The 72,089-nt window shown below is 37.3% G+C and overlaps 1 protein-coding gene across 2 annotated transcripts; it reads left to right on the forward strand.

Moving 5' to 3' along the window:
* The first annotated feature begins 20,635 nt into the window (after positions 1–20,635).
* On the forward strand, positions 20,636–57,239 carry SEM1 (SEM1, 26S proteasome complex subunit). 2 transcript variants are annotated; one of them, XM_025380600.1, is made up of 3 exons: positions 20,636–20,838; positions 35,938–36,031; positions 42,670–42,877. In XM_025380600.1, exons 1-3 carry the CDS (start codon positions 20,763–20,765, stop codon positions 42,710–42,712), a joined length of 213 nt encoding a protein of 70 aa, XP_025236385.1. In that variant the 5' UTR covers positions 20,636–20,762; the 3' UTR covers positions 42,713–42,877. The 2 variants fall into 2 exon arrangements, with proteins under 2 accessions (XP_025236385.1, XP_025236384.1); XM_025380599.1 differs by lacking the exon at positions 42,670–42,877 and adding an exon at positions 56,272–57,239 and having other exon boundaries at positions 20,651–20,838.
* Positions 57,240–72,089: the final 14,850 nt, after the last annotated feature.

Consider the following 72,089-nt stretch of genomic DNA (forward strand, 5'->3'; position numbering starts at 1 on the left):
AGACCCTAGGAGAATATCTGTTTTGTATTTTCTTTTGTACTGTGAAGAATATGGGCATGATGTTCCTGCTAATTCCTCTCATTGGACAAGCAATTTTGTGGGCATTTTGATGGAAAATTGTTGGGCATCCACCTAAAAGCGCTGATTTGGTTCATTTTGGCTTCTTTTTGTTTTCTAATTTTTAAAAAATCTTTAAATGGGGCCTTTTTATCCTTAGTTAATAATGTAAAAAATACTGTATTCACATAGATCCATTTCCAGGACTCTCAGTATTTAGGATTGGACTGAATGACCAGTGTCAACATTTACAATGGTGTCTTGAAACTGATGGCCTTTGGGGGGATTTTTTTAAGATTGGAGGTTAAGGGGAAGTTGAGGGAGCCAAGTCAGGATTCTAGGGTGGATGCCTGATGATTTCCCATCAAATTGGTCACAAAATTTATTGTTTGATAAAAGAAATGAGCAGAAACAAGGCCTTTTCAAATGGATGGAGCTTATGTTGAGAAACAAATTTTTCATTTAAAAAAAAGAAGATGGGCATGAGAACAAGCGTGCTCATGGATGTAAAAAAGCCATGGAATTCCTGGCACTTATGAATGGGAAGTAGCCCATGCCTCCCCGCTCAATTTACTTCATATTACCCCTTTGTATGCTGTTGTACATGTGGCCTTTACCTCCTCTGGTCTTCTCACAAACATCTAACTGGGTATTCCATTTATGTACTAGCCTGAGACAAGAAGATATGAATAAAGACAAGGTAGGAATGAGCTCTGAGCTTTTTCTACATCGCCATTTCTGGGTTCAGCCTTTCGTGGGGTCAAGAAGAGGGAGAACACAACCATTTATTCACGCAGGGCAGAAGAGAATAATTCTTCTCTACCCATCCCACATGACTTCCAGAGAATTATCTATCGTTCTCAGACTCCAGGTAGAGTGAAGATCTGTTCACATCAACCTTCCTCACATTAATGCAGGAGGAAAAGAAAGGTAGGGGGCCAGGCGCTGTAGCTCACGCCTGTAATCCCAGCACTTTGGGAGGCCAAGGTGGGTGGATTACCTGATGTCAGGAGTTCAAGACCAGCCTGACCAAGGTGGCGAAACCCCGTGTCTACTAAAAATAAAAAAATTAGCCGGACATGGTGGCAAACGCCTGTAGTCCCGGCTGCGGAGGTTGCAGTGAGCCGAGATTGTGCCACTGCACTCCAGTCTGGGCGATAGAGTGAGACTCAGTCTCAAAAAAAAGAAAAAGAGAGAGAGAGAGAGAGGACCCGAGAGCTCTCTTGGAGCTCATTTTGAGTCTGAGGTGGAGGCTCAGAATCAGGATGGTGCTGCTACTTCCCCCTTAGCTTTGTCAGTAAAGCACTTAGCACCAGATCTAGGGGTGCACAAGTCTAATGCACGAAGCTGTGTGCCCCGTGACAAGTGAGGAGGGAATGGAGCAGGTCCAACCAGAGCAAATCAGTTTTTGCTGCCTGGGTACCTGTAACCAAATGGGCTACAGGGTCTGCCTCAATTCAGCTAAATATTTTCTTATGGAACAACACTTCCCCCGAAAAATCATATTATGAATAATTTTGTATTCAAATATAAATTAGTTTAAGAAATAATGGCGTTATATAGGGACTAGTTTCTAAGGTAAAAAGTACAATTACAGTAGTGACCTCTTATTCGCAGTTTTTGCTTTTCATGGCTTCAATTATCTGCAGTCAATCTCATTCCAAACATATTAAATGGAATATCCCGAAATAAACAATTCTTATGCTTTAAATTGCACATTGTTTTGAGTAGTTTGATGAAATCTCTGTCTCTCCTGCTCCGTCCCATCTGGATTTATCCACGCTGTCTACACTACCCACATGTCAGTCGCTTAGTAACAATCTTGGTGATAAGATTGACTGTGGTGGTATCACAGTGCTTGTGCTTAGTTTACTTTTGTTACAGTCTGTTGTTAAAATTGTTCTATCTTATTATTATTGTTGTTAATCTCTTACTCTGCCTAATTTATAAATTAAATTTTATCATAGACATGTATACACAGGAGAAGTCATGGTAATCTAGAGTTCAGTACTATCTGTGGTTTCAGGCATCTTCTGGAGGTCTTGGAACATATTCCCATGGATAAGAGGGGACTACTGTAGTCAAAATTGGCCATTAAAATATTAATACCTTCAGGGACCCCACACTGGAGATCAACAGTTCCAACACAGACTTTCCCTTCATCTTTGAATCCTATTTCAATTTCTTCAGTAGCCAGATGGAGTTGGCTTACATCTAGGGACCTTGTTATGTGAAAAATACATACCTTTAAAAACTAGAATCACACTAGGTGTGCCAAGACTCCAGAATTATGAGAGGTATAAAAGAAATGATTCACCCTAAGGGAAGAAAGTGTTCATGGTTCCATCTCATGCTTATTCTAAGGCTTACACTCAGTGAAGAGAATGACAGATGCAACTCCTCTTTCTCCATCCATTTCTCTTGGTATATTTATTTTTGTCCTGAGTATGTAAAGTTGCCTTATTTTCAGTTGCCTTTTTATCAGTTATATATACACATGATGCAACCTCTCTACATATAAGTTCACATTATTGTGGATCACCAAGATACCACATTAGGGTAATCCCAACAACGTGACAATGTTAACAATGAATATTCAAATATTGTGATTGAAGCCTTATCATTTCATTTCTTTACTATTCTTAAGGAAGTGAGAAACTGTAAGTAGAACATGAGAGATCTAGAATTATGATTAAAAGTACTACTGGAAATCATGGTTCTCAGGACTATGGTGCTGGGATTCTATTGACATCTGGGTAGCAACTATGTTAGTCCACTCCCATAAGATTTCCATAGCATTAGTCTGAAGTTGTTTTACATTTGCTGAAATTTACATGATTAATTAAAATTGATGGTCAGTTTTAATACTAATATGCATCCTTACAATGCCCAGATCCTGAAGTGTTTATTTATAAGTTTAGAGATTTGGAAAAGGGGAAGTGAGGATGAGAAAGAAGGGAGAGAGATGGAACAAAGATTTATTGAATGTCTCGTATGTATCTGAGATGCTTGGTTGAAACAGTGTATGTATTCTTTTCCTATAAGGTTTGTATTATTATGCCTATTTTATAGACTAGGTGCTCTGAGAAATTTTTTCCAAGGGTGATTCAGATAGAAAGTGGGGCTAAGCTCAAAACCAAACACAAGTATCTCTAACTACACAGCCCGCCACTGAAAGTAAAGGAAGGAAGCTCTGCTTTGCTTCTTCATAGGGATGTTGAAAAAAAAATAACTAGAGTGATATTGCAACATGTTTTACAAAGTAAAATATGCTAAGGAAGAGCTTATAGTATTAACCTTCTCCATAGGACTTGTACAGATGATGAACTTTAAGACTCACAAAACCAGTTTTCCTGGTGTGCAATTCCTTCTCCTGTCACAGTCTAAATATGCAATGTCATCTCCTATGTATTGTAACCTGTGCAATTGATAGCTAGTTCTAATGCTGCTACTGCTTGGCTAAATGATATTTAAAATTAAACTTAATAAATCTTTTAATGAAGAGATCATTCTATCTAATTAAATAAAATTTCAAAACAGCATGTAACTGACAAACTACTGCAGTCAGATGATCAAGGTCAACATCAAAAGTAATAAGTCATGTTGACAGTACCCTTAATATAATGTGATGAAAATGGCACTTTACCTCAGTGGTCCTACTCCCCAAACACATAAACCCAGTATAATTATGAGAAAAACATCAGAAAAATATCAATAGAGAGACATTCTGCAAAATCCAAGTATTCCTCAAAACCATCAAAGTCATCAAAAACCAAGAGAATCTGAGAAATTGCTATAGTCAAGGGAAGCCTAAGGAGACATAATGACTAAATGTGATGTGCTATGCTGGATGGGAAGCTGGAATAGAAAAAGGTAAAATGTTAGGTAAAAATTAAGAAAATTTGAATAAAGTATTAACTTTAATAATAGTGTATATCATAATACTGCTTCATTAATTGTGGAAGACTAGGTATGTAGTATATGGAAGTCTCCATACTATCTTCATAATTTTTGTAAAAATCTAAAACTGCTCTAAGTAAGAAAGTTTAAGAATAAAACAAGAGTACATAGATAGGACATTACTTCAAAAAAATTCCAAAATATGTATTCTCCTTTCTGTGTTCTCATGTTTCTTCAAATATCTGAAGGACAGAGCAAGACAGCATTTTTAAAAATTCACATGAGGCCAGGTATGGTGGCTCATGTCTGTAATCCCAGCACTTTAGGAGGCCGAGGCAGGTGGATCACCTGAGGTTAAGAGTTTGAGACCAGCCCAGTCAACAGGGTGAAACCCCGTCTGTACTAAAAATACAAAAATTAGCTGGGCATGGTGACAGGCGCCTATAATCCTAGCTACTCAAGAGGCTGAGGCACAAGAATTGCTTGAACCCGGGAGGCGGAGGTTGCAGTGAGCCAAAATTATGTCACTGCACTCCAGCCTGGGTGAGAGAGTGAGACTTTGTCTCAGAAAGAAAAAAAAAGAAAGAAAGAAAGAAAGAAAAGAAAAAATCACACGAAATGTGTTTATCAGGGAAAAGTACAGCAAATTAGCCTTGTCCCATCTTGCCCTCATAAATAAAGATTAAGAAACTCAGGGCTGTTTATCTTTAGTGTTGTTATTGATTAATTATTGTATTTTTAAAGTCGGATTGCATCTGTAAAACAGATAAAACCCTACCTTATGGGAGACTTATAAAGTTTAATGAAATGAAACAGATAAATAGTACATAAAAAGGATTACTTTTGGGCTAACATTCTAATAACAGAGCTTTTTAAAATAATCAATTTTAAGTCATTTCAAATGCTGAGCAGATTTGACTTTCCTGTCAATATAGAGGCCTATAATGATTGTATTCCTTTGTTGGATTTTCCTTCACACAAATGAGCACACACTTAAACTTTACTTAAATGCCAGGACATGCTGACACAAGTTGGGGGCAGAGTTGCATAGACAGCCCACACCCTGGCTCTTGGCTAGTTCATGTAATCCAGGACACACTGTGACCCACCTGTGCAAGTCACTGTTTCATGAATCAGCCCCCTCCATGCAAGGGAAAATGTGCTTGGCAACCTGGCCATACTATTCTAAGGTGAGAGAAGTGATTACCTAGGAAGAAGACGTAAAGGCCACCACACGTACAGACTTGCTTTGCCCAGGACATCGGGAGTTTCCGTTTGTTTGGAATTAGCCTCAGAATTCAGAATTAAGCTGACTACAGCTTGCTTTTCTAATATCCTAAAAATGCCTGCTTTTTAAAGAACCTAGGTGGTGGCTTTCCTATTTGTGCATGCTTTGCCTCTGCTCACCATCCCTGAGCCCTTAGCATTAACACAGCATTGCTTGCTCTCTTCAGGTGATGTGAGGTAGAGTTTAATCAGTCAGAGGTGTATGTGCAGAAGCTACCCCACATATAATCAGAAGGAGGCACAAGACAGTGAGGGTGACTGCAGGTTCTGAAAGGAGAGCTGGTGGGGTCTATGCCAGAAACTAGGCAGGCTGGGTGCAGTATGGTCATCATGTCTGTGATGTTGTTTTTCTTTTGGTTTCTGCTATTGGTGCTTAATTCAAGAGAACCTCACCCAATGAGAGCAACAAGAGACAGGCAGGCTATTCTTCTATGGAACCTGCTGGGTCCAGTCTCTGGCCCAAGGTAATTTATAAGGGCTTTTGTTCTTCCTTCGTGTAGGCCCCAGGAACTCATGGTGATGAAGACTTAGGACTCGTGGTAACTACTGATAAGAATTTTACGAAACATAGTATCACCGGCTCTGTGGCCTAATTTCTAATACTATGTGACTTGAAAGTTGTAAGACAAATTCCATAGTCTGCATTTCTTTTCTCTCCAAGACTGCCCCTACTCCATATATCTCTAGAGATTTCTTTCTCTCCTCATCTCCAAGACTTGCTTTGAGTGGAAAATATACTCCCTAATTTCTTGCTAACTATATTGACATGCACACCATTTCTGCTTTAGAAGTTTAGACTAAATAGTATAAGAATGCTGACACCAGAAAAGGATATAAGCAGCATGGGGAGAATTGTAAAAGCCTACTAAATTATGTAAAATAAAACTCCTTGGTCCCTAGCCTAACAAGGGATGACACCCTTTGGCTTTTTCATAAGAGTGAAGTTCAGAATAAATAAATAGATGAAATATTGAGTTCTTATTTGTGAATAATATTTGTGTTTCAGGAACTTTCAGGTATGTGTTACCAAATTTGGTGGGCATTTTCACAATACAGAAGTCAGTCACCATAAACATATTGTTGGAATAATTATATCCCTATCCAGAATTATCTGAGTATCAAGGAGTTCTTCAATCAGTATACTGAAAAAGGAGGATCTGATTTCACATTTTCATTCTATCATTTGACCATGAGAATAACCAGAATTTCATTGAATATAAATGTGAGTCTGAAACACATTTACAAGGCCCTGTGGCTTGGTTTCTAATGTCATTATCACTTTACTCAGCAATGTTGCTTGGACTCAACCCTAGTCCAGGATTTCCTTCCTCACTCAGTCCTTAGATCCAGAAGCTCATCTAACTGAATTTAGGCCTATGTTCCATAAAGTCACCGGAAAGGTTTGTTAATTTACAATGCAAAGTATTTACACAGAGAGAGTTAATTTTTTTTTCTGTAGATATCTACTTCAGAAATGAGCTAAGGACAGCAGTGGGTTAAATGACAATGGAGCCAGGAAATAAAGGAAAGAGAATATTTTTAGGTTGAGACAGCTTGCTGAAATTTCCTTTTATAAAATTATGGCACTGCAGAGTTATACCAAACCAGGAACCTAAATATTCCTGTCACAACTCTAGGCACTACTAGTTTTGGGAAATACCAAAGAAAACTTACTTTATCGTTCTCATTTTTCTGGATGCCATATGCACTGATACCTTTCAGATTCTACATTTTCACTTCCCATTGCAACCCTCTCACAATATTTGGACAGCATCTGCATTGTGTTTTACATTCCATTTATCTGACTTCCTATGAAAAGGAAGCACCCGTGTATATAATGTACTAATTGCTATCAGTCCCAATTAAGTAGAATTTGCCTCTTTTCCCCCATTTTTGTTTATTTTCTAGCATTCATCTGATTTTGGTCTGCTCTCTATATTCAATTACTATAACAGTATATGGAAATAACTCACCACATTTCAAATTTGTATTTATAACATCAGTTGAATGGTGCTATAGGCATAAACAACAGTAAAATAGTATTACAAAAATCATAAAGGAACATTATATAGGATAAACATTCCTTTGCTTCTCATCCTATATGTGTGAATGAAAGAATTAATATAGGATGACATAATAACGGTAAGACTCTTGGTACTTGGTATTATATAACACTGAATGATGGGGTGCAATTGAACAAGCCTACTTTGTGGTCAGTCATTACTGGCTTGGGGGGTTTTAATTGCGAGGACATTCATTTTGTTCTAATTACAGTGCTCGCAAAGCTTTGACAGCATAGCAGGCAAGCACCTGGAGAGGAAAAAAAAAATTGTAATTAATATTAATAAAAATATTATAATTAATGCAGACTATAAAACATTCTTAAATTGTAAAAGGAGCCTGTGATCAACAAATAGTGCTGAGATAAGTGGATAGCCACATGAAAAAGAATGGAGTTGGATTCATATCTCACACCATACAGAAAAATTAATTCAAAACAGATCACAGACTTAGATGTAAGAATTACGATTTCACAGAAGAAAGCATAGGAGTAAATCTTCATGACCTTGGATTAGTCAGTGGTTTCTAGATATGACCCAAGAGCACAAGTCATAAAAGAAAAATTAGATAAATTGGACTTCATAAACATTAAAAACATTTCGCCTCAATGGACACCATCAAGACAGCAAAAAGGCAACCCACAGAATATGAGAAATGATTTATAAATCATACATCTGGTAAAGAACTGGTATGCAGAATATATAAAGAACTCTTATAACTCAACAATAAAAAGACAACCCAATTTAAAAATGAAGCTAGATGTGGTAGTTCACACCTGTAATCCCAGCACTTTGGGAGGCCAAAGTGGGAGGATCCCTTGAGGCCAAGAGCTTGAGACCATTCTGGGAAATATAGCAAGACCCAGTCTCTCCAAAAAATTTTAAAAATTAGCATATGATGGCACATCCTTGTAGTCCCAGCCACTCAGCTGAGGCTGGAGGATGGCTTGAGCCCATATCAAGACTGCAGTGAGCCGTGATTGTGCCACTGCACTCCAGCCTGGGTAACTGAGTGAGATATTGTCTCTTGAAAAAAAAAAAGAGCAAAGACTTTCAATAGACATCTTTTCAAACAAGATATACAAATGTTCAATAAGCACATAAAATGATGCACAATTAGAAATTAGAAAAATGCAAATCAAAACCACAGTAAAATACTACTTCACGCCCACTAGGATAGCTATGATACAAAGATGAGCAATGGCAAATATTGCTAAGGTTGTGGAAAAACTGGAACTCTCATACATTTCTGATGGGGATATACAATGGAGCAGCAATTTAATAACGGTTTGGCAGTTCCTCAAAAAGTTAAACATAGTTACCATAAAAGCCAGCACTTCCACTCCTACTGGACCCTATCATAGATATAACATATATTTGTTCATACAAATTCATAATAGCCAAAAAATGTACAGTACCCAAAATGTGCATCAACTGATAATATATGCCCATGCAAGTGTGTATTATTCAGTCAGAAAATGAAGTATTGACATACACTACAGTATGGATGAACCTTGAACGCATGATGCTAGGAAAAGAAGTGAGACACAAAAAGCCACATGTTATATGACTCCATCTATATCAAATGTCCAAAATAGGCAAATCCATAAAGAAAGAAAATAGATTAGTTATTTCCTGGGTTGGGGGAGACAGGAATCAGGAGTGATTGCTAATGGGTATTGAGTTTCTTTTTGGAGTTATGGAAATGTTCTGGAATTAATGATGGTAGTTGCAGAACTGTGAAGATAGTAAAAAAACACTGAGTTGTACACCTTAAAATGGTGAATTTTATAGCATATGAAGTAAATATAAGAACTACAGTTATGATTCAGAAAGGCTAAGGACTTTATTAAGATTGGAGAGGGGCAGTGTAGTGCATTGATTAGGCCAACAGTTCTCAAAAGGTGGTACTCGAGTCAGCAGCATCAACATCACCTGTTTTCTGTTCCTGTGTTAGTGTGCTGAGAATGATGGTTTCCAGCTTCATCCATGTCCCTGCAAAGAACATGAACTCATTCTTTTTTATAGCTGCATAGTATTCCATGGTGTATATATGCCACATTTTCTTTATCCAGTTCATCATCACTGGTCATTAGCGAAATGCAAATCAAAACCACAGTGAGATATTGTCTCACATCAGTTAGAATGGCGATCATTTAAAAGTCAGGAAACGATGCTGGAGAGGATGTGGAGAAACACGAATGCTTTTACACTGTTGGTGGGAGTGTAAATTAGTTCAACCATTGTGGAAGACAGTGTGTCGATTCCTCAAGGATCTAGAACTACAAATACCATTTGACCCAGCAATTGCATTACTGGGTACATACCCAAAGGATTATAAATCATTCTACTATAAAGACACATGCAGACGTATGTTTACTGCAGCACTATTCACAATAGCAAAGACTTAGAGCCAACCCAAATACTCTCTTCCCATTCTAAAGTTCCTAAACAGAGATGTAGTCTCTGCCTAAGGATTTCCAAAGAGTAGATCACCCGATGGGGAAAGGTCATGAAGCATCATGTCCCATGATCCTAGCCATGTCCCATCCTAACAGGTGATGCTGGCTTGCAGACGAGTCTCCCATTGACCCACCTCCTCAGGTACATATTGTTATAATAGAACTGGTAAACTGCCTGAAGAGAATCTTCATAGAGGAATGTATTAGATTTCAGGCTCTTCTGTGTTGCTCACTGTTGTATCCACAGGGTCTAGAAAATGTGCCTGGCACATAGCAGGTATTTAACACACTTTTTTTTATCAAATCATGAATAAACATTAACAGTGTTTTTCTAACTTAGACTTTAATTTTTGAATATTTCCAAATATCCAAAAACATCAAAAAATTCCTTTAATATTGTTATTCCTTCTCACAAGCAGATCCATTTTTGTATTCTATCTTTAAGCCCCTAATTAATTTTAAATATTTATCAAGCCCTTAGTAAAGATCAGGTTTCACAGAATATGAACCCATAATACAATTGCTGATATTTAGGGGTTTATTTTCTGTGACAGAGTACATATTTCATATATGTGCAAACATCATACAAAGATCATAAGTATAATTTTTTAAAATATTTTATTGCTGGTCCAAGAAAAAAATGAAAGCAAACATCCAGAGTTAGAAGATTTATGATTTTCCCTGCATTCTCAGTAGCAGTACCTACAGGACATATTTTTATGTTAAAGGCTCATGCTGCTGGAAGATGCTGACATTCTTATAACTCACCACCTGAACAATCTGAAGGAGCACAAAGAAACACCACTGATGTATGGGTGAATGGTTTCCCAAGGAGGCTGGCACCTCACCTTCACTGAGGTCCTAAGATTCTCACAGCAAGATGTGAGTAATTTGCTCAGAATAAAAGACAAGGCCTTAGTAAAGGCCTACAAGGGCTCTTCGACTTCATCCCGTTGGAGGGGAGTGGGTGTGGGGAAGAATATTCCCTCATATTCCTCAAACACACCAGGTTTGCTCCACCATTCCTGCTGTGGTCTGTAAGTTCTCACTGCCTGGGATGTTCTTTCCCCAGTACCCACTTGGCTAACTACTCTCACTGCCTTTGTCTTGCTCAAATGTCTCTCCTTCTCCAGGAGTTCTACCCTGATAGCATTATTGAACGCAGCCATCTGCCCCCATTGTGCCATACTCCCACCCCTACCCTCCATATTCTTTAGCCTACTATCTACTCCTCTTAGCACTTACCACCTATTGAAGATATGGCATATCGTGTTATTTACTGTTCCTCACACTAGAACGTAAACTCCACAAGGGCAGACCTCTTCACTGTTTGATTCACCGAGGTACCCTACCCTAGAATAGTAGCTGGTAGATCGTAGGCACTCCATAATAACTCCTCCAAGAATGAATACAGGAATTAGTTCACTCATAGACCAAGCTCTTTAATATATCACTTTTCCCTTTCAGTTTTAGTCCGCTCTGATATTAATATCTGCTGGGAGGTTTTGCGTGTCTGAGAAGTTGAACTCTCCCAACCTGTTGGTTGGGCTTACTCAATGAAGGATCTCATCTCTGCAATTTATTCTTCTGGGCAGGCTGCCAGAAACTGAATTTGTTGTCTTTGGGGTATGATGCAAGATTTAGGGTTTTTTTGTTATTCTGAGGGGTGTGTTTCAATTTTGGCTGACTTTATTGTTTTGTCTGGGACTTTATTCTTTTATTGAGTTTTATTTGTCTGGGTTGATCAAGCAATTTAGCAACTATTCTTCACGGAGCTATGGAATACTAGAAATTAGAGCTGAAAAACACCTCATGGTAAGTCCAGACCATCCCCCTGCCATTAAGTATTTTTGCTCACCACAATACACTGTCCATGGCTTTGTTCAATGAAGTTTTAAATGTCCTTAGAGATTCTTTTGGGCACCCACTCAACTAACTTAATACTGCTGACAATTAACAAGAATTCCCAATGTTTTGTCTAAACTTTCCCTTTCTTATTTTCATTTTATTTCTCCTATTTACAGTTCAAGGTCAACCCTTTTTCTTTTGGAATTTTATACCTTTCAGAGAGGTGTGGACTTACCTTTCTGCTCTATTGGTTCTTTAACCAGACTATGTGTTCCTACCTTAATCTTTCTTCATTCTCTTTGTTTAATTTTGGTTTTGGTTATTGAATTTCTTCCAACTCATCACCTTGGTTTGCAGTATGTAGTTTCACTGTTCACCCATTGAACGACTATCACAATGCTTTTCCTTCAGAAACCTTAAGACAAAGCACTGCTATCTGCCATATATAATTATAAATATATCCAATTTGATGCCATAATCAACCTAGGGTGTTTTTATTTTACTCATCAGAATATTAAATAAGTTCCGTACAATGCTGTTTACTTAACTTGATTTTAAATTCTGATGTTAATTGTGTAACATCAGACACCTCACTTAAGCCCTTTGTACTTTTGTTTTTGTATCTGCAAAAGGAGAGAACATCAGCTTCAGCCTCCTTTGCTGTAATCTTATGAAAATAAATATGTTATCCTAGGGCTAGAAAGAGATCTTTCAGAGAGAAAAACACCTCACTTCCCAGCTTTCAGACAGAATCACACAGGATAAATAATTCTCAATATATGAAGTTCAAATGACACTCTTTTCTGCTTACAGTAATTTATGTTAAATCAATCCATCTCCATTTGTATTAAAAGGCAAATTTTTAAAATTCAAAAATGCCATGGGCTGATTTTTATAAAATACTAAATCACAGGGTTGGATGAAGTGGCAGTGTCAAACTGCTCTAAGAGTTTCTAGGTGTTTATGCTCACTTTCTGTAGTTGTCTTTTATAGGCACTGGTCCAGGGACCCCACTTTGAGTAGCTCTGTGCTAGACAATTATATTCTTCACCTTCCGATTCAGATACTTTTCAAGATAACTCTTTCTCTTCTAATGATTAACATTAGACTTGATTTTACTTTTTAGTTTTTGTACTTCAATTCAAAATCAACTTTAAAAAAATAGAATAGCAAATCAATTAATCATTCCTCTCAAAACATTTGATTACATATTTCTCATTTATTTATCATTACCTTTTTTCAAAGTGTGGCAATCCTTAATTCATATCATAAAATCAAATCTGAATGAAAAATATTTTTAAGAAAGAAGAAAAAAATAATTCCATGGAGCTTACACCAGACCCCTGAGTTACAGAATGATCTCTTAGTCACAGTGATGCTAGCAGCTCCACTTCTCAAACTGTCACTAGTCTCTGACAGCCTACCGTTAGGGATAGGCTAAGAGCAAGCGAACACATTCCAATCAAAGGGAAGGCAAAATCACCCAGTGCTAATTCTACCCCACCTGGCAGTCTGCCATCTACTTTTACTCTTTGGATTTAAGACACAGATCATATATTAGAAATAACCAGAGTAGCTATTACATAAGCTGGTTATGGGATGCCATGTGCTTTCAACTAGCATCTTTTATAGCTTGGGTACAAGAAAAATTTTGAGTTTTAGCACTCTTTTCTGGAATAGGCTTCTCTTATTTTTAGTGGGTTTTAATTATGTTGAGAAGGAACTAAATAACAATATATTGACATTTTATTTTTCCAGGGAATTAAAAAAAATAAAGTTAATTGGAAAACATGAAATGTGAAGGAATATTAAATACAGTAAACTGAACAAATGTACTCCATAAGTTACACATTGAGCTTTTTATGATCTAAACATTTGTTCCAGAAAAAGAAAAATTGAAATTCAAAGACTTATGAGCTTGTTTCAAAAAATAGCAAAAATAAGTTTCAACTGGTGTAAGAACATGAATAAAGTCCCAACTCATGGTCAAAGTACAACATGGTACCAGGGTATATAATAGCACAGGATGAGTGAGGTATTAGCAGAGAAGAAACTTTAAATGCAGAACATTTTATACTACTTTAAAGGATTTTTATACAACTAGGAAAATATATATATATATACACACACACACACACACACGTATAAATAGCAGAGAAAGTGTATTAAAACAATATATCAGGTGAAGTTTTTCTTTAGACAATTTTCTAAGAGCAAGCACATGGCCAATGTGGATTAATCATTAATGAATTTAATAAAGTGAACAGATTATTAGCTCCTAAAGCTAGTTATTTTGTTTTTTCAAATGTTTCAAATGTGCCAGATGTTTCATAAAAATAGTTTTTATTATTTAAAATGATTTATGAAGCTAGAATGCCCAACTTTTATTTCTGTGTTAAAATATAAGTGTTAAAAACCGTTAACAGACAAACAGAATTTACAGTTCAGTTAGCAGTTACTGAATGTGAAAAGAGTTCTTAAAATGCTCCTCTTCAGAGCCATTCTCGTTCCCATAGAAACCAATGTGAGATCCTGGAAAACAAGGTAAGTTCTAAAATAATCACCATTATAAATACCCATTATATAAATGTAAATACAGGCAATTGAAATGATTTAGATGATTTTGAAATTGCATATCATTTCCCAAACCATAATGATTCCTTCAGAGTGGTTCTTGTCTGTCATATAAATACAGCATTTACAAAATTTTAAAAATTCTTATGATTTACCTGTGAGACCATAATCGCCTTTTCAAACAAGTCTTGGGCATGCAAATACCGACTTTTGAACAGGTAGTTTGGTCCAAGATGGGGTCTTTTTGGGCTAGGCTCTTATGTTGTGGTAGATCAAGTACTTCTCATTATTAGCATTTAGATTTTAAATAACCGTATCTTTATTCATTACTAATTGTCCTACAATGAGATCTAAATATTTTAGAGAGTTATTTTACAATTATAATTTTTCACATTTTCATTTGTCCAAGCATTTTGTTATGACAAAAGAGCCAAAAAAGCTCCTTCTGTTTGGGATTATAATTCTTCCGAAAGTCCAGAATCAATCACTGGGTACAGAGTACTGATAATACTAATAAAGATGTGAGTGTGAGTTGTTCCCAGGTATACGTACACCTTCCAAGAAGAGCTAAGCCCCTCCCCGATAAACCAAGCCATTAAACATATCACACACAAAAATCAACTCAAAGTGGATTAAAGGCTTAAATATAAGACCAGACACTGTAAAACTCCTAAAAGAAAATGGGGAAAGCTTCCTGATATTGGTCTAAAAATGATTTTTTGAATATCCCAAAAGCAAAAATAGACAAGCGGGACTACATGAAACTCAAAAGCTTCTGGACAGCCAAGGAAACAGAATGAAAGGCCAACCGATGGAATGGGAAAAATATTTGTGAATTATTTATCTGATAAGCGGTTAATACCAAACACACATAAGGAACTTCTATAACACAACAGCAAACAAAACAAAGCAAAACAAAAACCCAAATATCCCAATTAAATAAGGCAAATGGTTGGAATAAACATTTATCCAAAGAAGACATACAAATGACCAAAAGGTATATGAAAAGATTCTCTACATCACTATTCATCAGGAAAATGTAAATCAAAACAACAATGAGATATTATGTCATACCTGTTAGCATGGCTATTATAAAAAAATAAGGTAAGTGTTGGTGAGGTTGTGGAGAAACTGGAACCCTTGTGTGATGTTGATGGAAGTCTAAAAATGGTGCAGCCTCTATGGAAAACAGTATGGAGCTTCCTTAGAAAATTAAAAACAGAGCAACCATATGATCAAATTATTCCACTTCTGGGTATATATCCAAAGGAATTGAAATCAGGCTCTCAAAGAGATATCTGTACTTCCATGAATATGTAGTATTATTGTAGTATTATGTGCAATAGCCAATATATAGAAACAATCTGAATGCCCATCAACTAATGAATGGATTAAGAAAATGTGGTATATACACAAAATGGAATATTATTCAGCCTCAAAAAAGGAAATCCTGCTATATGCAACAACATGAATGAATCTGGAGGACATTATGCTGAGTGAAATAAGCCAGTCACAGAGACGCAAATTATGTATGATCTCACTTAAATGCAGGATCCAAAATAGTCCAAGTAATAGAAACAGAGAATGGAATGGTAGTTGCCAGGGACTAGGGGATGGGGAATTGGGGATTTTCTGTTTAATGGTTATAAAGCTACAGTTATACAAAATGAATAAGTTTTGGAGATCTGTTGTACAATACAGTGCCTATAATTAACAATACTGTATTGTGCACTTAAAAATGGAAGAGGGTAGATCTTATGTTAAGTCTTCTTACCAAATGATAATAATAAACCCAGACATATATCACAATGGGGTTTAGAGCTGGCTGCACTTCCGTCTACATTCATGTGTCAGAAAAAAAAAATGATTCTGGGGGTTTTGGTGTTAACTGTCTGCCTCTCTGCACATTGGGATGGTTTGTTTTCAATCATTTAAGAAAGTCCTTAGAATATAATAGCTCCATCACTTCTTAGTGCTATGACCTTGGCCACATTATCAACCTCTCTGAGTCTCAGTTCCTCAAGTATAAAGTGGATTTAAATTGTACTCAGTAGGCGTACTAGTCTGTTCTCATGCTGCTAATAAAGACATACCTGACACTGAGTAATTTATAAAGGAAAGAGGTTTAATTGACTCACAGTTCCACCTGGCTGGGGAGGCCTCGCAATAATGGCTGAAGGCAAATAAGGAGGAAAGTAACGTCTTAAATGGCAGCAGGCAAGAGAGCAGGTGCAGGGGAACTCCCCTTTATAAAACTATCAGATCTTGGGAGATGTAGTCACTATCACAAGAACAGCACAGGAAAGATCTGCACTCATGATTTAATTACCTCCCACTGGGTCCCTCCTGTAACATGTGGGAATTACGGCAGCTACAATTCAAGATGAGATTTGGGTAGGGACACAGTCAAACCATATCATTCTGCCCCTGGCCCTTCCCAAATCTCATGTCCTCCCATTTCAAAACAAATCATGCCTCCCAACAGTCCCCGAAAGTCTTAACTCATTTCAGCATTAACTCAAAAGTCCACAGTCTAAAGTCTTATCTGAGAAAAGGCAAGTCCCTTCTGCCTATGAGCCTGTAAAATCAAAAGCAAGTTAGTTACTTCCTAGCTACAATGGAGGTACAGGCATTGGGTAAATACACTCATTCTAAATGGGAGAAATTGGCCAAAATGAAGCAGCTACAGGCCCCATGCAAGTCCAAAATCCTGCAAGGCAGTCAAATCTTAAAGCTCCAAAATGATCTTCTTTGACTCCTTGTCTCACATCCAGTTCATGCTGATGCAAGAGGTGAGTTCCAGTGGTCTTGGGCAGCTCTGCCTCTGTAGTTTTGCAGGGTACAGCCTCTCTCATGGCTGCTTTCAAAGGGTGGTGTTGAGTGTCTGTGGCTTTTCCAGGCATATGGTGCAAGCTGTCAGTTGATCTACCATTCTGGGGTCTGGAGGAAGGTGGCTCTCTTCTCACAGCTCCACTAGGCAGTGCCACAGTGGGAACTCTGTGTGGGGGTTCCAACCCCACATTTCCCCTCTTCACCACCCCAGCAGATGTTCTCCATAAGGGCTACACTCCTGTAGCAAACTTCGGCCTAGACATCCAGGCATTTTCATACATGCTCTGAAATCTAGGTGGAGATTCCCAAACCTCAATTCTTGACGTCTGTGCATCTGCAGGCCCAACACCACGTGGAAGCTGCCAAGGCTCAGGGCTTGCACCCTCTGAAGCCATGGCCTGAGCTGTACCTTGGTGACGCAGGGCACCAAGTTCTGAGGCTGCATACAGCAGGGGGACCCAGCCCATGAAACCATTTTTCCCTCCTAGGCCTCTGGGTCTGTGATGGGTGTGGCTGCCATGAAGGTCTCTGACATGTCCTGGAGAGATTTGCCCATGTCTTGGTGATTAGCATTTTGCTACTTTTTACTTATGCAAATTTCTGCAGCCAGCTTGAATATCTCCCCAGAAAATGTTTTTTTCTTTTCTACTGCATCATCAGGTGGCAAATTTTCCATACTTTTATGCTCTGTCACCTCTTGAATGCTTTGCTTAGAAATTTCTTCTGCCAGATAATCCTAAATCATCTCTCCCAAGTTCAAAGTGCCACAGTTCTCTAAGGCAGGGGCAAAATATGACCAGTCTCTCTGCATAGCAACAGTGACCTTTACTCCAGTTTCCAGCAAGTTCTTCATCTCCATCTGAGACCACCTCCACATGGACTTTATTGTTCATTTCACTATCAGCATTTCGGTCAAAGCCATTCAACAAGTCTCTAGGAAGTTCCGAACTGTCACGTCTTCCTGTCTTCTGAGCCCTCCAAGTCTCTAGGAAGTTCCAAACTTTCCCACATTTTTCTGTCTTCTTCTGAGCCCTTCAAACTGTTCCAACCTCTGCCTGTTACCCAGTTCCAAAGTCGCTTCCACATTTTCAGGTATCTTTATGGCAGCGCCCTACTACCCTGTAACAACTGACTACATTAGTTTGTTCTCATGCTGCTAATAAAGACATACCTGAGACTGGGTAATTTATAAAGGAAAGAGGTTTAATTGACTCACAGTTCCACATGGCCAGGGAGGCCTCACAATCATGGCTGAAGGTGAATGAGGGGCAAAGTCATGTCGTACATGGTGGCAGACAAGAGAGCTTGTATAGGGAAACTCTCCTTTATAAAACCATCAGATCTTGTGAGACTTACTCACTATCAGGCGAACAGCATGGGAAAGACCGGCCCCCAAGACTCAATTACCTCCCAGTGACTCCCTCCCACAACGTGGGAATTATGGGAGCTACAATTCAAGATGAGATTTGGGTGAGGACAGAGGCAAACCATATCAATAGGGCTGTTGTGAGGAGGATTAAATAAGTAAATACACAAAATGGGTTTAGCCCAGTGCCTGATACAAAGTAAACACTAAATATACATTATTAGAGGGACTGACTTCCTCATAAAGTATTAAAAAGATATCAAGGAAACAAAACACACACTTAGACTCTCTCTCTTTTAGGGGTAACAAGGAGAATCTGAGATATTTTAAAATATATCCTTACTTAATAATAGCTAACATGTATTGATCACTTATTATGTGCCAGGCATTGAATTATGCACATTATATACATAATCTCCTTTAATCTTAACTGTAACTGCAAAAAACCAACATGTATTACAGATAAATTAAGTAATTTGTCTAAACTCCCCTTTAGAAGGAATTGAGCCTGGATTTATAATACAAACTGGTCTGCAAATATGTATTCTTAATATCATTTTCTAAAATTATCCCATGTGCCATGACCATTGAAATGTGAAGTTGCTCATTGTGCCATGTGCCATGACATTTAAAATAAGAAGTTAATGTCTATGGCTGTACCACCCTGAACATTCCCCATCTCATCGGAAATAAGAAGTTATTTAAGTTTCAGCATTCTGGATTTCATGAACCAGTACAATGGAAGAATCAGTACAATGGAAGAAAGGGCAGGGGTGGTGGAACTTGAGGTAAGAGAGAAAAAAACAATCTCTCTTTAAATTGAATATAGTTTTAGGGGGAAAAAATCACCATATTGCTGTTGATTTTTTTCTTTTGCTAAGGATTGATACAAACTTCATCATATATCAAATGAACTAAATAACAGGTCTGGGAACTAGAATTTGGGTTTTCTGACTTCTTGGCAAAATCTTTTTTTTTACATTCTTTAAAAATTATTTTAATTGACAAATAAAAATCGCATATATTTACGGAGCACATATTTTAAAATACAAATACATTGTATAATGACTAAATCACACTAATTAAGATATGCATTACCTGACATAATTGTTTTGGTAGTGAGATATCACTATTTTCAGTAATCTATATAAATCAAATAGTATAAGAGATACGTTTAAAAAAAATTACATCTAATTGTAGTTCTCGGCCAAGTTTGTTCTACATTTAATTACTCCATTTTCTGCATTCCCAAACACTCTGTTCATTTCTCACATAATATTAAGATGGAGATTGAAGTGGATTACTGCATTTCATTGTGATTTATCCGTTTACATGTCTCTGAGTAGAATATGAGCTTCTTGAAGAAAGGGACTTTGTCTATACATGTTTGATGCACAGCTCCTGGTAAGCAGTATGACCTAACATTGTTAAATAAAGGAATGGGATTTATAAACATAATCTGGAACATGTATCAAAATTTACAATAATACCCAATTTGTGTATTATGTATATTCTATAATATTCATCCATATACATCCATATATTATATATAGAGTTCCATGAAGTTCACTACTGTATTCAGAATGATATTCAAATGCTATTCAAACAATTCTAAATGATACATTTTTAGCACCATAAAATGTTACACAAATCCGTATTTAAATAGTATTATTGTATAATAACCTGTAAACTAGAGTTACTACACACACATACACACCACACAAATTCTATTTAAAAAGCTATTTACCACAAAGTAATTCTAAGACTTGATTAACACTGCCTAATGGAAAAGTCTGGAGATTGGAGCCAGGCAAAAAAATCTGCATTTTGGTTGTCTAGCACTACCTGAGTAATTTCCGTTGCTTCTTTCTGAACGTGAATTTTCTGTGATGTGGAGACATTTAATACCATCCTTAGTGAACTGGCTTAAGGACTGGAGGTAATAATGTATGTGAAGGGCTGATAAATGCTTGTAGTCAGACTGTAGTCTCTCTAGAGTTCCTTCCTCGGTTGCAAACTAAGTAAAGGCTTTTTTGTTTGTTTTACACATTATGAGTCTTTTATAGTCAGGAAAACTACACGGATCTCAACTTTGGCAATTCAGAGAGTCCGATTAACATGGCAGAGACAAAAAAAAAAAAATATATATATATATATATATATATTAAAAACTCGGAAAACGCGCTAAACCCGCAGGGAGCGCTGGGCCGACCTCCAGTATCCCAGCATTCCTCGCGCTGCTCCCGTAGTTCCTTCCCCGAGTCTCTATGGTAGCGTCAGCCTCGGAGGCGGCAGTGACGGTGGCGTTTCCTTGAGGAAGAGTGAGGGTTCCAACTTTCCTGCTGATCTGGGAGGTGTTGGGCGCGGAGGGTCGAGATGTCAGAGAAAAAGCAACCCGTAGACTTAGGTCTCTTAGAGGAAGACGACGAGTTTGAAGAGTTCCCGGCCGAAGGTAACCGCTGTGCCCCGGTTTCTGTGCGGCGCGAACGGTGACTCAGGCCTCCGTGTGGAGGTGGTTTGGTCGGTCGGGCCCAGCTGGGGGCACCGGCGGGAAGTTTGGATTCCCAGGGCCGGCACTCGAGGCGCTAACGCTCATCCCTCAGTGGCGCCCCAGCTTCGGGTTTGGGGTGTCGCGCTGGGACTCATTGGCGAGGCCCAATGGCCTCAGCTTCCGTACTGGGAGGAGCCACCGTGAGTCTGGACCCATAGCCCCGCGTCTGGGATGGTTGGTCCCTTTACTGTTCATCTGGGTTACTCACCACTTAAACTTTAGTTCAAGTCTACATAACTTCCTTTTATTTTTCTTTTCTTTTCTTTTCTTTTTGTTTTAGCAGTTTTTCTTTGCCTTTAAACCTTTCCAGAATTGAATGGTCTGTAGTTACGCCAATGCTGCTTAACTTTTAGGATGTTACAAATGAAGCCTGATTAAGTAAGACAGAAGGGTAAGATATTGGGTGCTTAATACACATTATTGCCTTACTCCTGTTCCTCACCATTTTTGTCACTTAACTGTGACCTAACTTAATGCTTTATAAGACCCTACAACTTGACGGGTATGGCTCACGCCTGTAATCCCAGCAGTTTGGGAGGCCGAGGTAGGAGGATCACATGAGGTCAGGAGTTCAAGACCAGCCTGGGCAACATAGCGAGACCCTGTCCCTACAAAAATAAAATATATATTTTTTAAAAATATATATTTTTTCAATTAAAAATACACTTTTTTTTTTTTTTTAGTTTCAAAACTAAAGACCTTTAGTTTTTTTGTTGTAAGTAATAGCAAATTGCTAACATTTCTTGAGTGGCTGCTATTTTCAGGAACTTGTCTAAGTGCTTTACTTGTAATAGCATATTCCACTTTCATAAATTCCACTAGGGCCTACTTCCTGTATGCCCTAGACCATTCTTTAGATAAACTGAAGCTCAGAGTGAAACGTTCCTGATGTCTCATAACTAGTTAGAAACAATAGAAGTGGAATTGGGACACCTGTTCTGATTGACACCAAAGTTCTTAACTTGAGCTGTACTGCTTCTGTTTGTGAGATTGCTGTTACCAGTTAGGTTTTCAAAATAGGCTGCTTTATTGACTAATGGTTGATGAGTAGGACTTGTAAATATTTACCTTGTAAGAAAAGGAGATTACTTTCTGAAGGTGGTAGAAAGAGAATTGTGGTTAATGGGGTACACATCCTGTTGCATCAAGCAATTACTACTTCACTAAAATTGTCCCAAGTTGTATACCCTATCATGATCCTATTGTACGTAAAACCACATAGCTGGAACATTTGTTCTATTTATAATGTACTGTTACTTTGTTTAGTGGAAGAGAACATTAGTGTACATGCTACAGAAACTCGTAAACTAACCCAAAGCACATTTCTTTTCAGTTCTGGAATTCATTATGTATTGTAGGCATTCTTAGTTTTTTGTTTTGGTAATGGATTTATCTGTTCAGTCATGTTTTCTTTAGCTCACTTTCAAGTTGCGTCATAATCTGCCAACGTAGAGCTGTGTCATAGAAAGCTGGCCTATTGAAGGTAGGATCTTCTTACTCAAACTTCATACTTCAAATAACATTGTTCATTATCATATACAGGGTGGAATGTTAGGCACTTTATTTACATTATATAATCTAATTATCACTATCACCCTGAGAATATGGAGGCTCAGAGACAAAAAGAAAAACAAACAAATAAACAAAACTTGCCATTATGTCCAAGCCAGAATCTGAAAGGTCTGTCTCTCTGATCCAAACTTTATCCGCAGCATTTAGCAGAGTGCCTAATACATAGTAGGTGGTCAATAAATGCTTGTTGAATGATGAATGAACTCGCATTTAAAATGAGTAGTTAGTTGATAATTAACTGCTTAAAAATGATCTAGAGATAACTGTGTACCTGATGGTACACTTGATTTTTTTCAGCAACTTTCATCAGCTTTTGCTAGTGTAGTTTGTGCTTGTTCTAAGTTTATGCTGTGAGCAGCAATTTTTCGAAGTGCCAGTAGTTATATAGTAAAACAAAACAAAAACGTAAAAGGAAAAGCAAAGAAAATATTCTAAGGACAAAAGACTCACAACAGACTGGTTTATTAACATTAAGTAATTGACCATTTATGGGTCTCCTTACAGAATGTTTGTTGTCTTCAGATATAAATGTGTAGAATTAATTCATTCAGGAAACTTTCCATTTTAGAATGAGAAACATTTTTAATGTCTATTTTGTTCAAGTTTCTCTTCTCTGGTTTATGATTTGGAGAGGTTTTTCTTAAGTTAGTGAGAAAATCAGCCCACAAGGTGAAACCACTCAATATTTACTCATGAAAATTGTTCTGATGAATAACAAAACCTAAAGAAGAACAAACTTGGGAAAATATCACCAAATAATTATTTCTTTTCTGAGAATCTACATTTCTGACATGTTTTGGTCTAGTCAAGGTTTAGAGTCTGTTGCTATTCAAAATGTGATCCATGAAACAGCAGACTTGGCATTGCCTGGGAGCCTGTTAAAACTGCAGCATCTCATCGTTCCTCAAACCTAGACCTACTTAATAAGTGTGGGTTTTACCAAGATTCCTAAGAGATATGTTTGCACATTAAAGTTTGAAAAGTATTACTTTGAACAGTGACCTATTTTCAATATTTTGGTATTTGAGTTTTCACTTCAATTATTAATGCCCTGATTTACTTTCAAGTTCTTTCTGTACTTTGGAAAATTATTTTTCTTGTAAGTATGCCGTTGACAAATTCACTAACAGATACAAATTAAAATTGCTGTTGTTAAGGCAGCCTGTGAACATCTCTGCAGTGTATATAACAGATCGTACTTTCAAAGGCTTTGTTGAGTCTCAGTGCTCCGAGAGGTTGCCACATGAAAGTCATTACTCATGGTTCGACTAATAGATTTTCTTTTGGGAGTGGGTCTTCCTTTTGGAAGTGGCGTTGCTACATCCATCTTGTGTAAGAATTTGTTTGGTGGGATGTTCATTTAATCATTTTAAGGAAAGGGATTTTTTATTGTTTCTTCTCTGTCTCTCTCTCTTTTTTTTTTTTTGGTTGTTCAAGATGGAGTTTCACTCTCGTTGCCCAGGCTAGAGTGCAGTGGTGTGATCTTGGTTCCCTGCAACCTCCCCTCCCCGGTTCAAGTGATTCTCCTGCCTCAGCCTCCCAAGTAGCTGGGATTACAGGCATGTGCCACCACGACCGGCTAATTTTGTATTTTTAGTAGAGATGGGGTTTCTCCATGTTGGTCAGGCCGGTCTCGAACTCCCGACCTTAGGTGATCTGCCCGCCTCTGCCTCCCAAAGTTCTGGGATTACAGGCATGAGCCACCATGTCCAGCACAGTTTCTTCTCAATAGCCCTTCAGTGTAAAGGCTGGAAGGAGTCTCTAAAGGTACAAATGCTGCTTTTATTTTTTTCCCCCATTCTGTAGCCTGTGAATTGGTGCTACATTGGCAGTTCCTCACAATTTTTCTAATTGGTGGGTGTGTAATCTACTGGTCATTAAGCAGGAGCTGTTAAAAAAAATCATGTTTAAGATCTTTGTAATATACAGCCTCCAACTTCTTGACTACTTAAACTGATTTAGAACCGCCTTTATTAGGAAGACATTCAAGGTCCTGGGTGTGATTGATTTTGATATGATTTTGGGAGCTTTGAAATGGTTGGAATTTTAGGACCAGAGGGTGACTTAAAAGCCTAGAGAAGATTTCATTTTTCAAAGCATGTGGTTAGGTTGGTGGTAATAAAGTCAAAAACTGAAGTAGTCTGTAATTTATTTAAAACTTTGACTACTTTTTTGTATCAAATTATTGAAAGAATTTTTAAAAATATTTTTATTAGTTTCTCTGACAATTAGATGTAGATTCGAGTAAAAGAGGGAAAAGAACAAGTGCGCCTTTAGATTCTTTTATTCTCTTCCTGTGCCAGAATTGAAAGTTTTTTTTTTTTTTTTGGAGAGAGAAGCTGTTTTAGAATATTTAGAATGAAATTGAGTTTGCCTGCAGCAGCAATAGCATTTACAAGAGTGAGATTATACTAAGTATTCTGTACTTTTTCTGTATTAGGTGAAATTGCTATATAGTCTGAAGAAATCAGGAGCAGAATACTACCCACCTCTCTGCCCTCTGGCCCCTTGAGAAATTTCTGGATAATACAGTGTTATGATGGGAATCTGTCTGTTGAGGCAGACAATAGACTAGCAATCCCCTAATGCTGCCAGCATTCTGGAAAAAATGAGGCATTATCACCTGTGCCTTAAAAAGTATGACATCTTACAGTGGTTCTTAACCAAGGGAGTGTTTTTGGATGTCACATTGACTTGACAGGTAAGAGTATAGGAAAACTGCCAGCATTTAGTGGATAGAGGTCAAGGATTTCATTTTCGTGCCTGCATGAGGAAGAACTGCCCTGTGAAAAATGCTATTGAGAAATATTTATGTGAACATCATATACCAACAGGACTAAACATTGAATAGGAGGATTCCGTAGAATCTTAAATGTAGAAGATAGGTGTGACCAGTATTGATAGTGTCACACACCATGCTAGTCAATTTACCTAGTGCCAAAAAGGGCTGTTGCTGTTTTTGCATTATTAAATGTAATATAGTAGACATGACCATCAAACATTTAAATTAGTTACATGGTGGTAGCAAGAAATGGAGAACTCATGTTACTAAAAAATTTTTAAGAAAAAATATGTAATCTGTATAATGATTCGCAGAGTACCTGTTGAATGTCCATTTTTGATAATTGTGTGCAAGAAGAAAGTTTTTGAACCCCAGGATAGAATAAGCATGATGAATCTAGGATTAGGCCTAGATTCAAATCTACCGTTCATAAACTTTCAGCTTGTCACCTCATGCTAGTTACTTAACTTCCTCTTTAAAATATTTTTATAGTATATTATATAGGATAATTGTATAAGTAAATGCTTATGGTAAAAATTTAAACTTATGAGTATATAAATTAAAAAGTAAAAGCACAGTTTCCCTCTACCATTCTCCAAAAAAGTTATTTATGCCTCAATGATAGCCAACGTTAAATGTTCTTTTCTTTAGTATCCTTCCAGAATGTATTTATAAATTGTACTTGTGTATATATATCTTTTAAATACACACACAGAAGACATACTATATATACTATTTCCTCCTACTTGATTTTTATTATTTAATGTATCTCTAGTACATTTTTGCATCAATATAAAAATCTACCTTATGCCCTCATTGTGTGCATCTTAGATAGTCTAGTCCCTTCTTGATAGATATTAGGGGTTTTTTTGGTTCTTTTATGTATGTGTGTGTGTGTGTGTATGTATTTTTTTTTTTTAAAGAGACGTGGTCTTGCTCTGGTGCTCTGTCACCCAGGCTGGAGTGCAGTGGTGCTGTCACAGAGTATTGCAGCCTTGAACTCCTGGGATTGAGTGATTCTCTGTCTCAGCCTCCCTAGTAGCTGGGAGTACAAGCATGTGCCACCTCACCTAATTTTTTTTTTTTTCAAATTGTTTTTTAGAGATGTGGTCTCACTGTGTGCCCAGGCTGGTACTGAACTCATGGCCTCAGCAATCTTCCCACCACAGTCTTCCCAGGTGCTGGGATTACAGGTGAACCACCACACCTGGCCTTTAAAAAAAAAAAAGGAATATGCTGCAGTGAGTAACCTTACAGCTTTAGGGTTTTTGTTGCTTAGGTGTTGGTTTTTTTTTTTTCTGTTACAGATAATGAATATGTTTACATCTTTTTGTGTGTGTGCTAATCTATAAGATAAACTCCTAGGGAGGAAATTGCCAAATTGAATTGGCAGACTCGTTTTTATTTTTTATAATATAATTTTTATTTTGAAATAATCTCAAACTTACAGAATAGTTGAAAGTACAGTACAAACATTTTTCTCTAAACCATTTGAGAATAAGTTGCCAACCTGATGGCCATCACTCCTGAGTATTTTAATGTGTATTTCCTACAAGGACATAGTCACAAGACAACCATCAAAATCAGGAAATTAACACACTGATGCATTACTATAGGTTTGAGCATCCCAAATCTGAAATCCTCCAGAATCTCCTCCAGAATCTCAAACTTTGTGAGTACCAAAATGAAATTTCAGTTTGGGGGATTTGGGATGCCCAGTTGTAAATATATAATGCAAATATTTCAAAATGCAAAAAAATATAAAATTTGAAACACTTGTGGTCTCAAGCATTTTGAATAAGGGATACTCAACCTGTATGATCTGATCCACAGATCCATTTCAGCTTTCTCCCATTGTCTCAATAATGTCTTACTGTAGAGTCATGGATTACATTATCTTGTCATGTCTCTTTAGTCTTCCTTAGTCTAAAGCATTTCCTCAGTTTGTCTTTAACTTTCATGATTTTGACACTTTAGAAAACTATTGGCCAGATATTTTGTAGAATGTTCCTCAACTGTGCCTATTTCCTCATGATAGAAGTTCTACATTATAGTCCTGGTGCTCTGTTCTTATGACATCTTTTTAGGTGGAACATTATTCTCGTTTGTTCCATTACTGGGGATGTTCACTTCGATCACTCTATTAAGGTGGTGCTTGTTAGGACTTTCCATTGTTAGGTTACTAATTTTTCCTTCTAATAGGCAGTTTTGGGGGAGGGACTTTGAACGTATGTAATACAGTATTCCATTGATCATGAAACTTGTAACTTGTTCATTTTTTAAAAAATATATAGCAGTGTGGACTAGTGGATTGTGACTCAGTAGGTTATAATTTGTAACTATTATTTAGATTCTCAGATTGTCCCATATTTGAACATGCGGAACCCCTTCAGGCTGTCTTCTGTGTCCTTTTGCCATGTCTCCATTATTCTTTGTGCAGTTCGTAGCATTCTGGCACAAGGTGTATTCCAAACTAATTTTATACCTGAAGCCAGCCATTTCTCCAATGTGATTTCTTTTTAGTGGAGAATGGTATTTAGAAGGCAGGGTCTTCACTCTGCTTGTGTTTATTGCTTTTGGGATATTCCTACTCCCAGACCCTCTAAGTGGGAGGAGCTAGGGATGTACAGGAGTGTGTGTGTGTGTGTGTGTGTGTGTGTATGTATAAAACCATGGGTTCACACAGATGTCTCCAGTTGCAGTTCAACACCACTGGATTCATTCTAGTTTTTTCCCTTTCTACATCTGTTATTCCCTTCAATAGTGAGAAACCTGGCTTCCATTATCTTCAATGTATTGTCTATTTGGTCATCTCCCTTCCTAACCAATCTTTGGTGCTCCCAGCAGATGCCCTTCTTGCCCCACTCGGGCTCCACATTTTATGCCAGGCCACCCTCCCCTCCTCTAGTGTGGGTGACTTCTTCGTTCTGGCCAGGCTCTGACACACCAACCACATCATGCTGCCTCTCCACAAATTCCCTCCTTGCTCTGCTTGGGCTTAGACACTTCATCTTAGACCTGGCATGTCTTAAATTTTGACAGATACTCTCAAATCGCCTTTGAGAAGGGTTATGCCAATTTGTTTCCATCTACAGTTCACCTTTTCCCTCATAAGCTTGCTACACTAGATAGTAAACATTTTAGTCATTACTGACCTCATGAATGAAAAGTAAAATTGTATCATTTTGATTTGGATTGATTTTTTTAAGTAAGATTAACCGTTACGTTTTTCTCTGAGCTGTTACCATCTTAATACTCACTTTCATTTTCTGTAATATATGGCTAATAATATTTATTAGAGTCATGAAAGGATTACATTATTGTAATGGTTGGCCTGGGCTGCCATAACAAAATATCATAGACTGGGTGGCTTAAACATCAGAGATTTATTTTCTCACCCATTCTGGAGGCTGTGGAGTCCAAGATTAAAGTGTAGGTCGATACAGTTCTTGGTGAGGCCACTCTTCTTGCCTTGCACAAGGCTGCCTTTGTGCTGTGTTCTCTTGTGGCGGAGTGAAAGAGTGCATGCTCTCTGGTATCTCTTAAGGCATTAATCCCATCACGGGAGCCCCACCCTCAAGACCTCATTCAATCCTGATTACCTCCCGAATACCGTCATATTGAGGATGAGGGCTTCAACATAATAATTTTTTGGGGGGGGATAGAGGGGCAGGGGTATAAAGATTTAGTCCAGAACAATGATGCATATGTAAACAGAGTCTGGCACAAAGTTGGTATTCAGTAAACATTAGTCTCCTGTCTTCTCTCCCCTCTAATGTACTTAGGAGTTTGGATTTTGGATGATGTTTAATATTTATTTAGAATTTGAGCTATGTCTGACATGTATTTAGTAATTTTGAATATATTCAAATTTAAGATTGTTAAATTTGTGAGTTATTTGATAATTGACTTATTTTGCAGTACTAGAAACTTGTAAATTAAAAAAAATTGCCATTAAATGTTTTTCCACAAGTACTTAAACAATAACATAAAATAGTAACATACATTATTTAGGGGTACACACAGATTGGAATGAAAAACCCCCAAATCAAGATGCTGGTGCTTGGGAAGGGATAGTGAGAGGTGTGAAGCAGGACATTAAACACTGAAAAACTCTTTGAAAAACTATTTGGTTAGCTATTTCATTGGTTCTATGGAATGCGCAAGCAGTAAGCAATTGTGGTTTAAGTAGTGTTTTAATGTTAGTACTTGGTTGTTAAACATTACTCATTGAAAGATGTGATGAACTGTGAAAACATTGAGAAGAAAATAAAAGTTTCAAAAACTGTGTACAGTTGACCCTTTAACAACATGGTTTGAAGTGTGAGGGTCCATTTATACACAGATTTTTTTCAACTAAATGGGAAAAAGAAATACGATATTTGCGGGAAATGAAACTCACGTGTACAGAGGGCTGACTACCACTTGGCTGACCATGTTACCTGAGTATGCATAGATTTGGGTATACTTGGGCTGTCCTGGAACAAGTACCCCGAGTATACCGAGGGACAACTGTACTCTTCTTCGTAAGTATTTAAAATTTACCAAATATCCTTAATCCTTTGTCTGGTTGTGTACTCTGTTGTACATGTAATGTTTGGTAGAAATTGTTTTGTTTATATTCTAGGACATATTTCTCCACTCACCTCCCTCATCCCACAAGTTGCCTTTCTATGATTACCATGTAGTAAAGGATTTATTCATTTGACATATATTTGTTGAGTGTTTCCTATAAATCTGGTAGTGAAAAGTACGGAGAGAATGATATTAGCTGCCATTTATCAGTACTGAGTGCTTTACATACACAGTGTCATTGAGTCTTCATAGCTCTTTGAGGTATAAGTTTTATACCTAGAGATCAGCAAAATTTAATTTACCCAAGGTCACAGTTAATTAGAGGCTGTCCTGAGGCAAATTTGACTTCTATAGATATTTGTCTTTGAACTTAGTAAGTAGTAGTTGTCAAGAGAGAGAAGGATCAGTGGTTTTAACACCAAGCTAGAGTGCTTTAGTATTTTGGAGGGGCTTATCCTGGGGTGGGACTCTAAGCCCTTTTCTCCCGACCCCCAATTAAACCAGAGCAACATTGCCTTTGTTTCTCTTACCTGTTGGGCTTCTGGGTAAGATGTAATTTGGTTTCCTTCAACTGATAGTAAAGTGCAATAGCAGTTCAAAAGAAACAGATTACTTCCAATTACGTACAGTGTGAGGTAGCAGCCTTTGAATGGGGCTTTCAAATAGGAAAGGGTTTTGTTTTGTTTTGTTTTTGTTTTTGTTTTGGGTAGGGGTTGGAGATTTACTTTTGTTGCCCAGGCTGGAGTGCAATGGCGCGATCTCAGCTCACTGCATCCTCCGCCTCCCAGGTTCAAGCGATTCTCCTGCCTCAGCCTGAGTAGCTGGGATTACAGGCATGTGTCATCACGCGTGGCTAATTTTGTATTTTTAGTAGAGATGGGTTTCACCGTGTTGCCCAGGCTGATCTTGAACTTTTGACCTCAGGTGATCTGCCCGCCTCGGCCTCCCAAAGTGCTGGGATTACAGGCCTGAGCCACTGCAGCTGACCAGGGGTTTTCAAAAGAAGGGAAAAGGTATAGGTGCTTTGAAGTAAAAAATAAATGTGTATGTATATTGTATTTGCTTGTGAAATAGTAGTTGCAAATGCAGGTAGTTTGCGGCCTAAGCATGGAAAGCTTTAAGCCTCTGACCAGTTTGGACTTAAAATCCTTAAGTAGATGAGAAGTGGTTTTTAAAATGTTTCATTTGTTTGTTTTGCTTATGACAGTGATACGTGTAAGTTTCCTTTAGACAATATGCTGAAACATTAACCCAGCAGAATTAATTTGAAAAGATAGACTAGAGTCAGGGAGGTTAATTAGCAAATTGTTGAAATAACTCAGGTGAGGACTAAGGGCGAAATAAATTATTCTTAGAAATGAAGTGAAGAGAATGATGCCACAATAGTAAGGGAGGTAGAAGTGATGAAGCATTAGCAACTAGTTTGATACGGGGTGTTGAGAATAAGAAGAAATCTGGGGTTGTGATTTTGCCCATGCATGTCTAAGAATATACATGGTAGAGTTGAGATTGGATACCCTTGACTCAGTAATGTCAAGGGTAGATCAGAATGAGGGTACCGAGATGAGGTGAATCTAGGGCATGAGGGCTTGGAAAAGATGAGAGTAATGGCTTTTGTGAATTTTATGGAATTAAAAATAAAACCACAAATCTACTAGGTTCAAGAAGCCAAAGAAAAAACAAATAAATTTTTAAAAATTTATGCTGGAGAGGATGTGGAGAAATAGGAACGCTTTTACTCTTTTGTAAAAAAAAAAAAGCTTTTCTAAATTAGTTCAACCATTATGGAAGACAGTGTGGTGATTCCTTAAGGGTCTAGAACTAGAAATAACCATTTGACCCAGCAATCCCATTACTGGGTTATACCCAAAGGATTATAAATCATTCTGCTATAAAGACACATACACATGTGTGTTTATTGAAGCACTATTCACGATAGCAAAGACTTGGAACCAACCCAAATGGCCATCAATGATAGACTGGTTAAAGAAAATGTGGCATGTATATACTGTGGAATACTATGTACCCATAAAAAAGGATGAGTTCATGTCCTTTGCAGGGACATGGATGAAGCTGGAAACTGTCATTCTCAGCACACTAACACAGGAACAGAAAACCAAGCACCACATGTTCTCACTCATAAGTGGAAGTTGAACAATGAGAACACATGGACACAGGGAGGGGAACATCACACACTTGGGCCTGTCAGGGGGTGGGGGGCAAGGGGAGGAATGGCATTAGGAGAAGTACCTAATCCATGTGGGACTTAAAACCTAGATGATGGGTTGATGGGTGCAGCAAACCACTGTGGCACATGTATACCTATGTAACAAACCTGCACGTTCTGCACATATATTCCAGAACTTAAAGTATAAAAAAAAATCACAAATCAACAAAGAGAACCAATGAAGTGGAACCATTCTGTCAGACTTACATCTTTTTAAATCCTTGATGAAAATAATTGGGTTTGGATTTCCTTTTTAAAAAATGTAAGAGTAGTTATGAATGATTGTGAAGTTATTTTGATCCTTTGTTTCAGACTCTTTGCCACAAATAACTGAAAGCTCACCAACAGCCTGGTGATAAAAACATTGTTTATGACTTGCTTTTTGTTTGAAGTTCTTCACTAACATTTTTGGTCCTTGTTAGAGAAAATATAGTAGTAAAGTGGTGCAGTGCTAGGTATTGATTTCTCAGTCACTGACTAGACATTAGATCTGCGGGGTATACGCGTGTTTGCATTATGATAACCTACAGAAGTGAAATTTTGAAAAAAAATAATTTGTTTCATACTCCCTCAGCAGGAGCACTTGTAAATTTATCTCAGAATCACTAGATATGGTGTGGCTTCATTATCATACTCATGAGTATAATGATGCTGTTTGTAAGTATTGCTGTTCTTTTACACACACCTATGATGGTGAACATTCAATTGAGTATTTTTCTTTTCATGTAATGTTCTGTATATACTTGCATGTTTTGTATTTGAAGAAACTTGGTTGGAGATTAGGTTGTTTGTATTCAGAATACCTTTATTGTTATGGAATAAGAATTTGATGCTCTTGAAATTGGTGTAGAATAGAACATTTGCAACCCTATTTAGTATGAGTGGAATTTCCTTTTTACTTTTCTCAAAAATGCTGTATTTCATGCCTTTCAGAAATTTTGAAATGTATGTTGCAGAGTAGGGGAAAGTAAGTATTAAAAGAATTTTCTAAGTTGAGAGAAAATTCTTTTTGTACTTAAATGTCAAGGTGATACTTAGGTGAAGTGTGTGTGAGATCTTGGATAGCTCAGATTTTTTAAATTTAAAGCTAGTCACAGATGTAATTCTCAACTAGCCAAAGTGAAGAAAGCCCAATTTGGGACAATGTCTAAAATAAGAATTGCTAGAAACTTACATATTAGGCATCTGTTACTGGTTATTTCCAATTCTGACTTTTTAAAATGTAGGTTTTTTTTTTTTTTTTAACCAATACACATCTGGAGGCATACACATTGAAGTAAATACAGCTGTGGTTATTTACATAATTAATCACAATTCTGGCAATGCATTTAGTGTTTAAGGTAAAGTGTATGCTTTATAAGGCCATCTGCATATTGAAGGATGGCATTAGACATGAGGTATCATATCAGGTATCATGGGTATATCATTGTTTGGTAATATTTTGTCCTTTTAAAAATTATTTCTGGAGTTAACCCTTTAAAACTGAGTGATTACAATTGCTTGATTGTCAGTGTAGTGTTAGAGTTGAAAATTAAAGCACAATTCAGAGATCCAAGAAAATGTCAGCTAAACCCAGAGATTACAATAGTTACGGCTTTTTCGTGTTATACATTGAGTAGAGTTTGTATGTATTGTAACTTACATATATTGTAACATGTATGTATAGTATAGAGAATTTGTAAGTGTTGGAAATACTATTTTGGGGCATTATACCTACTATCACATAAGCTTTTTATGTAATATAGTTAAGTACATAATCCAAGTTAATAAACTCTTTAAAATATCTATCTGAAATAGATTATAGATTCTGGTTTGTCAGTGTTAGCACTGTTTTTCTTAATAGTGCTCGTATTAATTTTAACTGCTTAATAAGTTGTAATAGAAAAGAGGCTATTTCTCAGATTCCTCCTCTATGATAATTGGAAGGATGGTATGCTATTACATAGACATCAGTGCTTCTTACTGCTTAGGATAACGGTATTAAGGCTACAGAGTTTATCTAGATTTATCAGATAATTAATGAAGAATTTGGCCAGCTCTTTCATCTTTGTTCACTCAGTAGTGTCATAACTATGAAGTACTGTATAGTAATACCAAAGAAATATAGAGCTATTGTTATGAATCTTTTTTATATGTTCTACCTAAAATGTTGCTCACGGTATTCTTTTTCCCCCTCTTCATGAGCCCGTTCCTTTTTCCTGGGACTTTATCTCTACTTTTTCCTTTCCTTTCCCTGCCATTAAAATAGCATGAGATGGTTATTAGAGGAAGGAGAGATGCTTTATCTTTGTTGTAAATGATCATTAGAGTTTAACTTTATAAACTAAAAAAATTGGCCAGGCGCGGTGGCTCACGCCTGTAATCCCAGTACTTTGGGAGGCTGAGGCGGGCAGATCACGAGGTCAGGAGAACGAGACCATCCTGGCTAACATGGTGAAACCCCATCTCTACTAAAAATACAAAAAAGTTAGCCAGGTGTGGTGGCGGACGCCTGTAGTCCCAGCTACTCCGGAGGCTGAGGCAGGAGAATGGCATGAACCCAGGAGGTGGAGCTTGCAGTGAGCCAAGATCGGGTCACTGCACTCCAGCCTGGGTGACAGTGCGAGACTGTCTCCAAAAAAAAAAAAAAAATTGTACCATTCTTAAATATTTTTTCCCCTCTCTAATTAGTTAAAAGAAGTAAAGTCAACTTGAAGACATCACTTAAGAGCTATTGAAATTAACATTTTGAATCAAATCATAATTAGATGAAAAAATTTGTTTCTTAAAAGATAGTTGCTTTAAAAGATAAGACTCTACAGTATTTTTCAAAGACTTACAAGGTTAGCAGAAAAGTGTCAAATATTATTTTATATTTCTGGCTTGAATCTTTTGACACATGATTATTTCCTTTTTAGGGACCAGTGCAGATGGAAGTGACCTACTTTAAACAGTTTAGGAAACTGGTTAGTTGGAAGTGGTTCAAGCTGAGTAGAAAAATCTGCTTGTTGTCTTAGAACCTTGAAACAGTTCTGTTGTGATTTTGAGTTATGTCACCCCCTTAAGAACGAGTATTTAGTCTTTATTTAAATTATTTTTTTGTAACATAAAACTCCATTAGATATCTTTATAAAGACTCCTTAAAATAACTATAAAATAGATAATTTCTATTTCCAGGCTCAACCCACATAGCATATTTAGAGCTTGAGATTTGAGGTTAGAGAATAGTGGTAATACATATGTACTTTCTCACCATTCTAAACAAAAGCTGAAATCTCAGTCTCAACCTCCCCTCTACCACTACCAAAGAGAGGAAGAAAATCTAGAAAACTAAAAACTACAATATTCTTCTTTATGTATATTTACGTTTATTCTTCCTTTAAAAATATAAATTTTGTATCAGTTATATTAGGCAGATACTAGTGGTGGCGTACAGTTTGGTCTACTTTTAAATATTTGTATATAAGTTATCCTTGTGTTTTGCAGTTTTAAATTTCACACTGGTATCTTCCTGCCACTCAACTTGCTTTAGGGTTGTTTTGTGTTGTGTTTTGAAAGATTGTGAAGTAGACCTTCCAAAAATGAGTACAAAGAAAAATCAGTAAAGTAAATCTCCTCCTGAAATTACAAGTTTTCATGGCAGGTGGGATTTTTTGTATTAACTTCTGTTTCAGATTATCTGCAAACTCAAGAATTGAGAGAACTAGACAGCATAAACTCAGATTTAAGGAAGATACCGTTTTTCATAGATACGGTTTTAGCTGTTTTTGAATTGTGAGTGTTCAGTAGCAAGCTTTTCACAGTTTTTGTGATTGTGGAAATAATGTATGAGAATTGTTTAGACAGCATCTGTTTCTATTTTTAGACTGGGCTGGCTTAGATGAAGATGAAGATGCACATGTCTGGGAGGATAATTGGGATGATGACAATGTAGAGGATGACTTTTCTAATCAGTTACGGTAAGTTTTAAGCCAGATTTTTATTGTAGTTCAGTATTAATTACAAGCATGGAATATGTAATTTACGTAGATAATTAACCTCTTAAAAGCTACTTAATCTTTGAAATAGGTTTTTGAACTGTGTAAAGTAAGACATATTGTCTTCATCTCCTGTGATTCTAAACATGAACACTTTGAGTAATTGCCTACAAATTTTATTCTTTCTGGTCTTTTATAAAGGTAGTAAAATAGAAGCATATTTGCCATTTCTTATCCTTGGGAATTTAATTCTGTCAATGTTAATTTCCTACCAATATCAAATAACTCAGCAGAAATTAGAATCATAAAGTGCTGGGACCTAATAGACTGGTGATTCTCAAACTGGAATGGAGATTGGGGTTGTGAGAATGTACTGTGTCATATTCATGTATAAATCTACCTGACTTCGTTTATTTATTGAGGTAAAATTCATATAACATAAAATTAAGCATTTAAAAGTGTACAGTTCATTGGCTTCTAGTACATCCTCAATATTGTGCAACCAACATCTCTATTTAGTTCCAGTATTTTCAGCATCCCAAAAGGAAACAGTACTTACTAAGCAGTCATTCCATGCTCTTTCTTCCCTTAATCCCTGGCTGCTGCTGATCTGCTTTCTATCTCTAAGGATTGGCCTATTCTGGATGCTTCATATAAATGAAATCATATAATATTGTGACCTTGCGTGGGTATCTTTTTTCACTTAGTGTAATGTCTTCAAGGTTCATTCGCGTTGTACCATGCGTCAGTACTTCATTCCTTTTTATGACTGAATAATATTCCATGTACATGTTCCATATTGTATATTGTATTCCAATTTATAATACTATATGGATTTGCCACGTTTTATACATTCATCAGTTGATGGACATTCAGACTGTTTCCACCTTTTAGCTATTGTGAATATGCTGCTATGAACATACATGTACGTATATTTGAGTACCTGTTTTCAATTCTTTTGAAAAAAAATTATATAAACAGAAGTGGAATTGTTGGGTCATTTGTTAGTTCTGTATTTAACTTTTTGAGGAACTGTCAAACTGTTTTCTACAGCAGTTGAACAATTTATGTCCTTACTAGCATTCGTACTAGCAGGGTGTGAAGGTTTCAGTCTCTCCACATGCTTGCCAAAACTTATTTTTCTTTTTTTGTTTTAAATTATAGCCATATTTTAATCTATTTTTTCTTTTGTTATTTGTGCTTTTGGTGTCATGTTTAATAATTCATTGGCAAATTCAAGGTAGTGAAGATTTATCCCTGTTTTCTTCTAAGAGTTTTATAGTTTTTGCTCTTACATGTCAGTCTTTGCTTTGGGTTAATTTTTGTATATGTTATGAAATAGGGCTTCAGCTCATTTTTCTGCATATAGATGTATAGTCCTTCCAGCACCATTTGTTGAAGAGACTTTTTTCCCTCCTAATTTTATTTTGATTCAGCCTGTATTTATCTGTCTTGGCTGCAAGAATAAATAGACTGTCATATACTTTGCTCAAGTAAAGATATAGAAGATGTATGTATTCCAGTCTTCTAATTTACTAGTCTAATAAGCTTGTACAAACAGAAAAGTTTATAATACATTTTTAAACTTTGATTTCTAATAGTGATGCAGTAGCACCAGCTCCTACACTGCATTGTTTTTATTGGCTCTATATTTTAAAGACATTAAGAATTTTGCTGGAGACTGATAATAATTTTACCCGTTTACGTTATTCTCCTTTTTAGAAATAGTACAATTTACCTTTCACTGTTATACTGATACTTCTACAATTTTTTATTTCCTTTTCTCAAATATTGCTGACTGATTTTTGACATCTTTTGGTTCTTCCAGTACCCTGAGATGTAATTATCCAGAGCCTTGAGATTTTAAACTGCTTCAATGCAGTTATCTTACCCATCTTAATAAGTTTTCAATTTTGTCTTAATAATGTTGTTTTTCCTTTTATAGTTTTATGGACAAGATAAAATGATAGCTGTTGAACAATAATCCTGCTTTTTAAAAAAAATCTGTTAATATTACATCATCTGTTCCAAGCATTGGACCTGGTCTTTTTCATTCTTCATGATCAATATATGGCTCTTAAAAGCCCCTTCTATTCTTTTTACAGATTTTAGTTTATTTCGAGGATCAGATTAATTCTATGTGTACAAGCTCATGCACTTTCTTTTTACATTTGTCTTTGTTTTATTTCCTTCAAAAAATGAGCCATAGCCGGGCGCGGTGGCTCACGCCTGTAATCCCAGCACTTTGGGAGGCCGAGGCGGCGGATCACAAGGTCTGGAGATGGAGACCATCCTGGCTAACACGGTGAAACCCCGTCTCTACTAAAAATACAAAAAACTAGCTGGGCGTGGTGGCCACGCCTGTAGTCCCAGCTACTTGGGAGGCTGAGGCAGGAGAATGGCAGGAACCGGGAGGCGGAGCTTGCAGTGAGCCAAGAACGCGCCACTGCACTCCAGCCTGGGCGACAGAGCGAGACTCCGTCTCAAAAAAAAACGACAGAGCGAGACTCCGTCTCAAAAAAAAAAAAAAAAAAAAGAGCCATGTTAGAGAACACCCTACTAGCTTTTGAAAAATATGCATTCCCTTTTGTTCCTCGTTAGCATCGTTATGCTATTAGACTATTTTCAGGTCTTCCAAATGCTGTTGATCCCTACTCTGTGTTCTTAATCACATGTCAGAGTTTTTTCCCTGGTATGTTTTTGACATTTTAAAATTGAGGCTAAATAAGTTTTCTTCCTTTGACATTCAAAATAGTCAAATTCCTTTGAAGTTTTGTTTCTTTTGTGTCTTTCATTAGTACTTTCCTCTTAAAACTAATTGATACATTATTGAATACTATAATTTTTACCAAGAAACTTTCGGTAGTAAATATATTGATAATTAGATTTCACATCATTACATATTGCCTTTTTCTTGGTTTAGAAATAGAACGTTATATTTTTGTGGCTTACTGTTTTTATAATACACCCCCACAGTGCTGTTATGTACTCTGTTGTGTTTCTGCCTTTAGGTTTGTGGATTTCTGTAGGTATATCAGTCTATTTTTGTTGTTTTTGGTGGTTGTTTTTTGCCTGAGGTTTTAAATCTTGATGCCTCCATTAGTGAATAAGATTTTTCTTTTAATTCCCCCTTTGAGTCATGAGTGTTTTCCTCACTAAGATTGCTGCTACATTGCCAGTGGTGTCAAATAGAACTTACTGTAGTGATGGAAATATTTGAGAAGCTGCTGTATACAAGCAATCCAGTTACATTTGGCTATTGAGCACATGAAATATGGCTAGTGCAGCTAAGGGACTGAATTTTTTGTTTTATTTAATTAAAATAGCCACGTATGACTACCATATTGAATAACACAGCCTCCGACAATCCTTGCTTTAAAAAATTTATCTTGATTAAAAAACTCACACAAAGTTATTCTTCCTAATCTTTTCTGTAAAGTACATGGAAACCCTTAACATAGTATCATAAGCCATGGTAAAGAATGGGGTTTACTGTTTTCTGATGTTATTTCGTCCTAATCCTATTTAACAGTGGAGCGGCATCTCAGACTCGAGTGTGAATCAGACTGCCAGGGTTCCAACCCAAGATCTGCCTCCTCTTTAGCCATATGAACCTTGGGCAAGTCACTTAGCCTTTCTGTGACCTACTTTTCTCACACATAAAATTCAGATGATAATTAGTGCTTTACTGCTAGAGTTATTATAAGATTTAAGTGATTTAATATGTGTTAAGTGCTTAGACTATGATGTGTGTTAAATAAAAACTATCCATGTAGCAGGCCACCCACTTTCCGCATTCTGCTTTCTCTTTCCGTGTAATTACCTTTAACAGATAGAAGTAGAAAGAATAAGGCCAGTTTGTGCTTCCAGGTAACTTGAAGTCATTCTGGTTTTGCGGCTTCTGATATCGTTTGTTTCTTTATATATTAGGAGAAATAGGTAGTAGTATGATTTTCTCAACCCTATTTCATGTCTTACATAAAAACTCTAAGAAGCCAGTATAGGCCAGGCGTGGTGGCTCACGCCTGTAATCCCAGCACTTTGGGAGGCCAAGGCGGGTGGATCACGAGGTCAGGAGATTGAGACCATCCTGGCCAACAGGGTGAAACCCCATCTCTACTAAAAATACAAAAAAATTAGCTGGGCGTGGTGGCGGGCGCCTGTAGTCCCAGCTACTCGGGAGGCTGAGGCAGGAGAATGGCGTGAACCCGGGAGGTGGAGCTTGCAGTGAGCTGAGATTCGGCCACTGCACTCCAGCCTGGGCGACAGAGCGAGACTCCGTCTCAAAAAAAAAAAAAAAAAAAAGCCAGTATAGTTCCTTATTTGCCAAATCTGATATAGCCATTGTCATAAAGCTGAGTAGTTTCTTGGATAGTAAGAGGACTTTTCAAACCTACTAGTGGTCATTAGTCTTTTTTCTTATTTTGTTGCACAAAGACTGCTGCTGTTTTTGTTTCAGATGGTGTATGTTCACTGTGTGTGTTGTATGATATTACAGTTGTGTTGGGGTTTTCTGTTTTTGTCTTTGTTGATTTTTCCATTCAGCAGCCTCATGATTATTAGTGTTTTTGTTTTGTACTTGGTGGCCTCAATTTTTTTCTTTTGGTTTTTTAAATTCTAGCAAAGAATCTTTCATCTTCTCTAAGAATTTAGCTGATAGAGAAGCATTTTATCATCTCGTTTGTGTTCGTAAACAATTTATACAGGCACTTGGTGACCAGCCACCTCCCATTAGGAAGGCCAATAGACACAAACCTGAAGGACAGATTTGGTATACTTGTTACTTAAATTGTAGGTTGAACTTTGGGTTTTTTTTGTTCATTTGTTTGTTTTTCTTGCCTGCTGTTAAAGTGAATATTCTACAGAGTAAAGTGTAAAATTTTAGCATGAGATAAAATTCAAAGACAGTTACCACATTCCCTAAAGATTGGCAACAAGAGTTTTTGTATGAAACATTTGAATTTTCTGTGATCATCAGAAATAGAATCTTTTAGCTTTTCCTTTCAGCCTTGATTCTTATTTTAATGTATACCACATTACATTTGTATAACTTTCTCTCGTTTAGCTCTCAAAACAATGGAGATAAGTTGTTACAAATGAAGGGCAGATACTATAATCTCCAGTTTCCTGAGGGGTGGGGGAAGGGCCCAAAGGAAGCAATTTGTTAGCAAAGGAAGGGCCAGAGTCAGAGACTTGCACTGAGCTCTTGACTCCTAATCCAGTGTGTATACCACCAGCCCATACTGTACCCTAGCAGAAGACAAGGATGATTCATTTGAACAATCTGTGGCCTTGATACTATAATCTCCAGTTTCCTGAGGGGTAGGGGAAGGGCCCAAAGGAAGCAATTTGTTAGCAAAGGAAGGGCCAGAGTCAGAGACTTGCACTGAGCTCTTGACTCTTAATCCAGTGTGTATACCACCAGCCCATACTATACCCTAGCAGAAGACAAGGATGATTCATTTGAACAATCTGTGGCCTTGATATAATTTATGGAAATTAGCTCACTGTTTGTATTCTAAATAACTAAAAATTATAGGAAAGCAAAAGAGTTTTGAGAAACGAATACTAAATACTATACATTATTCCCGTCATGTGTTTGCATTGGAATAGTGTGGTGGTGTCTAAGCCAAATTTACTTGAGAACAAATGTCTGTCTTACTGGATGTAATGATGTAAAGCATATTAATCATACTTCAGATTTACTCAGTGTTTTATCATGGCTTAGCCATCTAATAATTTTGTCATAAACTTTTATCTGAATTGTGGCAAATAAGTTGCGGTGATATTTTGAATGGTAGTTTAAATAGTTTGAAGTTGATGACATAGCTAAACATTTTGTACAAATATTTTATTTAAGGCAGATCAACAATTGCAGATGACATTCTCAATATATGATTTATCTTTAGATTGGACAAATTATTTGGAATTATAAAAAAAGTATCTTTATGTTTGTATATTCATGCTAGTATAAACTTTTGGGATTTTCATTCATACTTAAAATCAGGAAAGTAAAGTCTTGTTTAATATTCCATGACTTATTTTTTGTATTTATTTTACATATATGGTTAATGCAGAAAATTTTCACACACTTTTAAATTTGATTACTAATATATATGTATATATTTTGGTTAGAGCAATAGATATATGTCAATATGGAAAGCAATCTGTTTATTCTTTCTGCATATACAACAGTAATACAATAATACCTGTAATGATCATTATAAAATCTGGTTTGATAGTGATGTGTACTTTGCCTGAGGTTAATGAGTCTCAAAACTTATGTTTAAATATTTATTAGGAACAGAACATTCATATGGCATTTGGAAAGTATTTGAAGGATAGCAGTAACTCCTTCACATTTCTTCTACAAATAGAGTTATAAGACAATTAAGGAAGATAAAATATAAGTTAACTAATGGGAAAAGCAAAATTTTAAGTATTATATTGACTCATATCCAATTTTCTTATGTAGTTTTTTTCTTCAGAGACAAAAATGAAACTATTCAGTGATATTGTAAACTGATGTCTCAAGCTCATTTATTTATTTATTTACTGTATTATTTCTGAAAGAATGTTATTAAAGAATGCCTGGTGATGTTCTTTCTGTTTTATCGTAGAGCTGAACTAGAGAAACATGGTTATAAGATGGAGACTTCATAGCATCCAGAAGAAGTGTTGAAGTAGCCTGAACTTGACCTGCTTAATAAATTCTAGGACATAGAAAACCCAGGATGGGACACTAAAAAAAAAGTGTTTATTTCATTATCTGCTTGGATTTATTTGTGTTTTTGTAACACAAAAAATAAATGTTTTGATATAATCTTGGTTTGGTTCAGAAGTCTTAATCTTTTGCCTCTAATCAATTTTCTTCTCATGATTTTCCAAAACCTTATTATATATAGATGGTAAAATTGCATATTATGAAACTTTTTTTTTTTTTTTTTAAATGTTAACTGAGTGAGGCTCAAGTTAAATGATCTGGAGTAGATTTAACCTGATTCCCAATTCAGTACTTTTCTTAAACCACATCAATTAATTGTTACTTCTGTTTTATAAGGAATTTCTTTTACATCATGTTGAACCTTAATCGCTTCAGTATTTTGATAGCTTAGGCAACATTTGCTGACATTTATAAGGTGACCTTTCAAAACCTGTGTTTTAAAAATATTAATCATTTTAAATTGCTGTAATTTACTTAGTTCCTGAGCCATTAATAATATTATTAATGGTTGTTAGTGTGTTATTGGTACTTAAAGTCCAAAGTAGTTTAATCACAGTTCTAAGAATGGTATCTTCTATTAAAATTGAGGAAGTGGGCTGAAGATACTTTATCAACAAGTGCATATTTTGAGGTACTACATAGCAGGCTTATTTAGTACAACTGAGTTTTCACAGAGTGATAGCTGTTGCCACATCTACTTTTGTGAATGAGAGATTTAATTTGATTTGTAAAGGATTCTTTGTGATGACTTAAATGTACGGGATATTTTTTAGGAATATTTTCAAATGTAAATGTTATTACTAAGAACTACAATCAATCTGTAATGTTGAGTAGTTTCAAATGTAAAATGTGTGTAACATTGCAGTGCAGACACCAAAATAGGGGTTGGTGGCCTGAAATACAAGTTATACTTCAAAATGATTTTGAACATAAGACAAGCATAAACCTACCTTGCCTGCCTAACAGAACTGCTAGATGATCAAATGGAATAAGAAACACCAAAGAACTTTGGAAAGTATAAAAGTTTTGAATGGATGAGTGGTATTTTTATAAATATAATGAAGGACAAGCAGCCATGTTAATGTTGTAACATGCTAAGAAGTATTTTGATGTGCATTTTCTCAGTATTTTGGTCTATGGTTACAGGATATGGTCACCCTAACAGTGTCAGATTACTGACATTACTAACTGATGGCCTGAATGATGTCCACTTGATGTGATGATTTTAAATTGTTGAGGTATAATTTTGAAACCTCAGAGGAGTTGAGCAGAGGCTTTAATGGGTTATTTGTAGTTATCCAGTGTTTTGTCCTTAATTAAATATCAAAATTTGGTAGTTGTTGTTAAGGATTGGGTACTTGGTATTTGGCATCAGGATGATAAAATACATCCGAAGTAGGAAAGGAGATTAGTCAGGCAGATGAAAAAAATTATTATTTGAAATTTTACGATTTATAGATTTCTCTCATTTGACCTTCACAGTGACCCACCCTGTGAAGCAGGGAGGAGAGGCCTATTTATTGTAAACATTTTGTCAAACAGAAAACAGTCTCACAGTAAGGAAGTAAAAGGGCCCAGGATTGCAATGGCTAATAGGAGGCATATACAGAGCTAGAATCTAGGTTTCTGGACTCTTGGGTTTCTTGCATGATATTTTGGAAAGTGCATGAGTTCTGATGTTACTTTAAGGTTTGACTCATAATTAGACCACTTATTAGTTGTGTGTTAAGTTTCAGAACAGCCTGTTAACGGTTTTCCTGTTCTATAAAGTGGAAAGAATCCCTGCAGGGTTGAGCTGAAGATTAGCATGTGATAATCAAGTAATCAAATTTATTTATTTATTTATTTATTTATTTATTTATTACTGAGCCATGCTACCACTTATATGGAAGTTGCCTTACATCCCCTTAATAACTGATGCTTATATGTACCAGACATTGTTCTCAGCTATTTATATGTGTTAGTCTTCACAACAACCCTGAGATAGGTAACGTTATCATGTACATTTCATATATGAAGAAAAGCACCAAGATTCTGAATAATTTGCCCATAGTCACTTAGGAAGTGGTTTCAAACAAAACAAAACAAAACAAAATCTTCAATGGAAGGGTCTCTTCTACACAACTTAGGGTTTCTCTTTCAACAGCACTTAATATAGTCTCACATAAATGCTCCTTAAATTTTAGTTGAGTAGATACACAGAACAAATGAAGTTTACTGCAAATTTGCTTCATGGTAGAAGATTTTGTTGATACAGACATAAATGTTTCTGTTAGCGATGACTCCCTTTTTTCCCCTGTAGTTTTTCATAATTATTTTCCAAAATTCAGTTGTGTTTGAAATCAAATTGTAGATGTAATAATGGTCAGTATTTTTCATTAGGCCTTGGCATAGAATTGCTGTAGGGGATGCCATGTCCATCCGATTCCCACTAAAAGTTTAATTTAGAGGACTATCATAATGAGCCAACTCCCTTTTGAAAGATTGAATGTTATATTATTAATACTTTCTACACCATGTTGTCGTCTGCACTGTATATTTTTAAACATATCCTTCCTGTTCCACACTTCCCATTTTGAGAGAGGTAACACATCCCACCCACTTGGCAGAGAGCTGACAACACCACCCTCTTTCCACCCATACACATGATGCTGGGGACTGGATTTTCCAACTACCTTAATGGCTCCTATTGCACTCTGCCTTTAAGTCTCCTGAGTTTACTTCTTGCTATATCCATATGTTCTCTTGAGTAATCTCACAAGTGTCAGCTGCTTTTAAACAAATTCCACATGTATGATTTCAAATCTCTTCTGTTTGGCCTGTCCCTGAAACTCTAATCTCATATATTCAGCTAACAACTTGATTACCTCTCCATGTCTGAGTATCTTAAAATTAACTTGTTTGGAAGCCTTCATTATCCTTTTCAAACCTGATCTTTCCTCCAGTCTTCCCCACCTCAGTAAATACACCCACATCCAACCCAATTGTTTAAGCCAAAATACAGAAACTTACTGAATCTTCTGTTCTCCCAATACCCAATCCATTGGTGAGCTCTATTAACTCTACCTCAAATGTATATTTCATGTAGTTAGTACACTGCTTGCCTTTTCCATTCTTCCCTTCCCCTTTCCTGTTGAATACTCATCTCCCCTGCCCCACCAACCCTTAGATATCCGTCCTTTCACATGGGCCATGTGACTCAAGGCAAGCCAACACCATTCCCAGCTCAGGGTGAGGTCTGCTTTATCTTAAGCCAATCTTAGTAATCCTGTGCCCCGTGCAAGTGATTGGATACAAGGATGGACAGCTTTAAATAAATTTGGGGCAATGAATCAAAAGGAGGGCTAGGAGCATCTGACAAAGAAAAATCCTGCTTCATAAAATAGCACATAAGGCCAGCCTTTCCCTCCAAATATAAATAAGGGAGCAGCTTGTCTCAATTGCTAGTGACAGTCATATAATAGCTATTCCAATTTGAGGGTGAAGATTAGAAAGTCTGGAAGAGGATTCTTTAATGATGTCATTGAGCTTGCTCTAGGACTAGGCTTCCTGTGAAACCAGCCTACACACGTCATTATTATTATTTTTTAAATTATACTTGAAGTTCTGAGGTACATGTGCAGAATGTGCAGGTTGGTTACATAGGTATACATATGCCATGGTGGTTTGCTGCACCCATCACCCTATCACATTAGGTATTTCTTCTAATACTATCCCTCCGCTAGTCTCCCACCCCCTGACAGGCTCCAGTGTGTGATTCCCCTCCCTGTGTCCATGCATTCTCGTTGTTCAGCTCCCACTTACGAGTGAAAACATGCGGTGTTTGCTTTTCTGTTCTTGTGCTAGTTTGCTGAGAATGATGGTTTCAAGCTTCATCCATGTCCCTGCAGAGGACATAAACTGATCTTTTTTATGGCTGCATAATATTCCATGGTGTATATGTGCCACATTTTCTTTATCCGGTCTATTATTGATGGCCATTTGGGTTGGTTCCAAGTCTTTGCTATTGTGAACAGTGCCGCAATAAACATACGTGTGCATGTGTCTTTGTAGTAGAATGATTTATAATCCTTTGGGTATATACCCAGTAATGGGATCACTGGTTCAAATGGTATTTCTAGTTCTGTATCCTTGAGGAATCGCCACACTGTCTTCCACAATGGTTGAACTAATTTACACTCCCACCAACAGTGTGAAAGCATTCGTATTTCTCCACATCCTCTCCAGCATCTGTTGTTTCCTGACTTTTTAATGATTGCCATTGTAACTAGCGTGAGGTGGTATCTCATTGTGGTTTGATTTGCATTTCTCTAATGACCAGTGATGATGAGCACTTTTTCATGTTTGTTGGCCACATAAATGTCTTCTTTTGAGAAGTGTTTGTTCATATCCTTTGTCCACTTTTTGATGGGGCTGTTTTTTTCTTGTAAATTTGTTTAAGTTCTTTGTAGAATCTGGATATTTATCTATTCAAAAGATACAATCTCTCTTTTGTCAAATGGATGGACTGCAAAAATTTTCTCCCATTCTGTAGGTTGCCTGTTCACGCTGATGATAGTTTCTTTTGCTGTGCAGAAGCTCTTTAGTTTAATTAGATCCCATTTGTCAATTCTGGCTTTTGTTGTCATTGCTTTGGTGTTTTAGTCATGAAGCCTTTGCTCATGCCTATGTCCTGAATGTTATTGCCTAGCTTTTCTTCTAGGGTTTTTATGGTTTTAGGTCTCAAAATAGTAAGAGCTATTTATGACATACTCACAACCAATATCATACTGAATTGGCAAAAACTGGAAAACCGGTACAAAACAAGGATGTCCTCTGTAACCACTCCTATTCAACATAGTATTGGAAGTTCTGGCCAGAGCAATCAGGCAAGAGAAAGAAATAAAGGGCATTCAAATAGGAAGAGAGGAAGTCAAATTTTCTCTGTTTGCAGATGACATGGTTGTATATTGAGAAAACCCCATCATCTCAATCCAAAATCTCCTTAAGCTAATGAGCAATTTAAGCAAAGTATCAGGATACATAATCAATGTGCAAAAATCACAAGCATTCCTATACACCAAGAACAGACAAAAAGGGAGCCAAATCATGAGTGAACTCCCATTCACAATTGCTACAAAGAGAATAAAATACCTAGGACTGCAATTTACAATACCTAGGGATGTGAAGGACCTCTTCAAGGAGAACTACAATACCTAGGGATGTGAAGGACCTCTTCAAGGAGAACTACAAACCACTGCTCAAGGAAATAAGAGAGGACACAAACAAATGGAGAAACATTCCATCCTTATAGATTGGAAGAATCAATATTGTGAAGATGGCCATACTGCCCAAAGTAATTTGTAGATTCAATGCTGTTTTCATCAAACTACCTTTGACTTTCTTCATAGAATTGGAAAAAACTATTTTAAATTTCATATGGAACCAAAAAAGAGCCTGCATAGCCAAGACAATCCTAAGCAAACAGAACAAAGCTGGAGGCATCACACTACCTGACTTCAAACTATACTACACGGCTACAGTAACCAAAACAGCATGGTACTGGTACCAAAACAGATATGTAAACCAATGGAACAGAACAGAGGCCTCAGAAATAACACCACATATCTACAACCATTTGATCTTTGACAAGCCTGACAAAAACAAGCAATGGGGAAATGATTCCCTATTTAATAAACAGTGTTGTGAAAACTGGCTAGCCATACACAGAAAGCTGAAACTGGGATCCCTTACACCTTACACAAAAATTAACTCAAGATGGATTAAAGACTTAAACGTAAGACCTAAAACCAAACGTCCTCATTTAAGACATCTTAGGTTGGGTGTTTTGTTACTTGTACCCAGAAATAGCTTAAATTGAGTACTCCCACTACTAGTATTAGTACTACCACTATTGCTTATTAGGATTTACTGCAATTATTACCTAGCTGGTCTCCCTGCTTCTTCTCTTTCTGCCCTCTAATCTAAAAAAAACACCACATTGTTAAAATTTAGATAATGTCACCGTTTTCCTTAAATGCTGTCAGTACTTAAAGCAGCACAAAATCTAAACTACTTGTAAAGCCCAATGTAGTCTGGCTCCTGCCAATCTTATTGACACACACCATTTGATTTTCAGTATTGCCATATTTTGATCACTTCTGAAGAGTAAATCAAAGATAAATGACCCAAGCAGAAAGTGATTAAACTACATGCAGTTGCTTGAACATGCAAAGGCCAGGTGCTTTTGCACCAGTAGTTCCCTGGGATGCTTGCCCTCCTCATCCGCTTAAGTCAGGCCTTCCCTGATCATTTAAGCTAAGGTATCTACTTGATTGTTCTACAACACGACCTCCTAAAAATTGCTCTCCAATACTGCCTGATTTTTTTGTTCACTGCTGTTGCATTGCAATGGCCAACTCCTTGTGTGTCAGAAACTAATGACAAACAGTAGCCAGAATATTGATTTCATTTTGCTCTCCACATATTTGCCTAGAGGGTTGATGGGTTGTCAAAAAGGTGGATACAAGGATAAATTCTATTTTATATTAGCTATAGCTTTAATTCACTGGTCAGGTAGAATTCGTTATAATGTTATTCTGATTCCTCTTTAGCTGTCATGAAATTGAAGAAAACTTATACTCCTACCCTCTTTGTTACCCTTGTAAGATGACTTTCTTAGACTAGGTGACTATTAGAGAAAGTCTTGTCACTTTTCACCGATGAGGATGATATTTAGAATTACAGGAAGAACCATTAGCTAACATTCCAGTGGTGCACAAAACATTTGAAACTCTAGATTATCATCTTCACCTGGGCCAGCACACCCCTGTTTACAATGTAACATTGTGTATTTCTCCTCTTAGTTACTGTTTTTGTTGTTGGTTGTGTTTATTAATGGTTTTCTGTTATAGACAGTATTCCTTAAAAGTAGAACTCCCATTGTATTCATGTTTATATCCCCTTGTCTTACTGTGGGTTGGTCTCAGAAGCAACTTAGAATAGAAATAAGGATTCAAATGTGAGTATTTTATTACAGAAGTGCTAGGGGAATGGGGAAGTGAGTCAGGAAAGAGAGAGAAGCTAAAAAAGAGTATATATCTAGCAAGTTACACCATAAGCAATTCAACTTCAGTTCCACTTGGGAACTCTAGGAGGCTATATACAACATATCTTAGAGTTATCCTGTCCTAGGGGAGGCAAGCCAGAGTATTTATCAACTCGTCAGTCATTGGTTGAGAGTTACTTGGGAAAATCCCCCAGTATCTTCTGGTATGACCCATGTGTAGGCAGAGTAGGCTCTGGCTACCATAGAAAGTATTCAGACAGAATTACAGTCGCTGGCAGCTGAAAGTGGAGCTCTGATTGTAAATGATGAAGAAATAAGGGCAGGGCACCAATCGCATCTGCTACATCACTTGGTGTGTCTTAAATATTTGCTATAAAGTGAATCTTGAAACCATTGAATCAAGAGATCAGAAGGATGATTGGCAGAATCAGCATAGATTAGGAAACAGTAGAGACCTTTTATAACAGTGAGAGATGGGCTTTGCCTTCCTTTTTGATTGTGAGTCACAAATCCATGTAATAAGTCATTTCATATCTAATTGGTTGTGCCTAGACAATTTAAACCTTATATCCTGCCAAAAGAGGTCAATCGAATCACTAACGACTAAGAAATATACTTTTTTTGTTGCTGCCTATGGTGAAATGTCTTTCAGAAAAATCTTCATTGCTTTTTGCTTTGACTAAAAATCATTTATCATTTATACCTTAATCAAAATATGACTAAAAATATGGCATCATTAAAGCTCAATAACTATTCAACAAATCGATCACCAAGATTAATCCCTTATTTAAGGTATAAATGATGTGCTTTTGTCTATGTTAGGGTTCCTAAATAAAGATTTAACAAAGATGTTTTAATTTTTCAAAGCTCGTACTCAAAAACAAAGACTATGGTTGGTATTTTATGTATAGAAATCCATGGTCCAAATTAATAGGATGTGTCTTAATGATTTCGATGATGATATTTCAAAGTAGTGGAATGGACGGGACAGTGATTTTATGAGAAGAGCAATTGCTTCTTTTTGCTAAAGCTAAGAAGGCCACTACAATGAGCCACAGAGATGACAATTTGTGTTTATGTCTTTTATATCTTTCAGCAGTTACTTCTTTGGTGATTAAAAAAGGCATGTGCAAAATTATTTTGGTTTCAGAGACATATACATCATTCCTCTTAAGTAAGACAGTTGAAAAAAAGCTATTGATTTATATATTGAAGAAGTTTCTTCATATTTTATAATTTAACTTGTTAAATAAGTCTTGTTTTGGAAGCTAAGTTTTCACCATTTGATGCAAGTCTATATAATGCTAGTTCATAATGTAGGGTCTAGACCAAGACTGTTTTATCAAACAATGCTGCTCGATTTTATTCTGCTTTACAAATTAAAATTTATTGTTGTAGACTAATAAAATTGTCTTTAAGTCAACTGACTCTGAAAGAGAGCATATATGCTTTTATTTTTCCATGGAAAGCTTTTTTTCTTAATTTTTCTCATCCAAATTAAATTTGATATCTCATTTTAAAACTATTTCAAGGTACAGAAAAATTTAGGGATAGTCAATCAGGAATTAAATAAGTGATGTCAAATGGTGTTCCCAGGAAACTGTGGGAAAGGGTGTGATTATGAGGCTCTAGGCACCCCTCTTTTGTTTCAGTCAGAGTAGTTTGACTTTTATTTGTTTTAGACATTGGAATTCAACATACAATTTCATTTGAAAACTTGATTCTGCTGCCTTTCTTTTAAAGTTTGATAACAGTGATCTAGATGTTCTACAATATTGGCAATTTCTCCTAAATACTACCAAGTAAGTTAGGTTTTACTTTCTGTCCAGATTCAGGGTACAACCACTTCATACTGTGAAAATTATAAACATTTTTCCCAAGTTTTCTGAGTCTCTGTCATCTATATATTTGTGACCATGATGTTAGACTTACAGAATTGGATGGATGCTTAAAAGGCATCTACCTCTACCACTTCATTTTACAGATGAAGAAATAACCTCAAAGCCATTGTGACCCATCCCCAAGGTCACACTGAGCAGAATCAAGAAATGAATCAAATTGGGTACTCTTCTCACTGCACTGAGCTTTCTCTTTTAGAGGTTCTATTTCACTAATTTTGAATATGGAATATTTGCTAGATATTAGGAAATATAAATGGCATAAAGAAAGTATGAGAACAAATAACATTGCAAAAGAAATTTATTCATTCAACAAATATTTATTGAGCAGCTACCAAGCATCAGGCGTTGTATTCACTGAAACTAGTCTGTTAGTTCACATATGAAAAACGTACGTGTGCTTTATGTGATGTTTGTTAATGCAAGTTAAGTAGATTGCTCCTGGACTTTAGGGTGAAAACTTCTTTTTTAATACTATAGTGGACATTGGTTTTATCTTGGCTACTGGGAACACATTGTCCTTTATGTTGCTAATAACATCTAGATTTTTTATGGGTAATTAATATCATCACCTCCTTTCCCTACTCCCCTTCCCCACTCTCCTTCATTTTTCTGCTGTCTTGGTGAGGCCAACTGAGGACTTTCTTAAGCAGAGATAATAATGATGAGGCAAACTGTCAATTCATTCAGCCCAGACCACTGAATAGTTCCTGCTCTGAGACCTTCTCCCCACCTTTGAGCCTATCTCCAGGCATGGCTCTTCAGTCTCATCATGGATTCTAATACCTCTCTCACTTCCTTTCAATCAATCCCCTTTCTGCTGAAGTTAATCAAAGTTATCTTGTGTTGCTTGCAACCAGTTAACCCTAAATGATATCTATAGCTCTTTGTGAGAGATTCTGTAATTGTTTATCAGATGTGACAACACAAACTGCTAGAGAAGAACAAGATCTATGAAATTAAGGCCTTTGTCTCAAAGTCCAAAACCTGAGTCACTGTACCAAGAAAAGATGATGCTAACCACCAACTGAACCTTTTAGCTCTTTGTTACCTTAACAAGCTTCATGTCGGGAGACCTGTTACACAATAAAGATAATTCCCTTCTCTCGATTATCTTCTCTCTATTTAGAGATGACTCCTGAGAAGCTGTCCTGGGCCTCTTACGGCTGTGAAGCACTGTCATCCTTTTCCCAGTCTTCATTTTGATCTGCTAAAGTACCATTGCGCTGGCCCTCTGCTGAGTGCTGTTGACCTTGTTCGCTGATTGCTTTTAGTGATTCCCTTTGGTGATTGATGGAACTGACTGGACAGTAATGAAAACAGGGCTGATTTGCTTTATCTTAGCAGGATTAAAGCCTGAAAACAAATCTAATTTTCTTTTATGGGGAATGGAAGTAGGAACAAAAGATTTTGATCAGTGTCTTAAAGTAACATGAAAGGAAGACTGGAGGATTTAATATGGTAAAAGGAAACTCTGTAAAGGAAAGGAAGCAGAACTGTTAGATTCCTAATGGAAGGAGTGGTGACTCTCTAATTTCCTTCTTAACAATAAATGCTGTTCACATGCTAGGCATGGTATATACTAGCCCATAGATCCTCTGTATAAATTTGTGATGTAACATGAGAGAAAAATATATGGGAAATGTAAAATAATCATGGGAAAATTGAAGAGGTTGGAATAGAGCATTGCACAGCAAAATTTGTCATCTTTACCGTTCCATGATATCTCTCAATAAAATTGTCAGAAATGTAACTTGTAGGTAATTAATGGAAAGTTCTTGAGTCCTTTACTTGTTTTTCTGCCATTGTTAATGAATGTAAAGGGTTAGCTATTAAAAACTGTAGCTTAGCACTGAGTATCATACACATATTTTACATTTATACACATATTTTACATTTAAATTTCAACTCTTTTAATAATTGTGGGCAAATAATAGGTAGCAGACTGGTCAGCCTTATCATAGGAGGATGAATTGTTGCAGGAACATTCCTTCTTCTTTCACATTTTCCCTGCAGGAATAAAGAGGTTGTTCAATCATTTAGCCTATATATAGGTAGAGAGAAAGGCAGCAGAAGAGCCCAGTGCAATGTTATTGCATTACTATAATCATAAAACTGTCAATGACTTAATCTCTAGGTCTTTATTTCATACCTAGAAAATGGGGATGTATGGGTCAAGGGCAGGGCCACTGTCAGCCTAAACAATGCCTCTATGTAAACTGGAAAATTTCACCCCTTCCTGCAGGAGAATTTAGCCTCACGAATTTGGCAAATGGAGCTCAGGCTAGATTTCAGCCTCTGGTTTCTTTCGCTGGATTCTCTTGTACAGAGTACAGCCTACATAGCTGTATGTAACAGCCCTGGTGTGAGTTCTTGGTTGCCTGCAACAGAATCCAACCCTAAATACGTTATGCCAAATGAGAATTTACTGGCAGGATATGGGAGTTCACAGATGAAGAGGAACCTGAGAAAGTAACAGAAGCTAGGACATCTCTGGCATCAGGACCTTAAAGTTGATTGAGGCTTTAACTCAGTAGCTGGACCCCAGGTGCTGCTACAAAGGATTTGGTGTCTGTCCACGTCCTCTTCCATCACTCACTTAGGATTTACAGTCCCAAGAGTGATGTTTGACTGCCTGGCCCCCTGGCTATAACAGGGAGCTGGTGGAGGAAGGAGCAGGCTCCCCAGCTTCTGAAGTAGGAAATGACAGTGAGAGCTGGCACTTAGTGTCCTCCCACTAAGACCACACACCATTTGAGTTATCCCCAAGGAGAGAATGGGGTGTTTTTAGGAAGCTATGTATGTGTGGAGAGAATTGAGTGCTGGATAACTATAAAATGGTAAATGTCTGTTATATACTTAGCTGTTAACGTCACCTAAACATATTATCTAGCTGTAGCTGCCATACAAAACTGCTCCAAAGATAGAGACATCAAGTGTTAGAACTAAAGGCATTTAAGTGACCAGTTTCCTGACCCAGTGTTTTAGTGCATGTCCTTTTCTCTATACATAGAAGTGATGGCAGAAACTGATGGCCTGAAAAGGAAAGAGAATATCAAGTGACAGTTCATAGTGAAATACTCAAGATGCAATTCTATGAATTCATTATTCCCCTTGATTCTCTGTAGTTTGCCCCATACTGTGTGCAGAAGACAGTTTTCTCCAGAGAAAGGAGAAAAGTCCTCAAATTTTATAATCTTTCCAAGATAGAAATGCACCTATATTTTCCACTTTTTCCTTTTTTGCCTTTTATTTATTTTGCGGGGGTGGAGTGGGGTTCAGGATGATGGCCATGTCCATGAATAACAGAGAAGTGGTCCTCACAATCAACGATGCTGCCTGTGGGGTGGACTGAGGTACTGTGTCCCCAGGCTGCTAAAATATCCAAACCCTTCCATGTCACCCACTCCTGCTCCTTCTTCCTCCATGGAGGACCCTGGTGCTTGTGCACAGCTTTCCAGGATGGAAGAGATCATAACAGGGATTCCATCTGTTGGCTCTTGCTCAAGAGTCTGCTGTTTTTCTCTTAGATATGATTTTTTAATGCCCATGAATATCCTCTGTGCACAAAATTTCTGGCCCAGCACAGGGTTCAGTGGAATTTGTCCTTCCCTTGATTCCTCATTCCTATTATGAAACCACACATTTCCTGCCATTGTATGCATTGTGTGTATACTTTTTTTTTTTTTTATTTTGAGACAGGGTCTTGCTCTGTTGCCCAGGCTGGAGTACAGTAGCTCAATCATGGCTCACGGCTGTCTTGACCTCATAAGCCCAAACCATCCTCCCATGGCTGTCTTGACCTCATAAGCCCAAACCATCCTCCCACATCAGTTTCCCAAGTATCTGGGATCACAGGCATGCACCACCACACTCAGTGAATTTTTTTTTCTTTTTTTTCTTTTTTTTTTTTTTAAGAAAAAGTCTCCTTATGTTGCCCAGTCTGGTCTCTAACTCCTAGGCTCAAGTGATCCCCCTCTTGCCTAGGCCTCTTAAAGCACTGGGATAACAGGCGTGAGCCACCACACCCAGCCTGTATACTTCTTTTGATGGAGCAATGTTCATTCATTAAAATATAGGTATAAATACTGTCCTATAAGCCCTAGTAATATTCTAAGCCCTGGTTGATTTACCTATTTTCTTGGCAAGTAAAGCCTAGATGATCATAATTATAGATCTCTGGTGGATCTTAACAGTCTAGTGGTGGAGACAAGGAAGAGAGAAGTGGACAAATGTGTAAATATGTAATTACAAATTATGAGGAAAATAATTTTAAAGAAAGAGCTAGACTCTGTAATAGAGAATAGCAAGAGTGGGACCTACCTAGAAAGAATGACCATTAGGCTTATCTGAGGAACATATAAGTCATGATCTAAAAATTTGGCTGGCGGGAGTCAGGGAGAGGGGAGATAGAGTGGGGATGGGACTGGGGCATGAGAGGTATACATTTTTCAGGATGGGCCAGGCTTATGCTGTGGTCAAGCAGCCCACAGATCACAGTGGCTTGATACTTAAAAGTTTGTCTCTTGCTTGGATAAAGTCTGTTTTCCAGGGCAACTGTACTCTTGATGATAAAGGTCTATGAAACCCCATATGGCTGCTATATTCTCCATCAAAAGGGAAGGATGTGCAGTGCTTTCCTTTGCTGTTAACAGATCATCAACCTGTATGTGTTCATGAACCCACCTAACTGCAAAGAGCTGGGATGCACAGGAGTGGAGAGCTATTGTTGAGCACTAGTCATGTGGATATGTGCAGGGAGTCAGTGAGGAGGGAATGGGGTGGTGTGACAGCATTTCAGGCAGAGAGAGCAGCCTGGGTGAAGGAGTAGCCTGGGCGAAGGTCCAGCCTAGGTGAGGCAGGATTGTGGTTAGCATACTGCAGTATTGTTGGGTAGTAAGAGATTATGACACTTCCTGTAGCTATATAACAGGGGCTTACTTGAAGGGTGACCCTATTTATTGTTTCAGTCACCAGAGTTCAGCGGAAAGTCATGTCTTTCATATAAAAAGGAGGTCAGGCACAGTGGCTCATGCCTGTAATCCCAGCACATTGGGAGGCCAAGGCAGGTGGATTACCTGAGGTCATGAGTTTGAGACCAGCCTGGCCAACATGGTGAAACCCTGTTTCTACTAAAAATATAAAAATTAGCCAGACATGGTGGTGCATGCCTGTAATCCCAGCTACTCGGGAGGCTGAGGCAGGAGAATTGCTTGAACCCGGGAGGCGGAGGTTTCAGTGAGCCGAGATTGTGCCACTGAACCCCAGCCTGGGTGACAGAGCGAGACTCCGTCTCAAAAAACAAAGAATAAAAATAAAAAATAAAAATAAAAATTAGAAGAAATGACTTCCATGTTTTATTAGTTTATTAACTATCTGCCTCCTAAAAGACAGATGGCTATTAATAATAATTTTATATACTATGTGTGATAAATATAACATATGCATTTTTTCACTTAATTCTAAGTAGTATCATTTTCCCCATTTTACAGATGATAAAACAGAGAAAAACAGACTAAGTGATTTACTTAAGGTCACACCTCTGATAAGTGATACCCAGGCAATCTGACTCAGGTGGTTTTTGGCCACTATACTACTCTCATACAGCTGAAAAATGTTTTCTTGGTGTTGGCCAGGAAGGACCCTGGTGACCAGGTGCCTGATCCTGTAGAAAAGGAAGTGTTACTGCATCTTGCAGGGGCAGGACAGAGGACAGGGAAAAGGTATGCATATAGTGTGCTAATGAGGTTATATTTCCTTTTAAGAGTTAGTGTTTATCCTAATAATCAGATTTGGGATGGTGAGAAGCCACTATTTTGTTAGCTTAACTGGAGAGTGTTCTTCCAGTGGTGTTTTTTTTGTTCTTTCATACTAAGTGTTTCTGGACACTTCAGCCTGTTGCAGTTGGAGAACCAAAGGTACCCCTCCTCCAGTGCCCAAGTCATAGAGACGCCATCCAGGAAATGATGGTACTCAAAATCAAAGCATGAAAAACTAGAGTGAGGAAAAATTCAGCAGGTATGAAGCTGGAGGTGTTGGACGACTGCCTTTTCCTACCTACAACGTCTTCCCTCAAGGCTAATACTTAGGTGGGCCTGCATTTATTGTAATAATGGAGGCTATTTCCAAAAAACTTTTGGGTAGCTGCCTGCAACCTTCTACAGTTTGGTGGCCAACAGTGACCTTGGGGCAGAACAGGCACAACTTTTGGTTTCCTGCACACCACTGTTCTTTCCTTGTAAAAGAAAAGGGATAGAAGTGCAAAGTGCTACACAGAAGTCCTGGGAAGAATCACTGTGTGTGCAGGATGTTCAGTAAATAATTTTCAGGGGATTATACCTAGAGGCCATTGAGCTTCTGTTTGTCTTACTCAGAGTTACCACAGACTTTCACCCAATGAGGGCTCTGACCTAAGAGCAGGCATAGGCCATGTCATCAGCCAGGGAGTACTGTAGTTGGTTTTCTAAAATTAAACCTATTTTTATAAGAGGTATTTCTAGGATCAGATTTTCTACCCTGATTGGGCATTATGTAATAGCAACAGGTTTCCCCAGTTACTGTTTACACTGTGAACCTAAAGCCTTTAATAATATTGTCCAGATACCTAGTTTTTCCATGTAGGAACAGCTATGCATTGGAGTTTTCACATTAGTAATTTTGGTCTTCGAGGAGCATCCTCTCCAGGCATGTTCCGCAATGTCTCATACCTCTCAACTTTGCTTATTTAGTTTCTCCAGGGTAGGATGCTTTTTCCTCCCTTCTTCAATTGGTTAAATGTTCATTACCTTTAAGAATTCATTTTTTGCATTATCCCCTCTTAGAAGCCTTTTTTGAACTCCCAGGTTGAGCTCTGTGCCTCTCTTTCCATTTTCCATCATGCTCAATATCTTTATCTTGTTCTGTAGGCTCATTCAAGTAAAATTATCTACCCTGAAGTTTCTTTTGTGAGTTTTCCCCTCTCATTAGATTCTAAAGTCCTCATGGGTGGGGGTTATCTTTACTCAGCATTTTCACCTGTAAATCTAGTGAAGTTCTTCATAAATGTCAGTCAAACCAAATTAAATGGGTAAGAGCTGGTTTTCAATAAGATGTAGTGAGAGTTCCATAAATCTATTGTAGCTTTGGAAGTGAGAATTGTTTCTACTAAACTATCACTGAAACAATGTTACCAAAATTAAACCCCATAATGCAGCTGTCCCAGAAAAGGGATAGACTTGTCTTGTTGCTGATTTCTGATTCTAATTTGTTTTGAAACAGGTTGTTTTTTCAAGGTGTCTTAATTTGTCTAGCTGCAAAATAGCTGTGGACATTGTGTTCATTGAAATCTGTGGGGCTTGCTATTCTCACTGAGTCAGCATATTAGGAATGCAGTTTATTATTCCCAAAATGTAGTGTATGCAGCTTAATCAGTGCAGAAGCAAAGACCAAGAGCCTTGGAGCAGTTGTACTGATTTGACATTTTCCTGGAATCAACAAAGAGGATATATCTCCATGAGGCAAGCTACTGGATTTCCCTCCCTCCCTGTATTTCAAGCTATAAACACAGTTTCCCCATTGACATTTATTAGAAAGTAACACAAAGCAGATTGCTGGATTTGTACTCTGCAGACATTTTTATATCAGGCACATTGCATGCTCTTTGTAAATCAGGCATGATGGCATCCTTGCAGGTTAAGCTCTCAAACCCTGTTCTACCATTTTAATAATTTCAGTGACTTAACCTTTATATGAATGAAGTATATAATTTCCTCAAACAATACTTTGCTCCTCTGTGTTTGCCAAAAGAATGCTTCAGTTTAGAAATTTGGTCTGTGATCTGTCAGATGAGGATACAAAAAGTTTACTTAAACACAAACACTAGGTCACACAGGGACAGGATCCAGATGGTTTTGTATTTGATTACACCACCCTCCATCTCCCTGGCATCTATATCCTTTCTTCTATTTTCTGCCATCTGTCAATACACCTGAACGAAGAACGTAATCACATATGCTATCAATAGGTCAGTTTGAATTTTTTTCTACCTTCTCTTTCACTGGGTGGTTAAAAAAGAGTATATTATAAAGCAGTATCTAGTTTTACATCATAATTTATGTTTTTCCCAAAGCTAAGTAAGCCTTAAGATTAAGGCTGGGCCATTTACTCATGTAATTCCAGTATTTGAGACAAAGAAATCAAATATTGTATTTGATCTAATTTAATGAGTTAGAATGAAGTACGTTTTTCTTCCATTATTTGTTGTTAATATAAATTATAGATTTTGTTATTATTAGTAATAAAATTGTAGATTTTAAAATTGATTCTTTTTTTTTTTTTTTTTTTGAGAGTCTTGCTCTGTTGCCCAGGCTGGAGTGCAGTGGAGTGATCTCGGCTCACTGCAAGCTCCCCCTCCCGGGTTCAAGCGATTCTCCCACCTCAGCCTCCCGAGTAGCTGGGACTATAGGCACATGCCACCACGCCTGGTTAAGTTTTTTGTATTTTTTTAAGTAGAGATGGGGTTTCACCGTGTTAGACAGGATGGTCTCGATCTCCTGACCTCGTGATCTGCCTGCCTCGGCCTTCCAAAGTGCTGGGATGACAGGCGTGAGCCACCGTGCCCAGCCAATTAATTGATTCTTAACATTGGAAATTTAGAATCAACCATAACAAGAAATTAACAACAGTATTTAAAGTGGTTTCAATGAAATACCTTGAAGTCAGAATCACCTGATTTACTCCTGGCTCCGTTATGTACTAGTCATGTTGCCTCAGGCATGTTACTTACCTCATCTGTAAAGGTGGTAAAGGACTATGTAACTTGCAGGATTATTGTAGCATTAATGAGATAATTGGGTACAGCATTTAGCACAGTGCCAAATGAAACCCTTTGTCAACAAATAGTGATTGTTTTCATTATTATTTGTGCTACTATTAAAATATCTTTGAATACTAAAGAAAAGAGATAAAGTAATAAAATAGAGTTTTGAAAAACTACACTATCATGCATTTTGAAATGTGATTCTCAGGTGGTTTCATAAAAATATTTTTATTATAGAGAGATATCACTCCATGAATACAATTCTCATTCACAAGTTAGGCCACTTATCTTATGTATCCTAAGTAAAAGAGTGCATATTGCTTTTCTGTCATGGTTTTGACCAAGTGGATCAAATTTATGTTATCAGCCTGGAATAAGGTTCAACAAGTTGCATCTGCAGACAAAATCCAGGCCCCCCCCCCCCCGCCAGCCCCCCCAACCCCCGCCTGTTTTAGTGTAGCCTAAGAGCTAATAATCACGTGTATATTTTTAAGTAGTGGAGAAATTTTTTCGATACCATTTTCTGATTCAGGAAAATTATATGAAATTCAAATTTCAGTGTCTATAGATAAAGTTGAATGGAACATAACCACACTCATTGATTTACATATTATCTATGGCAACTTTTAATCAGCAGAATTGAGTATTTATGATAGAGACTGCATAACCTGCAAAGTCTATATCTGTTCCTTTACAGGAAAATCTTACAGAAAAAATGACTCCTGACTTAGAAAAATAAAAATATATTTCTGGATGAGGCTTTCAGAGTTCAGCATTCTCAATTTAAAGATCAGCATTTTAGTTTCCTAGGGCTGCCATAACAAAGTACCACAGACTGGGTGACTCAAAGCAACAGAAATTTATTGTTGCACGCTTCTGGAGGCTAGAAGTCTGAAATCCTAGAAGTCTGAAATTAAGGTATCAGCAGGGCCATGCTCCCTCTGAAACCTGTGAGAAAGAATCCTTCCTTGTCTCATCCTAATTTCTGGTGGTTTGCATGTTCCCTGGTTTGCAGCTGTATAACTTCAGTCTCTGCCTTTGTTGTCCCATGGCATTCTCCCTGTGTGCCTCTGTCTTCAGGGGGCCATCTTCTTATAGGGACACTAGTCTTATTGGATGATGGACCCATCTACTCCAGCAGGACCATCTTATTCATTATATCTGCAAGAACCCCTTTCCAGCTAAGGTCACATTCTGAGGTACTAGGGGTTAAGATTTCAACATGTCTTTCTTTGGTAGAGGGGAAGGGGACACAAATGAACCTGTCACAATCAGGAAACTGGAGCCCTGACCTGTGAAGGAACTTACCCAAAGTCACAAAGAGGGTTAGTGGAAGAACCAAGACACACCTGGGAAGCTGAATCTGTAGCTGATTGATAAATAATCTTTATACTACACTACATGAATCAAAGTGAATTAATCTCTTATATCTAGTATATATGCAATACTTAATTTCATTGAGTCCTTTTTAGAATGTGCCTATTTAAGCATTAATAATGAAGCACACTATTTAAAGTTGAGGACTGTAATTGGCTAAAATCCCCAGTACTGTAATTTTTATTTATTTTATAGCAGAGAATAATAATTGTGATGAGGTGTATTTGTTCTATTTCAATTGTCAGCTAACCATTCTAAAAAAAAGAAATGAATGTGTTCATAATCTACATTATGTGGCAACAGTAATATTCTACTAAATTGTCAAAATTTACACTCTTATTCAGAAGTGACAGCCATACAAAACAATACTAAAGAGGAAAACCCAGCAATATAAATAGTAATTTAAGCACTTAAAAATAATATGATATACACCTACTATGTATGCACAAAAATTAAAATAAAATGTCTGCTAACTCCACAATTTCATTTCTTTTCTCAATGGCTATCACTTTTATCCACTATAGAAATTCAACTTTCAAGTTGTTTCTTTCTCAAAGTTGCTCTAAAAGTGGTATTCGTGGGTGGGTTTCCACCTCCATAGGTCTGTCACTGGTTGTATACAAGGAACTAATAGAAATTTTCAGTGTTAAAATACGATTGTGAAAAAGGATCCCTTTAAAACTAAAAGTGATAGAGACATGGCAGATAAAGAACGATATTGGTGTTACACAAACAGGAAGAGGAGATGGGAAAATTTAACCAGGCCATATTTACCTGCAATTACCAAACTATATTCTTTACAGTATTTTTCAAGTGGTATTAGGTGTGTATATTATGGGGAGGCTCAGGAAGTTGGGACTAAAGAAAGCCACCCATGTGATTTAGCAGTGTGGTTCTCTTCAGCTGAATCCAGGCTTTTTGGTTTAATGTTTTGGAAGATTCTTCTGCTTCCGTCTGCCAGCACTAAGGCAATTGAGTACGTGGCTCAGTAACCCTAGAGAAAAAACACCCCTGAATGAACCTCCAGCTGTGACATTCATATATCCAAAAGCTAAAATAATCCCAAGATTCAAGGATTATGCTTTGAAGGAAAAAGCTGACAATAGCTTTGTTACTGCACAGAAAGTTTCAAGTTTACTGTGGCCAATAGGTAATTAATTGTCATAACCTATGCCTTTGAAGTAAATGGAAGGAAGGAAAAATTACCCCATTTGACTGATAGAAAAACTGAGACAAGGGCAACTAACTTGCTTGTGGTTACCCAGGGAATAGTTGGCTGAGACTCCAGGATTCTTGACTCCAAATTCATTGCCGTAACCACCAGACTGAAACCGGCCGCCAAAGGCTGTAATTTGGTCTTGAGGCTGTGGCTATAGTTTAGAACCACAATAGTGAGGGAAACACACTTTAAGGAGGACCTTGAAAATCTCTCAAGAGAATTATGCCTCTTTATCTATGTTTATGCAATGATTGGAATAAATGAGAGTTCCGTCCCAACCACATTTGTGGCTTTGGGTTAGGCTGGAATCCCTCTGAGGAAACTGGGAAGGTTTGTCTCATCTGTCAGCCCAAACTTTAAAACCAATGGTGTTGAATTTTTGATACATAAATCAATGGGTTAACATCATGCTTTTACTTGGCAGAAGTAATATCATGGATTGCCATGGATATAGCAAGTTGGCCCAAAGAAGAGAGGACTGGAGACTTGGAAGCTAGGGGAACATATTTTTTGGGGCCACATGGGTGATCTGGAACAGCCCTGAGGTGGGTGCTCTGCAGGGATCCGAACAAACAGGCCTTGCATCAAGAACATCTTCTGTATCTCTAGGACACAGGCAGGAGGAGCATGGTAAGAGAGAGTGGTAGAAGTAGGGTCTGACTGTGGGTACCAGGTTGAAGTCCTAGAGGGCAAGCCTTAGGTGTCACAGAGATTGAGCTGTACATCTTATGGTTGAGGCAAAAAAAAAAAAAAAAAATAGGGTTCAATGGCAGCATTCAAGCAATTCTTGGAAAGGTAAAGCAACAATCTTACTCCATTGAAAAAGGGTACCAAGTAATAATCATTATATTTATTATAATATCATACTATAGCTACACTTTATTGAGTACCTGCTATGAGCTGAATGTTGTACCATCTCTTTATATAGATCTCATTTACTCCTTACTACAATCCAACAATGTAGGTTTTAATGTCCGCATTTTATAGATGTGGAAATTGAGACTCAGAGAGGTTAGCTGACTTACCCAAAGTCACAGTGATGTATCAAATGCAGACAGGATTTGAAACTAGGACTCTAGTTCTGTTGTCCATGCTTTATGCCCATCCTTCCTGGACTAGGGGAGACTGCAGAGCCTCGGTTTATAGGCATAAGACAAGAACCCAGTTTCCAGATCTAGGGTACAAGGATGATACATACACTGGGAAAACTTTTAAGATTTCTTTCAAGACCAAGAGTCCTAGAGATTCAGCTTTGGCTGTGTCTGTAAGTAAGAATGTAATGGCTCTAGAGTGGGAAATTAAAGTTGCTAAGCAGGTCCCTATCCACATTTAATTTTACCCTTCCTCACAATGACAGCTTTTTCTCACTTGCTAGTGGTTAAGTGCATGAACTTTGAAGTCATGTGAACTTGGTTGGAAATGCTGTTTCATACCCTGCCTAGCTGTGTGGTCATAGGTAAGTTACTTAACCTCTCTGAGCCCTAGCTTTCTCATCTGCAGGGCTGATGTCTCACAGGATTGTTGTGAAGAGTCAGTGAGGACCTGTGTTGACATGTTTATCCTAGGGACAGGTGGTCAGCTCAACCTTAGTTGTACATTGGAATCACTTGGAGACTTTAAGAACCCTTGCTGCCAGGCACATTCCAGGTCAATTTATTCAGAATTCCTAGGCATGGGACCCAGACCTCAGTATTTGTTTAAAGCTCCCTTTGTCATTTAATGTACAGTCAAGACTGGAGACCAACACATAAGTGCTGAATAGTATTTTTCTCTTGTTTAGGTGGAAGGTAATTTTCTTCCTCAGTTCAGCAAAGAATTGGTGAAATTCCTGAGTAAAAATAACTGTCGCCAAGTCTTAACCATAAAAAGAGTATTTTTCTATTTATAAATAGAGAACTAACTTTTCATATTTACTCTCTCAGAAGTTTAGAGTTGCTACATTTCCTTTGTTTTTTAAGTTGTCAAGTTAGCTGTTGATTTCAACAGTGAACAAGAATGAGAAACCAAGGCCATATTTTTAGGCGGGGAATATACCTTCAAAATAGATCATCTTCTATCTCTTCCCTCCCCTGAAATCCCACCGACATGTAGGCATTTTCCCCCTTGGTGAACTCCTGTGTTGCAGAGGGGTCTGTGACTGAGTGGTGTCTGATACTACCTCTGGGATTTGGCAAGTCAGAGGGATGTCCAACCAGAGAGCTGGGTCAGGGGCTGGCTGGGAGTGAGAGGCTAGGATAGAGCTGCCTTTCTGGGGTAGAGGATTGTGGGGAAAGTGAGTGTGAAGATGAGAAGCCAGTGCCTATGGGAGCCCTGAGAATTCAGAACTGAGATCCCAGATGCCAGTGCTGAGCCCACTGAACGTGTGTGGGATTGTGAATCTGGAAGAACTAAAGGGGAAGTGGGTTGAATCCGGAGCAGCTTGGAAACAAGTAGAGGATGCAGAATGATTGCTTCAGAGACTGCTGTGTGTCCACCACTTAACTTTGTGGGTGTCAGCATTTTATTTTTTTGTATCTGTGGTTTATTCATTAATTCACTGTTGTATGGTTTTTCACTTTGTAAACATACCAGAATTTATTCAACCATCCTACCATTAATGAACACTTGGTTTGTTTCCAGTTTCTATTGTCTATGCACTATGTGGCTATGAACATTCCAAACCATGTGTCCTGGTGTGTGTGTAAGTGTCTTTACAATGATGTGGTAGGCCAAATAATATCCTGCTAAAGACATTCAAGTCCTAACCCTCTGAGTCTGTGAATATATTGTTTCACATGGCCAAAAATGAAAGTGCAAATGTGATTAAAGTTAAGGCCCTTAAGAAAAGAAGGTTATCCTGGATTACCCAGGTGGGCCCAAACTAATCACCCAAGTACTTAAAAGCAGAAGATGGAAGCAAAAAAATTGGTCAGAGAGATGCAACTCAAGAACTTCTCAACCTGTCCTTGCTGTCTATGAAGATGGAGGAGGGGAGCCAAAAGCAGAAGAACCTGGAGGCCTCTGAAATCAAGAACAGCCCTCGTGTTACAGTGAACAAACAGGGAACTCAGTCCTACAACGTCAAAGAACGGAATTGTGCCAACAATGCGAAAGAACAGGGAACAGATTCTCTCCTAGAGCCTCCAGGAAGGAATGCAGTCTGCTAACACCTTCCTGTTGTTCCAAGGAGACCCATACAGACCTCTGGCCTACAGAATTGTAAGATGAGAAATATGTGTTGTTTCAAGCCACCAGGTTTGTGGTAATTTGTTATGGCAGCAATAGAAAGCAAACAGATATATAACTAAGAGTGGAATTACTGGGTTGTGAATTCTTGTTTTCAGCTTTATGAGCTAATGACACACTGATTTCCAAAGGCAATTAGTGCTCCCACAAGCATTCAATGGAGTGTTTCTTTTATTCCATAACTTCACAAACACTTGGTATGTTTAACTCTAAGGTTTTTGCCAATCTTGTGGGTATGAACTGGTTTTAATTTTTATCTTCCTTGTTACTGATGAGACTTTTTATATACTTTTGGACTATATATTTTATTTTCTGTGAAATGCCTGCTTTGTCTTTCGCCTGTTTTTAATTCTATATTTGTTTGACTTTTATATTTTTTTCTTAAAATTCTTTATAGTGTTTATAGTGTTCAAGTCTTCTGTGTTACTTCTTGAAGTCTGTGGTTGTCTTTTCACTTCCTTTCTGGTGTGTGTGGTAACCACGGGAGTGCACCGTTCAGAGGGAACCTACTGTAAGGAAAGTAATTAGTTGACATCTTTCATTAGCCACACCTTTGGGTCAGGTACTACTGGTCAAACCTGAGCATGGTGGAGGTACTGAAGCCTGCCCAGGGCTTTCTCAGTGTGGCACTGCAGGCTGAGGCTCTTCCTTTTTTTTTTTTTTTTTTTTTCCTCGAGACGGAATCTCGCTGTGTTGCCAGGCTGGAGTGCAATGGCGCGATCTCGGCTCACTGCAACCTCTGCGTCCCGGGTTCAAGAGATTCTCCTGCCTCAGCCTCCCGAGTAGCTGGGATTACAGGCACGTGCCACCACACCCAGCTAATTTTTGTATTTTTAGTAGAGACAGCGTTTTGCCATGTTGGCCAGGCTGGTCTCGAACTCTTGACCTCGTGATCCGCCTGCCTCGGCCTCCCAAAGTGCTGGGATTACAGGTGTGAGCCACCGCGCCCGGCCAGCTCTTCCTATCCAATCCTTCTTCTCGCCCCTCTGTTTTCCTAGGTGTCAGGCCTGCATCATAGTCTCAGACTCTCCCGGACACTGCTGCTCCTTCTTGCCTTTATTCTTCACATGTGCTTTCCCCAGCAAATCTCTTGCACCTCTAATTCCATTTTGGCATCTGCCTCCTGGGGAACCCAGACTAGCACAGTGTTTTTTGATAAATGTAATTCTGCTCTTCCTCCTCTCTTACCTCCTCTTTCTCTCTTTATTCTTCTTATGGAAATTTTAAAACATATACAAAAGTAAAGAGAGTTGTAAAATAACGTCCACATACTCATTGCCCAGTTTCAATAGTTATCAACATGTTTTCCAATCTCATGTCATGTATTTCCCTCCACTTTTTTTTTTGTTTTTTCTGCTGGAATATCTTAAAGCAAGTTCTGCATCATATTATTGCACTAGGACATGCTTCACTATGTATCTCTAATAGAGTCTTTCTTAAAAACAAAACAAAATCACACAATACCATTATTTTATCTAATAAATTTAATGATTTCCTAATGTCATCTAGTACTCAATATGTGTTCAAATTTTTGTGATCGAACAGAAATGTTTTATTTTAATGTAGCTGGAAAATCAGCTTTTTCTTTTATGGTTTAGACTTTCTACATCTTATTCAGGAACATGTGTTCAACAAAATATTCTCCTATATTGCCTTCTAATTTTTTTAGTCTTTTGCTTTTGCACAGTTAAGCCTTGAATCATATTGTGTTAGTTTTTGTGTATGATATGAAGTAGGGTTCAGTCTTTGTCCATATGCCCAATTTCACCAGTTGTCCAAACACCATTTATTGAATAGTCAGTTTTTTAAAAAAATTATTTTTATTTTACTTTAAGTTCTGCGATACATGATGTGCAGAACGTGCAGATTTGTTACATAGGTATACATGTGCCACGGTGGTTTGCTGCACCCATCAACCCGTCTGCCTCCTGGGGAACCCAGACTAGCACAGTGTTTTTTGATAAATGTAATTTATCTAGGTTTTAAGCCCTGCATGCATTAGGTATTTCTCCTAATGTTCTGCCTCCCCTTGCCTTCCACCCCCTGACGGGCCCCAGTGTGTGATGTTTCCCTTCCTGGGTCCATGTGTTCTCATTTTTCAGCTCCCACTTATGAGTGAGAGCATGCGGTGTTTGGTTTTCTGTTCCTGTGTTAGTTTGCTAATAATGATGGCTTCCAGCTTCATCCATGTCCCTACAAAGGACATGAACTCATTTTTTATGGCTACATAGTATTCCGTGGTGTATATGTGCCACATTTACTTTATCCAGTCTGTCACTGATGGTCATTTGGGTTGGTTCCAAGTCTTTGCTATTGCACATTGTGCTGCAATGAACATGTGTATGTATGTGTGTTTATAGTAAAATGATTTATAATCCTTTGGGTATATACCCAGTAATGGGATTGCTGGGTCAAATGGCATTTCTGATTCTAGATCCTTGAGGAATTGCCACAGTGTCTTCCACAATGGTTGAACTAATTTACACTCCCAGCAACAGTGTAAAAGCGTTCCTATTTCTCCACATCCTCTCCAGCATCTGTTGTTTGCTTTTTTTTTTTTTTTTTTGAGACAGAGTTTTGCTCTTATTGCCTAGGCTAGAGTTCAATGGCATGATCTTGGCTCACCGTGACCTCCGCCTCCTGGGTTCAAGCCATTCTCCTGCCTCAGCCTCCCAAGTAGCTGGGATTACAGGCATGCCCCACCATGCCCAGCTAATTTTTGTATTTTTAGTAGAGATGGGGTTTCTCCATGTTGGTCAGGGTAGTCTTGAACTCCCAACCTCAGGTGATCCACCTGCCTTGGCCTCCCAAAGTGCTGGGATTACAGGCATGCTGCACTGCGCCCAGCCCCCTGACTTTTTGATAATCACCATTGAATAGTCAGTTCTATTCCCAAGATATACAATGCCACTTTTGCCATATGTAAGTCAATTATATGCTTGACTTTCTCTCTTCTCTATTTTATTCCTTTCATCTAATTTATTTCTGGTCAGTACCACACTACCCAAGTCAATACAGTGTACAACAAGTCCTTACATCTGGTAGGGCAAGTCTTACCTTACTCTTTCTCTCAATTATTATCTTATTTTTATTGAATATTTGTTGTCTTATATACAATTTAAATTTGTTGAATTCCTGGGAGCAATTTGTTAATATTTTGATTGAAGTTGCACTGAATTTATTTTGATTGAAATTGCACTGAATTTAAGAACAACTTGGGAAAACATTGATATCTGAATGATTTGGAATATTTCCAACCCTAAATATGATATAGCCATCTATTACGTGCAAATGTCTTTTAATAAACCTTTATGGATTTCCGATCTTGCATGTCTTTTGAGAAGTAGCAGAGAATAGTGATGAGGAGTACAGAATCTGGCAGCAGACTACCTAGGTGTGAATCCTGCTATTTACTGGATGTGTAAACTTATGTAACCTCTCTGTGCCTCAATTTCTTCATCTTTAAAATGGAGATAAATATACTCACTTTAAAGGGCTATTGTCAATAGTAAATAGTAAATTAATACATATGAAATATTTTGAAAGAGGCCTGAGAAATAGTTAAGAACTATGTAAATTTTTATGGCTAGTGTTATTTATTCCTAGCTTCCTTTGACTTGTTCTATTTCAAATAAGATTTTTTTGTAATTACATTTTTCTATTTCTGATACATACATTAACTAATATTTATATATTGGTTTTAAACTTAATTCTGTTGTGGTCAGATTCCATTTGTTCGAAATTTCTTGAGAATTGCTCCGTTTGGTCAATTTTCATAAATATTCCATGAATTCTATTAAATAATGTGTATTCTTCAGGTATTGAATATAGATTTTCTTAGATGTTCATTAAATTGAGCTTGTGAATTTTGTTGTTCAGGTCTTCTGTGGCACTGTATTTAAAGTGTGTGGGTTTCACTAGATCATTGGATGAAACTGAGATAGTAATATAGAAATCTCTAGACAATTTTGAAATTTCTAAATGCACATTGGAAATTATATATACAATAACAATGTGTTTTCTCAGTTTAAATAAAGCATAAGGGGTTTTTGCTTTTTACTGGGATTGGATTAAGTTATTATGTTCAGAGTGGTACTTATATACATTTTTATTTTTAAAATGAAATTATTAGACAATAAAATGCCACTATATTTGTACTAATTTTTAAACAGTCTCTTTGTCCTATCAAGAATTGAGAGAAATGTGTTGAAATCTCTCACTATGAGAAAAGATTTGTCCATTTATCTCTGTAGTTCTATCAACTTTTGATTTATATCATTTGAAGCTACTTTATTAGTTATATGCAATTTTAGAATTGTTGGATCTTCCTGGGGAGTTGAAATCTTTGTCATTATGTTGGGACACACTCGAGCCACAAGAATGGATTTTGTCTCAAAGTCTATCTCATCTGCTGTTATTATAGCCATCTCAGCTCTATTTTTATTAGTATTTGCATGGTTAGTTTTTTTCTGTCCTTTTATTCTCAACTATCTCATGTCCTTAGATGTGTTTTAGGGGAACTGCTTATAATCAACAGTAGGTTTTACTTTTCATCCAGTCTGAAACTCTTATTTTTTAACTGGCAAGTTTAATATAATCCCACTTACTATGATTACCGACATATTTGGGCTTTTTTTTTCTCCCCATCTTTCTTTTTTTATTTGATTCACATTTTCTCTGATTCTTCTATGTATCGTCTTGCCTTTTGGGGGACTTGATGGGATATTTTGTTTATTTGTTTATTCTATTTTTCCCTCTATTAGTTTGTAAGTTATTCGTTTTATTTCTGTTTCAGTGATCACCCTTGAAATTTTGCAAGTAGGCTTAACAAAATTAGTAAGCAATACCAATAGCTATGAAAATACACAGACCCTTAACATGCTTTAATTCTAATCACTCTTTCTTCCATCTTGAGTATTTTGTCTTTTTCTAAGACATCAGGTTTGAGATTATCACTATTTTATACAAATAATGTTGTTTAGATTTACCCCCAGTTTAAACATTTATTTGTTCACTTTTCTTCTTGTGTCTCTCAGATTGTCCTTCTGAAATAAGTTTCTCCATTTCCTCTGGAAGTGCATTTAGTAAAGATCTTCTGGTTGTGATCTCAACTTTTGTTTGCCAAAAATGTCTTTATATTGCCTTTGTTCTTGAAAGACAGTTGTGCTGAGAGTATAAGTTGGCAGTGATTTTCTGTCAGCAGTTTGACAATATTATTTCACTGTTTTCTAGCTTTCCTTATTGCTATAAAGGGTCTACCTGTGATTTGTGGATCATTTTCTTTCCTGTTGCTTTTAAAATTTTCCCTTTGTCTTTGGTGTTCTACAGTTTCACTAAAACCTATCCAGGTGTGGATTTCTTTTGTTTTGCTTTTTATTTTAATGGGCTTCTTGTGTTTGTGAGTTCATGTTTTCTCAATTCTGGAAAATTCTGAACCTTGATTTTGCATGCTGACTTTCCCATACTTCTGAGGTTTGCTACAGTACACTTCTGCAGGTATAGACATCTGCCAAGTTTTCTGAGACATCCACAATAATGCAACTAACCACAACTGCAGGGCCTCTGCTAGATCATATAGTACCTTTGTGCATTAGCAAAAAGGTACCCCCTTCAGGGATGGGAACATGTGGTTCAGTGGACAGAAAGCATGGCTTAGGGAGCAGGGATCAGTGTTGGGTTTTATTTTCCTGTTGCACCACTAACTGGATTCCTTTTTGGTGGGCACAGTTGCACAGCAATTTGCACCACCTCT

The sequence above is a fragment of the Theropithecus gelada genome, chromosome 3 (genome assembly GCF_003255815.1).
Source record: "Theropithecus gelada isolate Dixy chromosome 3, Tgel_1.0, whole genome shotgun sequence".
Classification (NCBI taxonomy): domain Eukaryota; kingdom Metazoa; phylum Chordata; class Mammalia; order Primates; family Cercopithecidae; genus Theropithecus; species Theropithecus gelada.

Excerpts from the sequence above, each read along its gene's own strand:
- SEM1 (XM_025380599.1), top strand. The coding sequence starts at position 20,763 with ATGTCAGAGAAAAAGCAACCCGTAGACTTAGGTCTCTTAGAGGAAGAC. Across the intron at positions 20,839-35,937 it reads TGAAGAGTTCCCGGCCGAAG|ACTGGGCTGGCTTAGATGAA; the intron begins GTAACCGCTGTG and ends TTCTATTTTTAG. Across the intron at positions 36,032-56,271 it reads GACTTTTCTAATCAGTTACG|GGCAACTGTACTCTTGATGA; the intron begins GTAAGTTTTAAG and ends TCTGTTTTCCAG.